The sequence below is a fragment of the Arachis hypogaea genome, chromosome 8, assembly GCF_003086295.3.
Source record: "Arachis hypogaea cultivar Tifrunner chromosome 8, arahy.Tifrunner.gnm2.J5K5, whole genome shotgun sequence".
NCBI classification, from domain to species: Eukaryota; Viridiplantae; Streptophyta; class Magnoliopsida; order Fabales; family Fabaceae; genus Arachis; species Arachis hypogaea.
Genome location: NC_092043.1, coordinates 13,555,298 through 13,620,521, shown reverse-complemented (window position 1 = coordinate 13,620,521; position 65,224 = coordinate 13,555,298). Strand labels below are relative to the sequence as shown.

At 33.5% G+C, this 65,224-nt stretch overlaps 4 protein-coding genes across 4 annotated transcripts; 3 read left to right on the top strand and 1 right to left on the bottom strand.

Moving 5' to 3' along the window:
* Positions 1–1,656: 1,656 nt before the first annotated feature.
* On the bottom strand, positions 1,657–2,106 carry LOC140174666 (secreted RxLR effector protein 78-like). Its single transcript, XM_072200154.1, has one exon. It carries the CDS (start codon positions 2,104–2,106, stop codon positions 1,657–1,659), a length of 450 nt encoding a protein of 149 aa, XP_072056255.1.
* Positions 2,107–26,568: 24,462 nt separating this feature from the next.
* LOC140174665 (uncharacterized) lies at positions 26,569–28,924 on the top strand. Its single transcript, XM_072200153.1, has 3 exons — positions 26,569–28,379; positions 28,458–28,689; positions 28,776–28,924. The coding sequence occupies exons 1-3, from the start codon at positions 27,144–27,146 to the stop codon at positions 28,922–28,924; spliced, it is 1,617 nt and encodes a 538-aa protein (XP_072056254.1). The 5' UTR covers positions 26,569–27,143.
* A 20,988-nt stretch (positions 28,925–49,912) lies between these two features.
* On the top strand, positions 49,913–51,772 carry LOC112706206 (transcription factor bHLH94). The gene is made up of 3 exons (XM_025757383.3): positions 49,913–50,511; positions 50,840–51,271; positions 51,512–51,772. The coding sequence occupies exons 1-3, from the start codon at positions 50,074–50,076 to the stop codon at positions 51,617–51,619; spliced, it is 978 nt and encodes a 325-aa protein (XP_025613168.1). The 5' UTR covers positions 49,913–50,073; the 3' UTR covers positions 51,620–51,772.
* Positions 51,773–60,965: 9,193 nt separating this feature from the next.
* On the top strand, positions 60,966–63,575 carry LOC112706205 (uncharacterized). The gene is made up of 6 exons (XM_025757382.3): positions 60,966–61,417; positions 61,499–61,765; positions 62,239–62,393; positions 62,630–62,735; positions 62,812–62,934; positions 63,034–63,575. The coding sequence occupies exons 1-6, from the start codon at positions 61,226–61,228 to the stop codon at positions 63,169–63,171; spliced, it is 981 nt and encodes a 326-aa protein (XP_025613167.1). The 5' UTR covers positions 60,966–61,225; the 3' UTR covers positions 63,172–63,575.
* Positions 63,576–65,224: the final 1,649 nt, after the last annotated feature.

Genomic DNA, 65,224 nt, shown 5'->3' with positions numbered 1-65,224 from the left:
GCACTCGGCGCGGTGGCGGAACTCTGAGCGCTAGTGGCACCGTGGAAGTCACGTTGTCGGAGACTGTTCATCGCTGAGCCGTTATCCTCATCTGTCTAGCCTCCGCAGCAGCAGTCGGGACCTCGCCGTCGACGTCCTCCATCGCCCAACAGCTCCAATTCGTAACTTCCAAAGGTTGTCGCCGCTTTAACCACAGCCCACCCTTCGTCTGTCTCATCCTATCGCAGCACCATCTCCTTTCATCTACCAAGTTTCAATTTCAACCCCACCTGTAAAGATCCAGTTGATACTCAAACCTGGAATGTCTGCTCGTGAGACCGCGTCGCCTTTGGATGCATGCAGGCTCTCTGCCTCATATCATAAACGATCTGGAATGAAATCTTGCTTTTGTACCTCAATTTCTAGTTCAAACCTCTTCAATTTACCTTTTTGATTTTCTCTATTAGTCTTTGGCATTCTTACTTCATGTTTGAATCTCACTCCTAAGGATGCTTCGTATTTCTGCAAGTGGTTGAGTACTCCAGGTCAAACGTAACGTTTCTAATTCCGCAGCCTTTGCCACTGCATGGGCAAGACGATTTCCTCTCCTGCGAGTCCAAGTCATTCCTTTTTCAGGTAAATTTTCCATTAGAATTTGAATATCTTGGATGATAGCCAATGCTTCTCCTATGGTTGTCTTGGATTTTATTGCTTGAATGAGCTTTAAGTTGTCTGATTCTATTAGAGTTTTGCCCATTTGTAGATTGTTCACTATGATTAATGCTTGCCTTATTGCTTGGGCTTCTGTCACAATGCTTGTTTTGGCTTGAATTTTCCCTGAAAATCCTAATACAATCCTTCCTTTACTATTTCTGATCACCACAGCTATTGCACCTGTCCCATTGTCCTTTCGAAAGGCAACATCAACATTCGCTTTCAGCCAATTCTCAGGAGCAGGTCTCCATGTCACCGAGTTAGTTCTGCTCCTATTGGCTTCTATTTTTTGTGTCTGTTGTTTCTCTGCTAGTTTTCCATAAACTATCTCTAGTGTTCTTGCCCTGCTGATTGTCCAACTAGGATTCACTTTCTGTTGTTGAAAGAGTTTGTTGTTTCTGGTGTTCCATATCTCTCACATGAGAAATCTTAGCTTACCAATCCTCTTCTCCTGGTCGTCTCCACCTCCTGCTCTGATCTTTCTTATACATTCCACCATCCAACTTTCAATCGAGTTTAAATTTGCTGTCTCCGCTGTTGGGGTCCAATTGCATTCCGCTCCAAATCATGTTGCTCTCGCCCAATCACATAGCAGTAAGGCGTGTTCTACCATCTCTAAACCTTTTAAGAATATCTGACACACTGGATCTGGTACCATCTTCCTTTTATGCAAATTAGAGCCTACTGGTAATATATCCTGACATGCTTTCCATAAGAACATTTTGATTTTCTATGGAATCTCCATTCTCCATACCTCCTTCCATATCTCCCTTTTGTCTTCACTTGTTTATGGATTTCCATTTTTCATGTCCTGCCCTGCTTTTTTTGCAACATAATATCCAGTTCTTATTGAGTAATTTCCATCTTCCTTCCATGGCCAGTACAAGTAGTATTCTTTATTCACTACGCTAACAGGAGTGCTAAGAATCTCTTTGCATATTTTTTGGGAAAATCTGTTTTCAATTATTTCTCTATTCCACCCTTCCCTATTCCTAATGAGATCCTTTGTCTGGATGCCTTTGTGTATTCATTAAGAACGGTGATGATCTGAAATATCTCATCCTCCTTTGCTCTCACGAATATAATGCAATCGTCTGCGAACAACAAGTGAGTAAGTACCGGAGCTGTTGGAGCTATCTTTAGACCGGTTATATAGCCTTTCTCCTGAGCCTCCTGCATTAGAATCGTGAACATCTCAGCTGCTAAAATGAAAAGGTAGGGAGATAAGGGGTCCCCTTGTCGAAGGCCTCTCTGTGGCTTGATCCTCTTAGACAGCTCACCATTGCCCTTTACCCTATAGTGTGCACTTCTAACACACTTTATAACCAATTCAACCCATTTTTCGGCAAAATCGAGTTTCATAAGCACCTTCTCGAAAAAATCCCACTCTAACCTATCATATGCCTTGTTCATATCCAACTTGATCGCTATATTCTAGGATCCCTCTCTTCTTTTCTTGTTTAGGCTGTGATACACTTCTTGGACAATCACTACATTATCTTATATGAGTCTTCCTCCCACAAAGGCACTTTGAATTGGTGACATTATATCCTCCAGTAGCCCTTTCAATCTCAGCACTATAACCCTTGTTATAATCTTGTAAATAAAGTTACAACAACTGATCGGTCTTAGCTGATTGAGTTCTTCCGGATTCTTGACCTTTGGAATTAGGACGACTATGGTTTCACTAATCTCTTCTGGAAAACTCCCATTCTGAAAGAATTCTTTAACAACTGCACATACCTTTTTCTTAATTATCTCCCAGTATTTTTGGTAGAATAATCCATTCAGACCATCTGGCCTTGGAGCCTTGAGGCAGCCCATGCTGAAGACTACTTTTCTAATCTCCTCTTCAGTGATTTCTGAGATCAGCCCCTGTTCATACCCTCTGTGACTCTTGCTAGAATTTTATTTAGTGTTGTTGCAAAGTTTCTTTTGCTATCGGAAGTGAATAATGCTTCAAATTGTTCCTCAATATGGTTCATGATTTCTTTCCTGTCTTCCATCTATGAGCCTGCTTCATTCTTCAGTTTATCAATTTTGTTCCTTTTTCTTCTTTGAATGGTTGTGGCATGAAAAAAAGATGTTTTCTTGTCCCTCCATTTCAACCACTTTAACCTGCCTCTTTGTCCCCAATATTTCTCTTCCAGTTTCCATAAAATTGCTATATCCTCCTTTATCAATTGTATCTTCTCCTGCTTTTCTTGTGTTAAGTTCGAATCTTGTAACTTCTTTAATTCTTCCTTTAGTTTGTAGATTTCTTTATCTGCACTTTTAAAAGTCTTCTTGGTCCACTTCTTAAGCTCCTCTTTGCAATTTTCCATTTTTCTTGTTATTCCTTCCCAATCGCGTCCGTGAATATTTTCTTTATCCCACCCCTTCTTTACTACATTCTCACACTCATCATGATCGGTCCAAAACGCCTCAAATTTAAAATTCTTCTCCATTCTTTGAACTTGATTTATGTTTAAAACTATTGGGCAATGGTCAGAACTTATGGCTGGTAGAGCTGTGAGTAACACATGCTGGTACAAGGCTCTCCATTTCCAATTGGCTAATGCCCTATCTATCTTATCCCTAGTGATAAATCTATTTCTCGGGTTACTGAACCACGTGAATCTTTCACCTTTTAGGTCTAAATCCATAAGATAATTCATACCTACAAACTGCTTAAATTCTCTCACCTGACTTTGTGGCTTTGGATGTAGACCAATTTTCTCCTCTTGACTCAAAATATCGTTGAAGTCTCCTATGAATAGTTGTGACTCTCCCTCATTACAATTGTTCGTTGTGATAGCTCTCCATTGCTTCTTTCTTCTTCCAAAGCACGGGTTTCTATAGATAAAATTACACATCCATATTTTCTCTTTCCTATCGTCAATTTGGGCTTTTATATGATTATCACACTAAGAATAAATATTAATATTATATATTTCATTCCACAAAAGGCATAGCCCTCCGGACAGTCCCTGGGATGCCATGTAAAATACATTCTCAAACTGCAACCTTCTTTTCAACTTCTTAATAGTTCATTCTCTAGCTCTAGTCTCAATTGGGAATATTATTGTAGGCTTTATTTGTTTGCACATGCTGTGTAGTTCAAAAACTGTCGCGAGGGCCGCAACCCTGCGGCAGTTCCAACTTATCACACTCATGGTTAAGTTAGGGCATGTGTAGGCTCGCCTCCTCATCCATTGAGTTTCCCAAATTGGCTCCTCTGATCTGTGATTCTTCCTCATTAGTTGTCACTTCCACGAAGCCTCTGACCACTTTGTTCTTCTTGCTAGCCCTCCACGCCTGCGCAGTTTCCTTTTCTCCTTTTAAAAAATTTTCAGTATGTCCCTACTGGTCATTTTGTCTTCTTCTTTTGAGTTTCAGATTTTTCTCCATTCTTCTAGCAAGTTCTGTTTCATATTCCTTGACCACTACAATTGCTTTGTTATTTTTCTGCTCTAGTTATTCTTCTTCTTTATCACCGTTCATTTCCTCATCATCAGCCCCTTCATCTTGGCCTTGAACTTCCTATATTGTCACTTATCTCCTTCGCATTTGCTCTTGTGAATTTGCTAATATGTCCCAAGATTTTGTAGAGGCACTGGCTTGAGAACTTCTTACATTCCCTTGATTTGACTCCCCTTTCTCCCCTTTCCTCCACTCAATTACTGTGTTCTTCCTTTCTCCTCCTAAATTCCTGCCTTTCTTGTTTCATTCTCTATTGATCTCAGCCATGGAGTTGTAAGTTCTGGTCCATTTCTGAAAATTTCTGGGTTTACTAATGACATAACCGGCTCCTCAATACATGCTCTTTTATCATGCCAAAATTTTCCACATTTATAACGATAATCATACAGTTTTTCATATTTGAACTCAGCCCATTGATAAACCCCATTTTTAGGGTTTATCTTGTAATGAATTTAGAGTGTTTTGATAACCTTTTGTCACATTTAGCCTATGAATTAGCATGGTTTTGTTATCTCTCCAATATTTGTGCTTAAGTGTAAAAACATGCTTTTTAAGCCTTATTTTGATGAATTCTAATTTCTCCTTGATTCCATAGGATGCTTTGATGTGTTTGCTAGTGATTCCAGGATTGAAATAGGCAGGGCATGGATCAAAGGAGCAAGGAAGGAAGCATGCAAATGGAGAGAAGCACAAAAGACAAAAGAATTGATCTCGGCCGAGCACGCGCACGCGCACAAGGCGCTCTCGCGCACATTACAGAATCGACCAGGGACGCGCACGCGTACCGTGCGCGCACGTGCCGGTGACAGCACATGACTTCATTAATGCAACACGTGCCTGGCGATTTGAGAGGGTTTCTGAACCCATTTTTGCCACCAATTGCTGATAGGAAGGAATAAAAGGATCAAGGATTGGAGGGGGAGGCAATTATTGAATCTAGGGAATCATATAGCATAATTAGGATTATTTTAGAGTTAGTTTTAGAGAGAGAAGCTCTCACTTCTCTCTACAATTAGGATTAGGTTTAGGTTAATCTCTCTTCTTAGATCTAGGTTTAATTCATGCTTTGATTCACTTTTCATTTACCAATTCTTAATCTTCTCCTCTTCCTCTTTCTAGTTATGTGTTTTAATAATTGTAATCCTTCATTTTGTTTTGGATAGATTGTTGTTCCTTTGTTTCTTTCAATAATGCAATTTGAGGTAATTCATGATAATTGTGATTTCTTTGATTGTTGTTGTTAATTTATTTCAATAATTGTTGTTAGATTCTATTCTTGTTATCAATTTACTATGCTTTCCTCTTATGCCTTCCAAGTGTTTGATGAAATGCTTGGTTGGATTTTAGTATAGGTTTTGTTTCTCTTGGCCTAGGTAGAGTAATTAGTGACTCTTGAGTTATCTAATTCCTTTGTTGATTGATAATTAGAAGTTGCTAATTGATTTGAATGCCTCTAAAGCTAGTCTTTCCTTTAGGAGTTGATTAGGACTTGAGGAATCAAATTGATTCATCCACTTGACTTCCCTCCATAGTTAGAGGTTAACTAAGTGGTAGCCATGAACAATTCTCATCACAATTGAGGAGGATAACTAGGATAGGACTTCTAATTCTCATAACTTGCCAAGAGCCTTTTATAGTTGTTAGTTTATTTTCATTGCCATTTACTTTTCATGCTTCTTATCCAAAACCCCAAAATAACTCAAAACCAATAACAAGACACTTTATTGTAATTCCTAGGGAGAACGACCCGAGGTTTGAATACTTCGGTTTATAAATTTTAGGGGTTTGTACTAGTGACAAACAACTTTTTGTATGAAAGGATTGTTGTTTGGTTTAGAAACTATACTTTACAACGAGATTTCATTAGTGAAATTCTAAACCGTCAAAAATCCAATCATCAAAATGGCGCCGTTGCCGGGGAGTTGCAATGGTGTTATGTTATTGGTTATTGTACATATGTGAATATTGTGAATAGGTTTATCTTTTGTTTGTTTCTTAATTTTTGTTAGTTTTATTTTGTTCTCTCACTATGAATTCTCACTTTGGCTTTGAGTTTTGTTCTAATTGTGTTGTAGGAAATGTGAACTTTAATGGCAACATGTACCATGGATGGAACCAACAAAGATGGGAGGAGCCTCAAGGAATTGATCACTCCTATTGGCAACAACCTCCGGATACTTATAGGTATAATTTCCATCCTAATACATGTCAATTCAATGGCTACGGTGAATCACCTTGTGACTTTCAAGAACCACCACCATATGCCTATGAACCATATCCTCAACATAAACCTCAACCATACTCACAAGCCTCTCCACATCAAGCACCTTCCTATGATCCATATCCATCATATGACCAATCATCCATACCATACCTTTATGACCATTTTGGGCAAGAGCCCTTAGAACCACCACAACCCTATCAAGATTACTCCCAAGAACCACCTCAATACACACAATCTGCACAACCCTACCAAGAAGAACCACCTTCCTACCATGAATCCTCTCTCCAAAACAATGAACCTTCTTACCCACCCCAAGCCCCAATAGACGATCCTCTCACTTTGTTACTTCAAGGACAAGAAGCCATGAAGCGGGATACACTTGAGTTTGTGACCAATTTGACCACGGTGGTGCACACTTTAGCCCACCAATGTTTGAATACTCAAGGTACTTCCGTGACCACATGTGAAAGGTCAAAAGAAGAGCAAAGTATGAAGGAGAAATTGGACAATCCGGTAGAAAAGGAGGAGTCAAATTTTGTGTTAGAACAACTAGAGGAAGCTATAATCATTGAAGAAAAGGAAGAAGTGGTTGAAGATTTAGGAGATATTGAAAGTCCATGGGAATGTAGCATCATGGAGAACTCTTCCAAGAAGCTTGATATTGATGTTGAGGAGGGTGCGCAACCTCCAAGGCATATCATCGTTGGAGACTTGGAAGAGGCTTATCAAGAGATGGATTCAATCATGGATGAATTTCTCTCTACAATGGAATCCTCTCCCATTGGACATAAAGTTAAAGTTACAAAAGAGTGTGCACAACCTCCCATACCCTTGGTGAGCAATGAAAAAGAGATCTACCAAGAGGAAAACGTTGGCATGGTGTATATCGAAATTGAAGAATATGAAGAGGTTGATCAAGAGATGGATTCATTCATCAATGAATTCCTATCCAAAATTGACTCACATCCTATTGGGCAAGATGAAGTTCTTGAAGACAACACCAAGCCGAGTGAAAAAGGGGAAAAGGTTGAAATTGAAGAAGCTTGCGAAGAGGTGGAAACAACCAAAGAAGAGCCTAAAGAAGTAGACCTTACATTGTCTAAGTGTGGGGAAGTCTCCCTTCCCAAGTCACCATCCATCACAACAGTCAAGTGGGTAAAACTCTTATCCCTAAGCTTTACTTTCTCACTTGAATATGGTTTAATCGAAAATGATGGTCAACTTAAAGCTCTTTGTGGAGTTAAAAGTATAAGAGAGTTGTGTAGTGGTTGCAAGTTAGGAATTAGGCTCATTAAGGTAAAAGCTTCAAGGTATAAGAGCGATGATTGGAAGAATGCCACTCTACAAGGATCTCGAAGGAAGGTTAGGTATGCTAAAGAGAATTCTATGTGTCAATCACCCTTATGTCAACCACCCGGAAAGAAAAAGTATGAAGATCAAATTGAAGACGGGTGCGAAGATAAGATATGGGATCCCGGTTTGCTATGTGAAGACCAACTATGGGGACTCATATCTTGGGTGGAACTCTGCCCAAGCTTAATGAAAATGGTTGGAAATTCTGTCAACTAATTGAGGAGCATGGATCCTTGGAGATTCAAGGATGAGTACAAACATAAGCCACCATGACAATAAGCACCTCAAGATGTCCAACTTAAGGACTTAAACTAAAAGTGCTAGGTGGGAGACACCCCACCATGGTAAACTCTTTCCACTCTCTTTTAAATTTGCTCAATAAGTGATTTGAGTTACCATTATAGGTAGATGTTTCATATAAATCTGTTTGTACAACTTAATTGTTAGCTTAGTCACATGTATGTTGTGTTTAGTAGTAGATGAATAATATCAAATTGCATTTTTATGAATTGTATGATGGTTGATTGAATAAAGAGTTGTGAGCAGTAGGGGGAGCATCTGAGCATACTTTTCCTAAAAAAAAAAAGAGAGAAGGGGGGTGGACGCGCGCGCACAATGTACGCGCACGCGTCCCTGTGCGGATGCATCATCACCCACGTACCCGAGAGTTGGGCCTCTCTTGGGCAAACATTATGCCCTGAGCCCAACATAACCCACGCTGATGCGCACTACGTGCGTGCGCACACATTATGGGAACATGGAAGTTCACGCGGACGCGCACAAGCCGCGCCCGCGTCGATCCGCTGCTGCATGTTTCTGAGCCAAGCCCCAGAGAGTTGAGCCGGATCTGGCCAGCTTTAAGCCCCTGGCCCAACTCGATCTGTGTGGACGCGCGCTGTATGCGCGCGCGCCCTTACATGCTGCCGCCACTCTAGACCTTCGCCCCGAGAGTTGGGCGTGTGTCAAGCCCACTCTAAGCCTCAGGCCCAACCCCATGTACGCGTGCGCGCCTTGTACGCGCACGTGCCCTTGCATAAATTGCCAACCCACGCTAGAGCGCACTGCATGCTCACGCGTGGATCTTCATTTTCCTCAATGTACGCGGATGCGCAAGGTGCGCGCCCGCGTCGATTCAAAAATAGGATAACCCTAATGCGCGAAGTGCACTGCGCAGTCGCGCACCTTCTCTCGTCTCCCTCCCAACCTCCATTCTTCTTCTTCTTCTCCATAACCGCCGCGGCAGCAGCGCCGGTCACCACCACACGGCCGCCCCTTCTCTCACCATCACCCCACTCGTCCTCGTCCTCCCTCTCTCCTCCACTCACTCTCTCCTCCTCCCTTCGGTCAAACGCCCAACCGCCGCAGCCACCTTCTCCGCCACCATTCCATCACCACCGCCGGCGACAAAGCACTCGGCGGCACCTCCCTCTCTTTCCTTCTTTCACATTTTCCCGTCAACCTCCTTCACTCAGTCTCTCATTCTCCCGTTGCAACCACCACCGCCGCTCTTCTGCCATAACCGCCACCATTCACGGCGACGCAACTTCTGATTTTGCTGCTCCTCCCCCAATTTCCTTTCCATTCTTAGTTCCCCTCCGCTCCCAGGTTCCTGCTCCATTTCTATTTTTTTTCTGTTTTTTCTTTTTAATGGTTCATTTCTGTAGTTACTGTAATTGTCTGTTAGTTAGTTTAAATTCAAATGTTGCATGTTAGGTTAGATAGAAATATTTGCTGTTAGGTAGCTAGGACTGGATAGAGGATTCTAGGCCTGATAAGTGCTCCGTATGTGCATATTTGCTATTTGTTTCCTTGGGTACTGTATGTTGATTTTGGGTTGCTATTTTATGAAAATTGTGTTGCCTGCATGATATTTCACTGCTGCTGTGTTTAATTGATGTTATAATCCTACTGTTTGTGCTATCTTGCTATCCGGGAACGTCCAATTTTAAGCCGGAATGCTGCCCAATTTTCAAGAGAATTAGTTTCATTTTGGTCTTTATTTCAATTTTGGGCCAATTTCTGCCTTCTTTTTAAACTTCCCGGATTTGCATCAATCATTGTGAATATGAACCGCAACTTCTCTTGTCTTTGAGCAAAAATATCATCATGCCAACTAATCCGCTTTTCTAACTTACTAATTTCTTTAACCATTTGACATTTACTCACCTTTAACCCTCTTTAACCATTCTTTCTAAAGTATGATGATTTTATGCTTAATGAGTTAGAGTTGTTGACTTTAATGAAGCTTGCATTCTTGGTTTACTTGTTCACTTATGTTTACTTGTTACCAATTCTTTGCATATTCATTTCAACATCATGATTGTTCTTAGCCAAATATATCCTGAACATGCCTTCTTTGTTACATGCTAAGTGTTTTATTGCTTATATTCTATCATATTTTTGAGGATGTCAGATAAAGGAAAAGCTATAGCCACTGCCTCCAAGAAAAGGAAACACTCTACACCCTCTATTCCCTCCATTTACAAGCATTGTGCTAAGAATCCTCTGAATGACGAAGAAAAAGAAAATCAGCAGTTACCTTCTACGGATCCGACCAAGTTCCCCAATCTCTACTGTGAGCTTCGATTTTCCAAATATCGAACAACGAAGCTAAATACTGAGAAGAAATTGCTCCTACCCAATGATGTGAGACGGTCCATTACTAGCCGGATCCTTGAGTTGGGTCTCGATTTTGTTGACAGAGATTTGGGGGATATTAACATCTCTTGGGTGAAGGAATTTTATTGCAACTTCTTCCGTCCCACCTTGGATTCGGTTCAGGTGAGGGGTAGAGAGATCATGATTACTGATACTGCCATTGGGAAGGCGTTGCAGTGCCGACATATTCCTGATGGCACTTGCGCCCATCAGCAGGCCGAGTTGGCCATACACAGCATGACTTTTGATTATGAGGCACTTAGGAGCGTCATTGGTTTACCGGATGCTACATGGGTTATGGATGCGAACAATACCAAGCCTAAGGGGATGCTATTTGCACACTTGACTAGAGAGGCCAAGACTTGGCAGATGATCTTTGCCCACTATGTCTTGCCTACCACTCACTTCTCTGAGATCCCTATGGAGATGCTTCTGCTGATTGGGTGTGTTATGGAGGGGAAGGACGTCTCTTTTCCTCGACTTATCTGACAGTGCATGTGGCGGGCGCATATTCGTGGCCTACTCCCATTTCCTACTTTGGTCACGAGTATGGCGTCCCTAGCTGAGGTACCCTGGCTGGACGATGATGTGACACCACCACCCCCTGATGCAGATGACAGGGAGGTTATTATTCCTTGGGGTGGTTGGGTGCACGAGAAGCCCCCAGCTAGACGCCGTTCTAGAGCTAGAGCAGTCGTGGGGACACCTTCACCATCAGCCCCTACAGCAGCCCCATCCTCTTCTACAGCAACAGCTCCATCTTCATCTACAGCTCCACCTTCAGTCCCTGAGCCTACTTACCTATTGCTCCAGCGTCTATTCCGGTTTTTGGAGCGAGAGAGACTCCATGTCAGACGCCGATTAGATCGGATGGACCAGGCGCTTATTTCTCTGGGTGCTGAGTTACCTCCACTTCCCGACTCTCTGGCCTCCGATGAGCCGGATCATCAGGAGGAGGATGTGGAGGCAGAGCAGGATGCCCCAGCCACTACAGAGCCACCATAGCCCCATGCGGAGCCGATCCCACTGCCTCAGACAGATTCAACACCTACCGTTGTCCCTTCCACTGATCCTCCAGTTTAGCATCGAGGACGATGCTTGATCTTAAGTGTGGGGAGGGAACCGGTGAACATTTTGGCTACTTTCTTAGTTTTGCATATCTCTTGTATATATTTTGATGCATTTTGAGTTTACTTTGGATACTTTTACTTCTTATTTTGGATTTTAGATATTCTGATGCTTATGGATATTTTTTAGATGTTTTAGATGATAGATTCCATACTTTTAGCTGGATTTTTCTTTATACCTCTTTGCATATATTTCTTTTTAGTTTGTGGTTGTGATTAGAAATCATCCTTTGAATTGCAAACACTTAGTCACCCTTTTGCATGAGAAATTGGTTTTAAGCAGAAAAGGAAAGGGTGAACTAAGAAAATTTTTGAATTTTTCAACCACAACAATGCTTAGTCAAATATTGAAAATTTTCAATAAATTTAAATATAGGGCATTAACCCAATTGATTGAAAGAAAAATTTTTGGTGAAACTTGCTTGAATTCATACTTTGTGAAGCATGTATTAAATTAAGAACACAAGCTTGTGAGACTTGAGCCTATTGATGTGGTTACATTTTATAATCACTTATTTCCCATTCTTGTGTGAAATTGTTCTCTATCTATGATTGTGATCCTTGATTTGCTTGATTCTAGATGTCCATTTATTTCTTGTATTTGTGCATTTGTATGATTGAGGCCATTATTTCATTAGCCCACTTATCCAAATATCCTACCTTTTACACCCCATTGTTATCCAATTTTGAGCCTATGATTAACCAACTTATTCTCATTTTAGCACATTACAAGCCCAAGGCGGAAAACCAATGAAAGTCCTTGTTTGGATCTTTGACTAGTCTAGGCTAGTGAGAGTGTTTATTATTCAAAGTTGGTGAGGCTTGGGAATATTGGATGGGATAAAAAGGGTAGTACACTCTCATATTTTAGAATTGGGAACATATTCATGTATTGATTGAATGTATAAGACCTTATGCATTGATGTTCTTGTGTATAGTTGAAAAAGAAAAAAAGAAAAAAAAAGGTGAAAATGAGAAAAATAAAAGAATAGAAAAGAAAAAAAAAGAGAAAAGAAAGAAAAAAAAGAAGAAAAATAATAAAAGGGGACAAAATGCCCCAAGGTGAAGTTCAACAAAAAGGAACCAATGCATAAGTGTTATGAACTAAAGAATAGAATGCATGAGTATGTAAGAAAAAGTGAAGAATGGGTAGTTAGAGTAGTTTGAATTTGTATAGGTCATTATGTAGGTTAGGTGGGAAAGTCTATACTAATTCAAGATTCAAACTCTAGCCCACTTAACCATAAATGATCCTACCCTGACCCTAACCTCATTACAACCTAAATGGAAGACCTCATGATGAATGTATACATGCATTGAATAAGTGTTGATTGTTAGAAGAAAAATCAAATTTTGGAAAGCTTGAATAGAAGAGAATTGAGTGAATTAACCCTTAAACACTTGAGTGAATAGAGCGGATACACATCCGGTGAGGGTTCAAAAGTTCAATTACATGTATTCACCCATATTATCTATATTCTTTCAATCTCAGCACTATAACCCTTGTTATAATCTTGTAAATAAAGTTACAACAACTGATCGGTCTTAACTGATTGAGTTCTTCCGGATTCTTGACCTTTGGAATTAGGACGACTATGATTTCACTAATCTCTTCTGGCAAACTCCCATTCTGAAAGAATTCTTTAACAACTGCACATACCTTTTTCTTAATTATCTCCCAGTATTTTTGGTAGAATAATCCATTCAGACCATCTGGCCTTGGAGCCTTGAGGCAGCCCATGCTGAAGACTGCTTTTCTAATCTCCTCTTCAGTGATTTCTGAGATCAGCCCCTGTTCATACCCTCTGTGACTCTTGCTAGAATTTTATTTAGTGTTGTTGCAAAGTTTCTTTTGCTATCGGAAGTGAATAATGCTTCAAATTGTTCCTCAATATGGTTCATGATTTCTTTCCTGTCTTCCATCCATGAGCCCGCTTCATTCTTCAGTTTATCAATTTTGTTCCTTTTTCTTCTTTGAATGGTTGTGGCATGAAAAAAAGATGTTTTCTTGTCCCTCCATTTCAACCACTTTAACCTGCCTCTTTGTCCCCAATATTTCTCTTCCAGTTTCCATAAAATTGCTATATTCTCCTTTATCAATTGTATCTTCTCCTGCTTTTCTTGTGTTAAGTTCGAATCTTGTAACTTCTTCAATTCTTCCTTCAGTTTGTAGATTTCTTTATCTGCACTTTTAAAAGTCTTCTTGGTCCACTTATTAAGCTCCTCTTTGCAATTTTCCATTTTTCTTGTTATTCCTTCCCAATCGCATCCGTGAATATTTTCTTTATCCCACCCCTTCTTTACTACATTCTCACACTCATCATGATCGGTCCAAAACGCCTCAAATTTAAAATTCTTCTCCATTCTTTGAACTTGATTTATGTTTAAAACTATTGGGCAATGGTCAGAACTTATGGCTGGTAGAGCTGTGAGTAACACATGCTGGTACAAGGCTCTCCATTTCCAATTGGCTAATGCCCTATCTATCTTATCCCTAGTGATAAATCTATTTCTCGGGTTACTGAACCACGTGAATCTTTCACCTTTTAGGTCTAAATCCATAAGATAATTCATACCTACAAACTGCTTAAATTCTCTCACCTGACTTTGTGGCTTTGGATGTAGACCAATTTTCTCCTCTTGACTCAAAATATCGTTGAAGTCTCCTATGAATAGTTGTGACTCTCCCTCATTACAATTGTTCGTTGTGATAGCTCTCCATTGCTTCTTTCTTCTTCCAAAGCACGGGTTTCTATAGATAAAATTACACATCCATATTTTCTCTTTCCTATCGTCAATTTGGGCTTTTATATGATTATCACACTAAGAATAAATATTAATATTATATATTTCATTCCACAAAAGGCATAGCCCTCCGGACAGTCCCTGGGATGCCATGTAAAATACATTCTCAAACTGCAACCTTCTTTTCAACTTCTTAATAGTTCATTCTCTAGCTCTAGTCTCAATTGGGAATATTATTGTAGGCTTTATTTGTTTGCACATGCTGTGTAGTTCAAAAACTGTCGCGAGGGCCGCAACCCTGCGGCAGTTCCAACTTATCACACTCATGGTTAAGTTAGGGCATGTGTAGGCTCGCCTCCTCATCCATTGAGTTTCCCAAATTGGCTCCTCTGATCTGTGATTCTTCCTCATTAGTTGTCACTTCCACGAAGCCTCTGACCACTTTGTTCTTCTTGCTAGCCCTCCACACCTGTGCAGTTTCCTTTTCTCCTTTTAAAAAATTTTCAGTATGTCCCTACTGGTCGTTTTCTCTTCTTCTTTTGAGTTTCAGATTTTCTCCATTCTTCTAGCAAGTTCTGTTTCATATTCCTTGACCACTACAATTGCTTTGTTATTTTTCTGCTCTAGTTATTCTTCTTCTTTATCACCGTTCATTTCTTCATCATCAGCCCCTTCATCTTGGCCTTGAACTTCCTATATTGTCACTTATCTCCTTCCCATTTGCTCTTGTGAATTTGCTAATCTGTCCCAAGATTTTGTAGAGGCACTGGCTTGAGAACTTCTTACATTCCCTTGATTTGACTCCCCTTTCTCCCCTTTCCTCCACTCAATTACTGTGTTCTTCCTTTCTCCTCCTAAATTCCTGCCTTTCTTGTTTCATTCTCTATTGATCTCAGCCATGGAGTTGTAAGTTCTGGTCCATTTCTGAAAATTTCTGGGTTTACTAATGACATAACCGGCTCCTCAATACATGCTCTTTTATCATGCCAAAATTTTCTACATTTATAACGATAATCATACAGTTTTTCATATTTGAACTCAGCCCATTGATAAACCCCATTTTTAGGGTTTATCTTGTAATGAATTTAGAGTGTTTTGATAACCTTTTGTCACATTTAGCCTATGAATTAGCATGATTTTGTTATCTCTCCCATATTTGTGCTTAAGTGTAAAAACATGCTTTTTAAGCCTTATTTTGATGAATTCTAGTTTCTCCTTGATTCCATAGGATGCCTTGATGTGTTTGCTAGTGATTCCAGGATTGAAATAGGCTAGGCATGGATCAAAGGAGCAAGGAAGGAAGCATGCAAATGGAGAGAAGCACAAAAGACAAAAGAATTGATCTCGGCCGAGCACGCGCACGCGCACAAGGCGCTCTCGCGCACATTACAGAATCGACCAGGGACGCGCACGCGTACCGTGCGCGCACGCGCCGGTGACAGCACATGACTTCATTAATGCAACACGTGCCTGGCGATTTGAGAGGGTTTCTGAACCCATTTTTGGCGCCAATTGCTGATAGGAAGGAATAAAAGGATCAAGGATTGGAGGGGGAGGCAATTATTGAATCTAGGGAATCATATAGCATAATTAGGATTAGTTTAGAGTTAGTTTTAGAGAGAGAAGCTCTCACTTCTCTCTAGAATTAGGATTAGGTTTAGGTTAATCTCTCTTCTTAGATCTAGGTTTAATTCATGCTTTGATTCACTTTTCATTTACCAATTCTTAATCTTCTCCTCTTCCTCTTTCTAGTTATGTGTTTTAATAATTGTAATCCTTCATTTTGTTTTGGATAGATTGTTGTTCCTTTGTTTCTTTCAATAATGCAATTTGAGGTAATTCATGATAATTGTGATTTCCTTGATTGTTGTTATTAATTTATTTCAATAATTGTTGTTAGATTCTATTCTTGTTATCAATTTACTATGCTTTCCTCTTATGCCTTCCAAGTGTTTGATGAAATGCTTGGTTGGATTTTAGTATAGGTTTTGTTTCTCTTGGCCTAGGTAGAGTAATTAGTGACTCTTGAGTTATCTAATTCCTTTGTTGATTGATAATTAGAAGTTGCTAATTGATTTGAATGCCTCTAAAGCTAGTCTTTCCTTTAGGAGTTGATTAGGACTTGAGGAATCAAATTGATTCATCCACTTGACTTCCCTCCATGGTTAGAGGTTAACTAAGTGGTAGCCATGAACAATTCTCATCACAATTGAGGAGGATAACTAGGATAGGACTTCTAATTCTCATAACTTGCCAAGAGCCTTTTATAGTTGTTAGTTTATTTTCATTGCCATTTACTTTTCATGCTTCTTATCCAAAACCCCAAAATAACTCAAAACCAATAACAAGACACTTTATTGTAATTCCTAGGGAGAACGACCCGAGGTTTGAATACTTCGGTTTATAAATTTTAGGGGTTTGTACTAGTAACAAACAACTTTTTGTATGAAAGGATTGTTGTTTGGTTTAGAAACTATACTTTACAACGAGATTTCATTAGTGAAATTCTAAACCGTCAAAAATCCAATCATCACCCATGAATGACTTGCATCATCTCTTTTAAACCAAAATCCCGTTTTCAAAGGTGTTTGAGCATTTATTTCCACTCTGACCCTAAAAAAAAGGATATGAGCATGTTACCTTCAACAAAATAATTTTTAGCACTTATTACTCTCTCTACTATAGCTCCTATTTTTTCAGTATTCTTTATATTAATTTTATCATAAAGTAGCACATGTATTTAAACCCAAATAGGAAGCTGATTATTATTTACCTCATCAATGGACAGGTTTGAGTTCCACCATTGCAGACTCAACATATGTCCTTCTATTCTCCATAGTCCACCGTCATACGCTCTTCTTGTTTCCTCCTGGCTTTTGAAGTTTAAAATGAAGGAATTTGGTCCTGCATTGGTGATTACCAGTCCTTGTGAATCTCCCCACATATTGAAAATTGTTTAACGCACTGTGACCGTATTTAACACCTTTTCTATTAATACTCGACCGACTAATTTCTGGTTTGGATTATTTCTTTGTTGAGTTGAAAACTCCTACAAATCTAGAACATCTTTTTCCATGCTTACATTTTTTATACCTTTCATGACTTGTCTTGTTGAGTTGTATCTCTTGTATTGTTGTGTCTTCTTTAGTTGATTTGTGATTATCTTCGTATTTATAACTAAACTAAATTTAAAAAGTTGATTGATTAATGGCTCCGCTTGTCGAAGCAGTATAGCTCTACTCTTGAAGAGCATGAGACTCCACTTTTGAAACAATATTTTCTAAAGTAATGACTATTTGATCTATGTTTTCTTAGACATTTATGTCCTGATGTTTATCAAAAACATCTTTTCTATAAATTTAATAAAAGTCTTCACTTTTTAACTCTATTCTAGCCTTCATAAAAAAAAGTTTTCCTATTTGAGTCAGATGATCAGAGTACTAATTACTTTTCATTGGACGGGGGATTCAATTCTATGTTGAGAAGTGTTTTTATTGTTATTATTATTATTATTATATGTTGAAAAGGTGGGGACAAGAATGAGCTCAAAAGTCAAAACTATAGGACTACCTTTTTTTTTGTCAATATAGAGCTACCATTCAAAAGAAGACTTATCTCAAGGGGTCCAGATTCTGAGGTTACATGGGCTCATACAACAGTTTTTATGGGTCAAAACATTAAATCACAGAATCGACATATTAGGAAAACATATATGTATATCGAGGCTATTTATTGGACCCAATTCAGCAATTTTATTTACCCTTTATTTAAGTTTTTGTTGTTTCATGGTCCTTGACCTCTACCATCTAACCAAACAACCGTTTTTGGTTTAGCTTTAAACTGCTTCTGCAGCAGAGGTCCAGCACAGATGGTTTAACTATCTGTCTCATACAGTGTTGCACTCAGGTTCAAATTCCAGTTGAGGCTGGTTGTTAATTTAAGGAATCCATAATATCCAATTACCCATAGTAGTGTGTGTGAATGTGTTGTGTGTGTGTAACATAGATGTAATGCCTAGAATTGGGACTGTCCAATCCACATGACAAAAAAAAAAAAACTGCTTTTGAACAAAAACACTTTAAACTGCTAACCTAAAAAATACGACCAAAAACACGAAGACCGAAAAGAGAAAAAACAAATATTAAACTGCTACGAGCTAGAGTAGTTAATCATTGCTGCTTAACATAACAAAAAAAATAAGAAAAAAATCATTGCTGCTTAAGTTTGCTAATGGCATTCAACTTCTATAGATGATGTTCTCGAAACAATGAGCTTTCTTTCTTGTTCCAAGAGAGGTCAAACAATTCCACAATAAAGGATTACAAACCAATATATAGTTAGGGTTTATTTATTTCTATATTATTAGGGTTTTATTTTTACAGACTTGTACTTTAGAGACTGTAATTTTAAGTTAAATTCAAGGATTAATGGATTAAATTGTGACAAGAGTTAACTACTTTTTTCATTAATCTTAATTAGGTGACAAATTTAACCACATGCGATGCAAATATATTGTGCTGAAAATAGCATAGTAAAACATATTACTCCTTTATAATATAATCTTTGAGTAATATTACGTTGTCAGTAAATATAATTATAAATAAATTACTATTTATATCTATAAAAAATGAAAATACTGATATATATATTTACATTAGATTAAAATTAAATTTGTAGTCACACAAGATGTCTTGTGTGACAAAAATATCCTACATGCGTGGCACTCCAACTTTCTAAAGACATGGTACTTTTGTCACATATGCGTGGCACTCTAACTTTCTAAAGACATGGTACTTTTGTCACATAGAGAACATCTTGTGTAAGTACAAATTTAGTTTTAATTTAGTATAAGTATATATGTCAGCGTTTTCATCTTTCATGGGTATAAATAATCATTTATTCATATAATTATTTTTGTCTAATACTTAGTCAGCAAAAATTTTTTTATCTATATTTATTAAAATTTTACTCACATGAATTAAAATAATTTATTTTTAAATAATAGCTAAAAATATTAAAAGTTATTACCTCTAAGAATAGGTTTTTGGGTATACGCCATTACGCAATGTCGCAATACGGAGTGCAAATCATGTTAATTAAAAATTATAATTAAATATGACGCAACTAACATGGGAGATTATAATCTATGTATAGATTATGCAGGCCCCTGGTTTTGGTTAAGAAGCGGTTTCTTTGCGCTGCACCGTCTTCATCAGAAACTCAAGAAAACCGTATATATATGTGAGAGTAAATTGTTGCTTGGAACCAACATGTTTGTTGTCCATTACAATAAGGTGAATCGTAGTGTCAGCTTGTGTGTACTACATGACGCTGTTTTCATGGGAATTTTTGTCTCTACGTACCCACTCCTCATCCTCAATATTCCACTATTCTATTCTTTTGGCTCTATATCAATCCAATATTCTTCTCATTTTTAAACTCTCAAATTCTGCCCAGGTGTTATTGAGTTACTTTTGTAACGCACGCATGTCGGTTCTCACCGGCTATAATATAGAATGGTAAAAATTCAGGTACAGTGTGAAATTGATAGTTGAGAACCGTTAGATAATTTGATAAAATTTTTATCTAACAACTTTTAGTTATCAACTTCACGACTGCACTTGAGTTCACACCATATAGAATATATGTGTATCATAATTCTGATGCATTCTGACATTATATACATTACACTTTTATTTTCTAAGAAGGGATACTAACGGTAAAAACTGATGTAAAATTGAGTCAAATCAGTCAAATTATTTAACGATTTTTAGGTATATCAACTTCACATAAAGTCAACTGCACCTGAATTTCCACCTACACTAATAAATGTATTAATAAGTCTAGCATTTTCAGGTTTCATCAGAATTTTGTATTATATTTCATGCGATGTGTTTCGGTGTGTCTATTCTATTATGTCACATTGTAAAATTAGTTACGAATAATCATGTTTTAAGATTTTCACAAATACTATTAGCATCCAAAAAATCAATCACTATATACATAAATATATATTATTTAATTTATTTTTAAAGTTTTTTTGCTCAGATAAATTTTTGAAGTATAACTCATCCAAAAGAATGTTACACTCAATTTTTCTAGTAGGATAAATATACGTCGAATCAAAACTAAAAGTGTGAATATTTATAGAAGACATTCCACAACTTAAATTAATATTTATAAATTTTTATGACTATATATTTTAAAACTTAGAACTTACTCTTCAACTTGAGCATACGTGTTTTTTGTAAGCATAACAAAATGACATTGTGGTCTTGCAATAATGAGAGAGAATTAATATTATTGTAACTAAGTACGTACTAACATTCTTTATGACTGTTTCCGAATCTAACCTTATTATTCAGTCGAATTATAATGTATAAAACACAATATATATATATATATATATTTAATTGATTTGATATTTAATTTTTTATGTACGTATATATTTTATAGTGTGTATAACACGGCAAAGAAGTAATGAAATTTAACATCATTATTATAGCTACTAATCCTAAAAGATTTGGAGCAATATAATAATTGAGTGAGTTATAAGGCAGTTGTCATTATAAAACTATTTGAAATATTTGTTGGTATTCAAACAGGGCTTGTAATTTCTTAGCTATATATCTAGCTAGTGCATGCAGAAAAGGTTCTTGATTTACGGCTCCAAAATATTTGAAATATCTTAATCCAAGTTGCTCTCAACCTCGGTCAGATAAGAAAATCCCAAAAGTTTCAACAAGTTGATGAAATTAAACCTTTTAGCCGCGTTGAAACGACCCACATATACTGTAATAGTATTTCAAATTATTAATCTGTGAAAGATAACAAATTTTTTTAATTCATTTCGGTCCATCAAAAATTAAAAATTAACTATATTTGTTGTTCAATCACTTTATTAACAATTTCTGTAAACGATTAATATTGTGAAATATTAATTGATAACATATATGATACCTGATAATTGGTATGTCCAATAATTGAACATTAATTAAATATATTTACAAAATTTTATTAATTCAATTTTTTTAATTAGATAAAATTCTATTCTTAATTTGACCTAACCATTAATTTGATAGATTTTTAAAACATATTTAATTAAGTTCAATTAAATATATTAAGTGTCAAATAGACTATTAATTATTGACAAAAATTATTAATAAAATAATTAAAGAACAAATATAATTATTCATAATATTTAAATGACTAATTTGATTAATAAAATTTTTTAAAAACAAATTTAAAAAAACATCTTATATTTCAAAAACTAATTTAATTATTAACCTTTTAAATTATGCTCAATAATTTTGTATTTCAATCTTTAATATGATATCAGCGGAAAGTGGTTAAAAAATTTTGATGTCCCTTTCGCATCATATACAGGTATAACCGTATAAGTTGAATCAAAGTGAGGGTTATAACTTCAGAGAATCAATAGTTCATTTAATTTCATATAGTTAATTTTCTAATTAAGTATTACAGCTTTGCCAGATTGAATTTCATTTAAGGGTTTACTGTTGGTTAATGAGTTGCTGCATACACAAGGCGAGATTCGAACTACCGATACTTATTTAAGCGGACTAATGAGCTAACCACTAAACCAACTCAACTTAATTGTTGTGTAGTTTTTATCTAAATAATAATATAATCTTGAAGTTACAAATTAAAAAAAATCGAATATGAATAGAAAAAACAATCATGTTAAGTCTGTATACTAAATTAATTACTAAAATTAATTATGAAAATAAAATATATATTAAAAATAAATTAAACTATATATATTTAAATATATACCGTAACTAATTTTAGTATGCAAATCCATATATTATATTATAGTTTCTTTTTTAATTTTAAATATTATAATTTTAGCTTAAAATCCTAAATTTTAAATTCTATATTTTAAATTCTCTTAAAATAAAAATAAAAAAATAATTATACGACAAAAAAGTTAACTAATATTCACTCCTTAAAATTTAATTCTTATATTTTTTATATATTATATACAACGAACTCATAAGAGAATCAATAAAAAATTAGCCAACTCCAACCAATAATTAATTATTTGGCTAAAAGTTAAAAAGTCCAATGACATACTCATCGTAATTTTTTTTAAAATAATTACCTTTTATATTTTTTTCTAAAATCTTAGATAAATTTTTTTCTAAATTCTAAATCATAAAATATAAATTCTAAATTTTAAATTTTAAAATTTAAATTCTAAATTAGTTTTACTTTATTTTACTTATAAATTTTTTTATTTAAATTTTAGATATTTTTATTGTTTTTAGTTTTGGATGTTTTTTCTTATATTTTTTAATCTCTTTTTATTTATTGGCTAATTAATTTTTAAATGAGTTGAATTAACGTTAATTTCGTATACTTTTTGTGGATATAATTGTTTCATGTTCAAACTCCATTAAGGATATTCGAATATATATTATTATAATGATGTTATTTTCAAGATTTTAATACATGTCGCCTGGGGCCTGGCCTTATCGTTTGAAGCAAATGATTAGTACAGAGAACATTTTATTTAAGGCATATAAGATTCATAAGTTCATTGCATTTGTTCGGTGAATGTCTTGATAAATCAGCATCGTGGCGACATGCAAAGTGATAAGTGACGTTTGAATTATGGCCTTTACACCTTTACATCTTAGACTTTCTTAAAAACACATTATGTATAAGGACAACGTTGTCTCGCTTATATGCCCACACAAAGCACAACAATCCAATTTCTTAAATTGGAATTAATCAAAATTGATTTGTTCTATCATCATCATATCACCTTTGTTTTTTGTGTTCCCTTTCGATTAATAATAAATATATTAATCTAGTGGAGTGCTGTGGGCTACTTTGATCATCATTTGCACAACCAAACAATGGCGTTACCCAATTTTTTTTGTTAATGTTACAAGTGTAAGGAATTAGTAGTCTTACATAAAAAAAACAAAAAAGAATGAGGAGTTTATAAAATAAAAGATTCATTAAATTATTACCTTAAAATTTTGAGTTGGATGTGTGGTATTTTCTGATGGTCGAGAGCTCTTTACTATAGCCAACATTTCTCTCTTAATTTGTTTTTGGATTATGAGAAATTGAAGGACAAAAAGTGGAAGAACCTTCACTGTTTTTTTTGTTAGTGTTAAAGGAAAGTGCTCCATAATAAAAGATTATTGATTAAAATTTGATGTCTAACTTTTTATGTTAAATTACTATTGTGTTTGACTTTGACAAGACATTTTTCTATTTTTTGTAAGATGAATTATTTTTATAATATAATAGTTTTAATATAATAGTTTTGTTAAAAAATATTTATTTTAATTTTGTTCTAGTTATATAGTAGTTTTTGGAAACATAAGTTTTCTATCAAGCTAGCTATAATGAACACTGTTTTGACGTTAGTATTCTCTTAATAATTAAACATGCATTCTTTTTTTTTCTACTAATAAAAAAATAATTAATTAATAATATTATATTTTTATACAGATGTCAAAAATATCTGGTGTATAAATAGTATTTTTTAAATTAAAAAAGTAATAAAAAGTGTTAAACCAACAGTGATTAATAGACATTGTATGTGATCCGGGTGATAGTGACTCGGTCAAGCTAAATCCAATACTAAAAGGTTAACTTTCAAGAGTAAATATGCTATATATAGTTTTTAACTAAAAAAAATTGGTATATTAATATTTTATGTATTTAAAATTTTCTAAATTTGAAATTATTAATTATAAGACGATTACTAAAAATATTTTGAGAATGCATATAACACACGGCTAATTAAGTAGATACTTCTTTTTCTTAATTAATATTCTTAAATTCGAGTCCATTTTTTGCATGAAAAGCCATATATATGGCCGTTATAATATTTCAAATCCTGAATTAAAATTGCTTTTAACAAAAAGATATCTGGATTTCGTCAAAAAAAAAAGTTTATAATACTATTATGAAAAATAATGTATCATTGGTTTTTAATTAATACTAACCATAAAATCAACCACAAATAGTAATTGTTTCAATTGTTGGTGTTATGACTCAAATTATTCGATTTCCAATAGTAATGTGAATGTAGCAGGTTTTTGATATTCTACCCTGGATATTAACAAAAGAAGGAAAAAGTTTAGGAGATTAAAAATTATTATATAAAAATATTATTTGTACACCAAAATTAATCAGTAATATATTTATGTTATAAAAATGATTTAATTTATTTTTAATGTGTATATTAATTTTAGTGGTTGATTTTAATATATACGTAATAGAGTTGATTATTATAAAGTACATGCTATGGTGGCTATATATATTTGTCTAACTTACTAAAAAGAAATAAAAATAAATATTTAAATTAAAAAATATAAAAGTAAATAAATTTTTAATATTTAAAACTTACCATAAAAGACAAGTTTGATAATTTCGACACCAAAATGATAGGTACCACAGAATTTATCTTATTATAATATTACCTAATACTTTAGAAGAATTCTTTTATGACCAATCATTGGTGCCTTCAAGCGAATGAAAGCATTCTGTAGAATTCGAAGGCACGTGTTACTGTAGGTAGCAAAGTTTGATCCAGCTAATTATTAAATTAATTAGAGGCACACGTAGGCTCTAATCTCATCTAATCTAGTCTAATAAACTCTAATGAAACACCCAAACTAACGCTCTAGACTTTTATAATTATGAATGACATGAATGATTGTAAATATAATATATAATTATGATGATTAGCAGGCCTAGTATGTGATTGAAATTATTTAGGCGTAGACTAAAATAGTATAGTAAGACTATTTTGTTGCGAAGAATGAGATGAGAAAATATTGTGGCACGTCAAGTAGGCTTAATAACAAGCGAATCTCTGCAAAGACAATTGATGATACCATTGCGTCTGTACGATGCTGACTGCCACATGAACCATCGCGAATCTGGTTTTTCTTAACTTTATTTGCAGTGCTGCAATGAAATTATGTGTTGATGTATCATACACACACATATATACATAGCTATTAGCTAGCTAGAGTGCTTAATCAATTTTTTTTTTTCAAACGAACAAATTATTATTTGTATCTATGAAAGATATAGATACTAACAAATATATTTATATAAGAATAAAACGATAATTATAACTACGGAAGATGATTTTCATATACCAAAAATATTCGGATGTTAGTTATATAATTGATTTGTTAGGATATTTTCGGCACACATAAGTCATCTTTTATAGTTACAATTGTCGTTTTATTCTTATATGGATACTTGTCAGTATCTAACTGTCTATATCTTTCATAGATACAAATGATAATTTATTCGTTTCTAAAATTAGGAATGAAATTTAAACTCACAACTTCTAAATAAATACAAAAAAATTATATCATTTAAGTTATAACTCATTGGAAACTTAATTAACATCTTGGTGTAGGATAATATGTAGAAAGAACTGTATTAAGTTGTTAAAACTTGGTATAATTTCATAGAGGAGATATGGTAAGTTAAAAGAAGGATAAATAACTCTAAGCACATTATTAGAGATCAGAGAGGAAATTTCTCTTAACTTTCCATATATATATATATATATATATATATATATATATATATATATATATAATAATTATACTCATCAGCCGTACCATATGTTTTTCCGATGCTTGACCATACGTTTGTCGCCATTATATTACTGACTTCGCCAGCATGAATAATGCAGAAAATGTTCGGCACATCAATAATTTTTTTTTAGTTCAAATGCATTATCGGTACAAAAAACAAGAATATTAAAGAGTCAATAAAATGTTTTTGTTATCAGTTAGTTAATAATGTTTTAAAGTATGAATTAAAATATATTGTTGAATTGCTAAATAAAAAAAATAGACTAATAACTAAAAATATTGGCCAAAAATAATAAATTTTACTGTTTTAAAAGAATTTTTTTATGACCTATACCACAAGTGAAATATTTAGATGACTTCGTGCACAGAAAAAAAATCGAATTACGTGAAAAAGTGATAATATATATATATATATATATATATATATATATATATATATATATATATATATATATATGTTCTTGCCTGAACGGAGATATAACTCGGCTCTTGACGAAGGTCGGTGATCTTTTCCAGAAAAGTGTGGTATACGTCGGTTGACTAGAGCGGGGAGGTTGAGTACCTGCAAAGGCACTCCGATGCTTAAGTTAGCAGAGTGATATAGGTGTATGAATATTCTTTCATAAAAAGATGATCTTACCTTTGGTTGTTTCCTCGTCCCTTTATACCCGTGTGGACGAGGTTGTAACGCCTGAGGAGAGGATTGATTGCATATCCGACGTTATCAATTAGAGATTAATGCTGTCCTTCAAAAAGGTCGGTTATAATTGAAAATTATGCGTTTCCGAGCTATAACTCGTAACCGATGTTTACTGGTCATATCACAGCCCCCAAGCTTGTCCTGACTTAAAAGAGACAGGTTAAGCTTTTAAATGGTCATTAGCGAGTTATAGCTCGGCATATGGAGCCCCCAGCTTAACGTGGTTCATTTAAGTAAAACCGTTTTGTTTTGAAAGGGTTTGGGAGATGGAAGGGTAATGGGAATTAATTCTTGTGGTTTTTCGTAGCACACTTTATTTATTGTGTTAATAATAGTTGTGCTATTTCCAATGCGTTGCATCTACCGTTGAGAGTGGGTGGACTCGAACGGCTGATATCATCTTACGGAACTGAAAAGTTTTGTTAAATGAAAAGGAAGGGGACTTGGTGTTTTTCTTTCGTTGCAGTACAAGAAATCATCAGAGGCTTTTAAGGAGAATGAGTACTAGAGGTTAGTGAAATTTCCTTCATTTCTTATTCTCAGAAGTACTTTTATTTATTTCGTTTACAAAAATGAGTGAGAGAAAGAAAAAGGCATTACCCAAGGTTGAAGACAGTGAGTCTTATGACTGGGTAGATAGTGATGTTCAGATACGAGCTTCGCTTTTCGCAGATGTAGATAGTGTTGGCAGAGTGGTTTTGTCCAGGATAGTGAAACCAAGGTTTCGTCTGGAATTGTTGCCATGCAGTCGGTCTGATCGAGTCTATCATAGGAGGAAAGATTTTGAGAGTTTTTATATGTATAGCCCTGTGTTGGAGGAGTTGCGTGTTAAGCTTCCGTTCTCCAGCTTTGAGTGTGATGTTATGACACAGATGAATTGTGCCCCCTCTCAAATTCATCCTAACGGTTGGGCATTTATCAAATGTTTTGAAATTTTGATGGAGTTTCTTGAAGTTGAAACAGATTTAGAGTTATTCTTTTCACTATTTCAAGCCAAGGGTGTTTGGAAGGGGTTGTGGATAAATCTGAATAGCACCCCAGGTTTTTCTGTTTTCAAACTTTATAAATCATCTTTCAAAGATTTTAAAGAAATGTTTCTAAAGGTAAAATCTGTAGATAAGGAGTTCCCGTTTTATCTTGATGAGCACCTGGGAGAGAAATTTCCCATGTATTGGTGTTGCCAACCAAATCATATACTAGGCCCCGAGCTTATTAGTGGTCGGAATGAATGCATATTGTCTTTTCTGATTGAAATGGTTGACAAGGGTGGTTTAGTGTCTGTCTCAGAGTTGCTCCCCTGGGAGGATGACAGATCGGCCGTTTTGGATTATCTAGGTGAGGAATTTTGTGGATGTAGGCTTTTTTATGTGAGATATATTTGTTCTAATATTCTTATAATTTTTTTTTTTGTAGCGGGGAAGTATCCTGGAGTATCGGCCTCAAGCCTAAGGTCTCGGTTTAAGGCAAAAAATTTTGAAGGTTCCTCTTCAAACCTGGAAAAGGTTGATGGTGGAGCCGAGGTTAACCAACCTCCGAAGAAAAAGGAAATTGTGTTTAAGAAAAGGAAAACAGATTTGGTGGAGTTGGATGGTGGAGGAAGTAAGCAAGAGATGTTATCATTGGAAGATTTGTCGAGTTTTACCTTGAAACAAGAAAAATTGCACGCTTTTGATAATGAAGGGGAGAGTTCTTCTGTTTGGTGTCCGAAGTTTCCGTTTAATATTGTTGCTGATGAGGTTGTTCAATCATCTACCGACGTTTCTTTGGTGGAGGAGGTCGGGGACATAGGAGTCGACCAATTTCTGCAGGTTAGTTTTCTTTTCCAGTCTTGCTGACTTATACAGAAAATAATATAGTTACTTACTTATTGTCGTTTTGAATGGCAGGTTCTGGGGTTTCGTCTTGCTAGTATTGGTCGCAGTCAAGAGAAGAAACACAAGAAATTGTCAAATGATGCTTCTGCAGCTGTTGCTTTAAAAGAGGAGCTTTTGTTGAAAGACAAGTCCTTATCTAATCTGAAAGAAAAATTTTCTGAAGTTGAAAGTGAATTAAAGGGTGAGAAGGAAGGTCGAGAAAAGACAGTGAAGTTATTGGCGAAGAAGGAAGAGGATCTCATCAGTCTAGGCAACCAAGTTATTGAATTGACCTCTAAAATGAAAGAAATGGAGGTGCCAAAGAGGGTGACATTCTGGATGCATTTGCAGAGGGGTTTGAGCGAGCTGTGACCCAGGCAAAATTTCTTGTACCTGAGGCAGACTTCTCTGCTATGGACCCTGGGAAAATAATTCGTGAAGGCGAGCTTGCTGATGACAAGGAAGCTGCCGAGGAAGGCGATGATAACTTAGCTGATTAGGGCTTTTATTAGCATTTTGGGCTGTATTTTTGTGGAACCTTGCCTCTTACTTTTTGGAATAGGATCTGTTATTTATGTATGTGCTGGAAACTTTGTTTTGTCTTTTCTGAATGCTTGTTAAGATTCTGACTTATCCTTATGAGGATATTTTGACTGTGTTGTTATTTAAGCGTTTAGTATTTGCTTAAATGTTGCGCATTCGTTACTGAATAATGGGACTTGGTTTGGTAACCTTTTCGTGAAAAGGTCGTCGAAGTCTGATAGTTTGGTAACAGTTTTAACTGAAAAAATGCATGAAAATATGCTACAAAATGTTGAGTTTTATTATGAATAGTACCTTCACATGTTATATGTCGGTAAGCTAGCCTCGTTAAAACCTTCTTGAGCAAAACCTCTTTTGGGAAAAATCTCAAGGTAGGAAAAAGAGTACTAGCATGCTGTTGTCCTTAACTGTAGTATCGCTTTAAGGAGTGTAAATTCCATGTGCTGGAGATTTTGTCTCCATCTAAATGTTCTAACTTGTAGGCGCCTTTTCCTAAAACTTCACATACTCGGTATGGACCGTCCCAAGTTGCTGCGAGCTTTCCGTGGGTGGAAGTTCGGCGAGCCTGTTCTGTTTTTCTTAGTACTAAGTCGCCGATGTGGAATCCTCTGGGAATTACTTTCTTTGAATATCGTCGGGCAAGTTGCTGTTGTAATGCTCGGTGCCGAACAACTGCTATATCTCGGATTTCTTCGACTAGGTCAAGCTCGGCCAACCGAGCTTGGTCATGATTTATAGCTTGCGTTCTCAGCGAGCTTTGTGAGACTTCGATGGGGATCATCGCCTCCGAGCCGTATACTAGACGAAACGGAGTTTCCTTAGTTGTTGAGTGTGTTGTAGTGTTATATGCCCATAGCACCTCAGGAATAAGCTTGGCCCACGCCCCTTTCGCGTTATCGAGCTTTTTCCTTAAGGCTTGTAAGAGGACCTTGTTCGCTGCCTCCGCCAACCCGTTTGATTGTGGGTGTTCTACAGATGAGAAGTGTTGCCTGATTCTTAAATTCTGCAAAAATTCTTTGAAATTATGGTCGGTAAATTGTCGACCATTGTCAGTAATAATGTGTTGTGGTATGCCGAATCTACAGATAATATACTTCCACACGAAATTAACCATTTGTGACGATGTTATTTTTGCTAAAGGCTGTGCCTCGATCCACTTAGAAAAGTAATCGATGGCAACTACCAGATATTTTACCTGTCCCGAGGCCGTGGAGAAAGGGCCGAGGATGTCGATGCCCCATCTGTTGAAAGGCCAGCTTACCACGGAATGATGAAGTTCCTCGGCAGGTAGGTTAATGATCGGTGCGTGCTTCTGGCACTTGTCACAGGTCTTGACTTTTTTGCCGCTGTCTTCCCACAATGTGGGCCAGTAAAATCCGGCTCGTAAAACCTTTTGTGCTAAGCTTCGAGCTCCGGTGTGTATTCCACATATGCCTTCGTGGGCTTCGGATAAAATAAGGTCGGCTTCAGCCCTGTCCAAACATTTTAAGAGAGGTCGAGAGTAACCCCGCCTATATAAAATGTTATTTAACAATGTAAAGAAAGATGCTTGTCTCTTAAACTTTTTCTTATCTTGAATTTCATCATGAATAGAACCATGGCGGAGGTACTGGATATAAGAATTTTGCCAACTGTCCTTATTCAGGGTGGTTAGAATCCTTATTGTATCAATGCTTGGTTTATCTAGAGTTGATTGCAACAGTTTGGCAGTGTGTGCTTGTGTTGTTGCTAATTTTGACAAAACATCTGCTCTATGATTTTGTTCTCTAGGTATGTGGTGTATTTTAACGTCCAGAAAGTTTGCTAACAGTTGTTGAACAACATCTAAATATTTTAGTAAAATCTGATCTTTTGCTTGGAAACTTCTGTTTACTTGTTGAACAACTAATAAAGAGTCACAAAGTATTGTTAAGTTTGTAATATTTAAATCGGCTGCTAACCTGAGCCCGGCTATGAGGGCCTCGTATTCCGCTTGGTTATTGCTGGCTTTGAAGGAGAAACGGAGAGAGTGCTCCAGGACTATGCCGTCTGAGCTTTCCAGTAGTATGCCGGCTCTAGACCCTTGAGGGTTTGAGGCACCATCAACAAACAAGGTCCACGTATGGTTTACCTGTTCTGGGTGTGAGTTGTCAATTCTGCAACAAAATCGGCTAACCATTGTGGTTTGACAGCACCTCGTGGCTGGTATAAGATGTCAAACTCGTAAAGTTCGATAGACCACTTAATTAGTCGGCCTGCTAATTCAGGCTTACTGAGTATTTAACAAAGTGGGTGATCGGTTCTGACGATGATTGTGTGGCTTTGAAAATAAGGTCGGAGTCGTCTTGCAGAGAAGACCAGGGCCAAGGCGAGCTTCTCGAGTCTTGGATAACGAAGTTCCGCATTCTGTAATGACTTGCTCACAAAATAGACTGGTCGCTTTTGCTTATCTTCTTCTGCAATGAGAACAGAACTAATCGCCACGTCAGTGATAGATAAATACAAATATAGTGGTTTGCCGAGCTTGGGCTTCTGTAAAATTGGTGGTTTTGAAAGGAGTTGTTTTAAATCGGCGAACGCTTTTTCGCACTCTTCAGTCCAAGTAAAGAATTTTTTGTCTTTTTTCAGGCATTGAAAAAAGCTGTGTGACTTAGATGCCAAGCATGGGAGGAATCTGGATAAAGCTGCTAATCTGCCTGTTAAACGTTGCACTTCTTTTATAGTTGTCGGACTTTGCATGTTAAGTATTGCTTGACACTTTTCTGGGTTTGCTTCAATACCTCGCTTGTCAGGATAAATCCAAGGAATTTGCCGCCTTGGACGCCAAAAGCACACTTCTCGGGGTTCAGCCTTATGTTATATTTTTTGATTTGTGCAAATATCTCCTCAAGGTCTTGTGTGTGAGGGTGGCCGATCTTTGTTTTGACGACCATGTCATCGACATATACCTCGATGTTTCGGCCGATTTGTTCCTCAAAGACCTTGTTCATGAGTCGCTGGTAAGTTGCACCTGCATTCTTTAATCTAAAAGGCATAACATTATAACAATAGTTACCATATTCAGTTATAAATGTGTTTTTTCTTGGTCGGATGGATGCATAAGGATCTGGTTGTAACCAGAGTATGCATCCATGAAACTCAAGGTACCATAGCCACAGGAATTGTCAACCAGGGTGTCAATATTTGGCAAAGGATAAGCATCCTTGGGGCAGGCCTTATTTAAATCAGTAAAGTCGACGCACATGCGCCATTTACCGTTATGTTTTTTTACCATGACGATGTTGGCCAACCATGTTGTGAAGCGGAGTTCTCTGATAAACTCGGCGTCAATGAGCTTCTTGACCTCGGCCACGGACGCTAATCGTTTCTCGGTCCCGAGGTTCCTTTTCTTTTGGGAGATCGGCCGAGCTGTTGGATTGATTTGTAATTTATGTGTGATCACTGCTGGGTCTATCCCTGGCATATCTCCTGAAGTCCAAGCAAATAGGTCAGCGTTCTGGCGTAAGCAGTTGATCAGCTTTTGCTTTTCCTCTTTGGTAATAGATGTTCCGATGAATGTAAACTTGGTTGGATCCTCCTTGAGGATGACCTTTTCCAGATCTTCGTTTGGTGTAGGGCGATCTTCAAAGTCGGCCCTTGGTTCGAGCTCGTTTAGCAATGGTCGTCCAGATTGTATGGAATTGACACGTGCCTGAGTGCTTCTTTTAATCGGCTTGAGGCTGGTATTGTAGCATTGTCGTGCTTCATGTAGGTCACCATGTACAGTTGCAACTATGTTATCCTGCACAGGAAACTTGATACAAAGATGAAAAGTGGAAACAATAGCAGCAAATCTATTTAAAAAAGGTCTTCCTAATATGAGATTATAAGGACTAAAGCAATCGACCACGAGATATTGTATATCCTATGTCTTAGTTAGGGGTTGCTCACCGAGTGTGGTTTGTAACCACACAGATCCCAGCACAGGGACTCGTTCTCCTGAAAATCCAACTAGATCTCCCGAGTAAGCTTGCAGGATATGAGTGCTGAGCTTCATTTTCTGGAATGTGGCGAAGAATAGTACGTCGGCGCTGCTCCCAGGATCAAGCAGCACTTTCCGAACAATAAGGTCTCCCAACTGAATCGAGATCACCACGGGATCGTCATAGTTCATGTGGTTGGATTTAAAATCAGAACAGCCAAAAGTCATCTCAGGAACGTCTGGGGTTGGTTGAGAATGGCTAGAAGAGTGATCAACCGCCAACATAGCCCTGTATGTGCGTTTTCTTGCCGAGTTTGTTTCTCCTCCACCGGAATATCCCCCTGAAATACAGTTAATCACCCCTCTGGGCTGAGCCGGGGCTTTGTCCTTTTCTTTGGATGATGAAGTTGTTGCAGGTTGGTCGGAGCTTGGAATTTGACGTTTCTGCATGTGTCCTACAATGAATTTATCAAGGTGTCCTTGCCGCGCTAAGCGCTCTAGGAGATCCTTGGCAATCATGCACTCATCTGTGGTATGACCATGCTTTTGGTGAAAGGTGCAGTATTTCGATTTATCTACGTTCTTTGGCTCCGGGTAGCTGCCGGCCTTACGGGGTGGCTTGATGAACTTGGAGTTTAATATTTCCTTGATAATGTCGTCCCTTTTTGTGTTGAACTGAGTGTAAGATTCGTAACGCGACACGGGCTTGAAATTTTTCTTGCTCTCCCGAGGTTTGTCATCGTCTTTCATGAACGCTGACTTTTCTGCTCGTCACGCTTGTCGAAGCTCTTCGATGTCTATTTGCCCCTTGGCTTTCTCCCTAAACTCGGTCAGAGTCTTTGGCTTGGCTACTGCAATAGTTTCCTGGAATTTGCCAGGTCGGAGACCGCTTTTAATTGCATGCAAGTGGACCTCTGGATGTAAATCAGGAATTTGCATGGCGATTTTTGTGAAACGGGTAAAATAATCCTTCAGACTCTCTTGCGGACCCTGCTTGATTGTATTCAGATAGTCGGAATCGTGCAGGTAAATTGCTGACACTGCAAAATGGTCTTCAAACTGCTTTGCTAGCTCCTGGAAGCGGGAAATAGAATCTGCAGGCAAAGAGCAAAACCAGTCAAGTGCGGGTCCATCTAAAAAGGAAGGAAAACAACGACATAAAATGGGGTCGGATGCTCCATTGACAATCATAATAGATCGGAATTTTTTAATGTGCTGCTTAGGATCCCCTAGCCCGTCGTAGGGAGTTAGCATTGTCGGCAGCGTGAATTGTCTAGGCAGTTGAAAATTCATAATGTCAGCCGTAAAAGGTCCTGCCGAGTTGTCGGGCTGGTCATTCTCGTCCTCGGGTATTGCCTCCTCGTTCCGATGATCAGCGTCATCGTCTTGAGGTGTCTCCGAGACATGAGTCGGTTCGGACCGTTGGTCATCATTTTCCTGCCGCTCACGACGATCATTGTTATGTTCCAGTCGAGCGTTAGCCAATTGTTGAATCTGTTGTTGCATTCTTTGGTTTTCTTCTGTCATGCACTGGTTTGCTTCAGCCATACGTTGATTCGCCTGCTGGAGCTCAGTTACCATCCGGAGAAGCTCGGACGGGGTGGGAGGAAGGGCATCGGCCATCGTCAAATGTTAGGGTTTCAAGAGCTCGCGAAAGGAAATTTCACACGAGGCCCTCCTTCTAGCGCCAATCTGTTCTTGCCTGAGCGAACGGAGGTATAACTCGGCTCTTGACGAAGGTCAGTGATTCTTCCCAGAAAAGTGTGGTATACGTCGGTTGACTGGAGCGGGGAGGTTGAGTACCTGCAAAGGCACTCTGATGCTTAAGTTAGCAGAGTGATATAGGTGTATGAATATTCTTCTTTCATAAAAAGATGATCTTACCTTTGGTTGTTTTCTCGTCCCTTTATACCCGTGTGGACGAGGTTGTAACGCCTGAGGAGAGGATTGATTGCATATCCGACGTTATCAATTAGAGATTAATGTTGTCCTTCAAAAAGGTCGGTTATAATTGAAGATTATGCGTTTCCGAGCTATAACTCGTAACCGATGTTTACTGGTCATATCAATATATATATATATATATATATATATATATATATATATATATATATAATTTTATTAATTTTTGTGTGCAGATTTTAAAGTAAAAAATTCTTCCATACAGGGGGTGGAACTAGAATTTTTTTCATGGAAGAAACCAACATATATACAATATATAACTTGAGAAGAGAGAAGGAAATAAAATTAAGAGGATTAAACGGTAAAGTAAATAATTTTTTATATAAAAATTATGTAGTTAGGGGGTTATTGTCCCCTTTTTTATACCAGGCTCCGCTCCTACTTTCAAAGGATATAACTTATAGTTTTTACTGAAACTATATAAAAATGATTTGTATTATCAAGAGTATTAAATTATTTACTTAATTAGTATTAATTGATAGAGTTCATATTAAGAGAAATTGTGTAGATTATATATTATTGATCAGGATGATAAATTTTTTGTATTGTGTAAAACATATTTGAAAAATATTTATCACTTATTTTATAGTTGTGAGATTATTTAGTAGGTATGGTGTGTTTGATTAAGTATTTCTAATAGATTTTAGACTGTTTTAAGTATAATTAAATTGTATTTTGAGAGTTAGACAATTATCTTATAAAAATGAAGATGGAAAAAAGTGGTTGATTGAATTTTTTTATCGTTATTTAAAATACTTGATTAGAAAGAAATATAATCAACGGATATTCCACATAACAAAGAGTCACGAATTGTGAATATTATTGCCATCTAAAAAATACCAAAAATGGAGTGATGTTGACCTATATATTATGTTGATGATGCAAAACCGAAAATAACAATGGGTTGCATCTTTTATTTTTATTTATCTTGTTTTTTCTATTTATTTTTGCTTAATTTTATTTTGTTGAGCTCATTGTTTAAAAAAAAAAAAGGCTTTTGAAATAGTAGGTTTGAAAATTAATTACTTTTATTAATGTGATACTATTATCTATTACCCATATCCAATATCGTTAATAAACCCTAAACTTTCAACATGATTAAATGTAATTATCGAGTATCCTTCACTAATTTATCACAGTTTAAGTGTCGATAAATTATTTCGATATTAAGAAATTAATTATTAATAAATAAAATTATCAATGCTTGAGCTATTGATAATTTATTTAAAAATTAATTTTATTTTATTTGCATAAATTGTAGAATAAAATTACCAATGTAAGGGACGTTAGTAAATTTAACGACGACTTAACCATCATTTGTACCATTGTCAACATTTTTTGCGTCGTTTGGTGCATAAACTATCCAATAATTACCAGCAATCTAACAATTGTATCCTTCTAAAAATTATTTCTCCTTAATTTATCAACGACATTGTCTATTACCGACTAAAAGGTATCAATATTTTGGAGATTAAGTAAGCTTGAGAAATAAAGAAGAAGAATAAGAGAGAGAAAAGATAGAAAATAGAATGTTATGATGCATTGTATTAGCGATTGAATCAATAGTAGTTACAATTATTTACAATGTAGGTATATATGGTTGATGTGTGAATGTGAGGTATGTGATTACAAGTTAGTTAGAGTGTAACTAACTAATTATTGAAATGTCATAAAAACTTTAACAAGCTAATTAGGAAAAGCTCATATCAACTACACTAACATACTCTCCCAAACCAAGGGCTTCCTAAGGATCTGCTTCAAAAACTTTTAGCAAGTTTCTGAATATGAAAAATGCTGTTACTAAGATAGGTTTAGTGAGTGTGTCTGCAATTTGATTCTGAACTGGAATATGTTGAACAAAAATCTCTTTTCTAGTGACATATATATCCTTTACAAAAGGTTGTTGAAAGCAAAGTGCTTTGATTTATTGTGCCAAATTGGATTAGCAGATAAAAGGATTGCACTTTGATTATTGCAATAAATCACACGCTTAGTGGAGCATGGTACTCTGACTTTAGTGAGTAGATTCTAGAATCAAACTATCTCAGTCACTGTATTTAAAATGTCTTTAAAAATTGTCTTTGTACTACTTTGATACTATAACAATTTACTTCTTGCTGACCCAAGACATTAAATTTGGACCGAGACAGATTCTATATCCATTAGTTGACTTCCTTTCAGCAATGTCACTAATCTAATCCAAGTCACAAAAGCCATAGATTCTGAAAATTGTGGGCTTTATGAACCTCAAACCATGTTATGTTGTGTCTGAGAAATACTTAAAAATTCTTTTAACTAATTTCCAGTGAGACTCAAAAAGATTGTGAAGAAATTGTGCAACTTTGTTAACTAAGAAGGAGATTTTAGGTCTTGCGATTGTGGCATACTGTAGGCCACCAACAATTAACCTGTACAGTGTAGGATTGCCAAAGGCCAAAAGCTTGAGGAATGAGGTCATTGGAATGAACACTAGTTTTACATTACTCATTTTAACTCTTTTGAGGATATTTTTTTATGTACTCTTTTTAGTTTTACGTCATTGTTCCATTGATTTTGTGCTTAACCACAATTCTAAAAAAGTAGTTCATCTTACCTAACTCTTTAGAGAAAAGGTGTTGTGCAGTTAGGCCTTGAGTGATTTAATTAATATTAGATTCTGAATTTACAATCACTAAAATGTCATCTACATAGACTAGAATGTATGTTGCTGAAGATATATTAAATTTTGTGAAAATAGAGATATCTAATCCTGTACTTGTAAAGTCAAACTTTTGTAGTGAAGAGCTGAGTTTTGTGAATTAAACTTGTGAAACTTGCTTGATTCTATAAAGAAATCTTTGTAGCTTGCAAACTTGTTGTGAATTTGAAGAAGTGAATCCTTTTGGTTGCTGTCTATGCGCATCTTCATGAAGATTCTCATTAAGAAATACATTATTGACATCAAATTGGTGAATTTTCCACCACTTTACAAGTGCTATACCGGACATGATTTGAACTATTGTTGGTTTCATTGCAAGACTTACGATCTAGTCATAATAAACACCTTGTTTTCTATAAAAGTCTTTTGTTATAAGTCTTGCCTTATACTTTTGAATGGTGCCATCAGGGTTCTTTTTTAATATGAATATCCATACGTAGCTAATTAGTTCCGAGTTCTGAGGTAGATTAACTAATTTTCAAGTGTTGTTCTTCATCAGTGATGAGTAATCTTCTTCCATAGTTTCTTTTTAGTGTGGAGTAACGAGCGCTTAAGCAATTGACCTTGGAAGACTGTTGGTTGAATCTGATTCTGAAGTCAAGAAAGCAGTGAACACTCTTGGTTTGGTAATTCTACTTTTGCGGTGGTTATTCTGAATAGTGGTTAGAACATTGTAGGGCTAGATGTTGAGCTGACGTGGTATGATTTGAAGTGTAGCACTAGCAGTGATTGTATATATGGTCCAATTTCAACATGTAATGGAACAGTTTCAAAAAGAATTTACATTTTCAAGAATACCAGCTCCAAACTTAATACGAATGACTTGAATAGGTGTAGTTTATAATGAATAAAAAACAATATTAGTATTAGTAGAAGATTTATCATGGATGTCCATGCATGACGGTTGAAATGTGTAGGTGATTCATGATACGGTTATTAGTTTTTCTGGTTTGGTGTTTAGTAAGATATGTTATGTTTTAAATAGTGATGGATAAGGGAATTCAAGCTCCCTGAAAATGACATTTCTTACAATATATACTTTTTCTGATGGAGATAGACACTTGTAACCTCTATAATCAAGGTTGTAACCTATGAAGATGCATTTGGTGGATCAGTGATCAGATTTATATATGTTTTATAGCTTTAATCAAGGATAGCATGCACAGTAAAAATATTTTAGTGTATTATAGTCTAAGGAGATGTTGAAGAGTTTATCTAATGGGAAGGGTAGGTAATTTATTAATGAGGCAATTTATTAATGAGGTAGGTTGAGGTTAGAATAGCTTCTTTCCAAAAAGAGAGAGGTTGAGTTGCTTGGAATAGTAGGATGAGTGAAGTTTTTGTTAGATGCCTATCTTTTCTTTTCAAACACTCATTTTGTTGATGTGTGTAAAAATAAGTAAGTTTGTGTTAGATTCCTTAGTCTTTAAGGTATTGGTTAAAGGTTTTAGATAGGTCTTCTCTACTATTGTTAGTTTGTAGTGCTTTAATTGTGTAAATTGATTTGTTTTCAATATATTGAAAAAAAAATATGCAAAAGTTTGAGATAGTTTGTTGAAGGAAAATATAAGTGTATCTACTATAGGCTTTTATGAAGCATGCCTAGTATTTAAAGACTCATCTACTTGTTATTGGTGCTAATTTCCAATTAATGGTTAGAAAACACTGATTTTAAGGGTTTTGTGTATTGAGTTTGTGATTGATGGAATGGAAGTTGATGAATTTTGTTGATTGTGCAAGGTTAATGAGGTGTAGGTATGTTGTTAGAATTGGTTTGATAAAAAAATTTGTGCTTGGTGAGTATTGTTTTGGTGATTTTTTTAGAGGGATGTTCAAGTATTTTGTGCCATAGATGGTAACAATGTTGACTTTTGTTTCTTGGTTGGTTTGGAAACTGTTTCTAGTTTTGGTTGTTATTTGTAGCATCATGAGTGATAACAGTGCTAAAAGAATTTAAAACACCAAAAACATTAGAATTGGATTTAACATCATCAGAATAAGATATTGCATTTAAGGCACTCACAACATCAAAATTAAAGATTGCATTAAAATATCAAATTTATTTGCAGTAGCAATAATAAAATGCATGTTTAAATGATTTTCAATAGTCCTATTACACATTCTACGCTAGTGTTATTCTTGACTTATTTTGCATTGCTACCAACAATTTTATATATAACTTTACTTTCTTAATTATCACTATTATTCTCTTTTTTTTCTTTTTATTTCTTTTTTTCCTATTTTTTAGCACGTTGTTACTATTTTCTCTCTTTTTTTCATTTAACACTCTATTCACTACTATATTTGCACAAATTTTTCTTTTCTCAGCATCAAAGACTTGTGCTTTCTCAGTATTTCAAATTGGTATTAATATTTGAATATCATCAAATATATACAATCTATTTTTAAGTTTGTCTTCTAGCAGAATATTTTTAGATTTCTAGTATTTTATAGCACATAACTAAAGTTAGAATTCAAAGAATACTCTATTGTCTAGTGCAAATTTTGAGATAATCACTTGATTTTTTTAAAATAGTTGGTACATGAAGCAAATTTTGGAGTTTGAAATTTTTGTTTAACCTAGATGCATGCATGATAAACCTTCCAATATTGGCAATACTCATATATTTTCTATTATCTCAAAACATGCTCAGATCCCCCATACTTTGAGCTGTTAATTAGGTTCATCAGATCAAAGGTGATGTGGTGAGAGGCTCCTGAATCAAGACACTACCCTATGTTACAGCTGTTTGTAGTGAGTAATGCTTGAGAAGAACTTTGGCTAACTCTACTTGGTGGCTGATTTTTTTGATAGGATTACTAAGAATGTTAATTTTATTAATGAAAGGCACTATTTGGTTGAGCCTGATTCCGTGTGCCCTAAGTTTGCATGGACCATAATTAAAAATGTTTTGCTAAACCTCTTATTTATCTCTTTTTGTGCAAGAAATTATGATTCAAACTCATTAATAGTAATTTAGTGTATTCTTAAGTTAATTATAGTGATCATTTTGAGCTAAGCTTTCAATATCCTTATCTTTGATTTGAGCATGACTGTGAAGTATTCCTCCAATGCTTCTCAAATTTCATGCACATATTCATGTTCTACTACCTTGTTTATAAAGACTTCATTCATAGCAGAGAGTATTTAATTACCAAACATTCATCTCATTGTTCCCATTCTTTGAACTCTTGCGAGACCTTTTCTTCAACTCGATCTTGATCTGAATTGAACTTTCATGGAATTAATAGTGTAGTGATGCGATTATGTAGCTTGTTGGCTTTGATGCACGCGAGTGCTTGACGCTTTCATGCTTTGAAATTGTCTTCATCGAGTTTGATGTTTGCTGAAAAATTAGCAATTAAGACTATTAAAGTGGTTGATCGTAATGCATTATATTAGTGATTGAATCAATGATAGTTACATCGTTTACAGTTCAAACATATAGTTGATGAGTGAATGCGATGTGTATGATTACAAGTTGGTTAGAGTGTAACTAGTTAATTGTTGAGCTGTCATAACAACTTTAACAATAAATTAATTAGAGAAAGTCTCATATCAACTACACTAACATGCCCCTTTAAACTAAGGATCTCCCAAGGATCTACTTCAAAAACTCTTAGCAAGTTTCTGAACTTAAGAAATACTGGTGCCAAAAAAGGTTTAATGAATGTGTCTACAAATTGATATAGAGTTGGAATGTGTTGAACAAAAATCTCTAGCACCAACGGTCACACAGTCGAAAACTTTTCAAATTCGATCAGGCAACATAATGGCCATCGATGACTTATAGTAGTGTAATAGTGTTCATTACAAAAAAAAACGTTGAGTACCGTCGAAGTTATTGGCGGAAAAATAAAAAAATTCCACCAGTACTATGATTACTGATGGATGTTCCGTCGAATTAAATCCGACGGTATAAATCTCGCCGGTAATAATAATAATAATAAGTAATAATAATAATATGTACTTGTTTTAGTATCTCATAATTTTTTTTTGTTTACCCAAACGGTATCCCCCAATCCGACAGGTTAAGGACTAATCCGTCACGAATCTGAGTTCCATTTAAGGGTCTGTCGCTGGCCAATGAGTTGCTGCATGCACAAGGCAGGGTTCGAACTCCCGACACTTGTTTAAGAGAACGAGTGAACTGACCAGTCGACCAACTCAAATTGGTTAGTATCTCATAACTTTTAAGTGTTAACAGATGGAGTTTAATAAATTGGGCATGAAGTATAAATTATATGTACTTGTGGCCGGATACCGCGGTTGGAAATAATAATAATAATAATAATTAATGGTGGTTATAGCGTGTTTTATGGTGGAAGCACATGCAATTAAGCAACTGAGACTTGTTTTGATGAGTTATTAATGGGACACACACACTGGATTATCTTCTTGTTTTTCATTAGGTATGAGGACTTTAGGTGCAGCCGTGTGTTGAGTTCCACACAAAACGACAAAAATCCCTTATATCTCTCTTTACTCTTTATAGATCATAGAATAGGGTTACGTATCCATATTTGACATCTCAAAAATTTAAATAATCAAGCAAGTATGAATTAATACATAACATTCCGCTGTTGAAGAAGAATAACTCTTGGGTAATTAGTTCCTATAATAAGGATACTAATTAATTTTCACTAGCTAATAATACTAAATGAGTTTTATACAATAAGGCATTTATTTCATGATATTTTTATATCCTATAAGATCCGAGTGAGTACTTGACGAATCATTACATGTGACTCATAATAATTTCATATTGAACTGTATTATCGATCATAAATTCATTAAAATCTTTGAACGGGATCGGATTTGCAAAACTTCAAATTATATATCTCCAACAACTATTCTACGCATATATATATGCACAAAAGACAAACTTCTTCTTTATTGAGCTAATTATTCTGTTGGTAGACCAAATGATAAATATACTTATAAGCTTATAATATAAATTACGCATATATGAATGAGTTTGATCCATAGATATAATTATATTTTCTTAATAGTATGCAGCTTGCATTAAATAAATAAAGCATATACGTATGGTATCAACATTCATTGGAGAAAGGAGAGTACTAACAATATAATAGTTTTCTAATTAAGCCCCTAGTAAAATAATAAATTCATGTTCTATTATAGTAATAATTTCACAGTAGTATTATCTGGAGAGCTAGAAGTATATCTATGTAGTAGTACCAGCAGATCTTAATTAACCTAGCTAGTTAATTATATTGCTCTATAGTTAAGACTTAATTAAGCAGTAATCGAATCCTATAATCTACTATATTTTGTGATACATTCAAAGGAATGCCAGTTGGGGTTTGGAATTTTCTTTAATAGATTAATCATTCTGTACACGTCTTTCAAAGATTAGCCGTGGAACTACTATATTAGTTAATTAAACACCGATAGATGCATGGAATAACACAAATTAAAAACTAATTAATTAGCTAGAATGGTAATTTGTGATATTCCTCTTATGGTATACCCGAGAAAATAGGGAAGAGAACATTGAGAATGTCTTATCGAGATGTGGTCAAATGGTTAATAATAATAATTAAGATTTTCTATGTGTCACAAACAAGGAAGATAAATAATAAAACTAGCTATATAAATAATAATTAAGATGCTAATAATTAAGATTTACACCTTTTCTATCTTTTTTTTTTTGGATTGGAGACGTAGTTGTTTCTGAATTCAGATACCGTCAAACTCAATAATATTGACTTCTTTATTATTTGTATTGTCTTTTAAGTTAAAATTTTTATTGTAATATTATTTTGTCAGTTTCTAGTCTTCTTTTACAGTAGTAATTCCTTCTGTAGTTAAGAATTTTATATATAAGTGACTAGGTGAGGTGTGAAATCAACTGCAGCTAGTTAATTTAAGGTGGTCCAATCTATTAAGATATTATAAACGAATATGACGTCGACCACGATATAGTCAACGCTTAAGATTCTTAATTTTGTGCCTTTGCCAAAGATGGTGTACAACGATATAAAACGAAGAGGTCGGATCAGTGTGTCCTCCGATCCAAAAAGGTTGTCTGGATACGTTTTCAAATCCTTTTCTTCTAGCCTAAACTTGTCAAAAGCGGACTTAAATAATATGTCAACCGAACTTCCTTGGTCCACTAAAGTTCTATGTAGGTTAGCATTAGCAAGGATCATTGTAATTACCATAGGGTCGTCGTGGCTCGATGTCACCCCCTGTGCATCTTCTTTGGGGAATGAGATTGTTGGTAAGTCGAGAATTCTACTATCTTCCCCCACTTGGTACACTTCTTTGTGATGTCTTTTACGTGAGGATTTAGTAATTTCTCCTCATGCGAATCCTCCATTTCTCAAAAGTTTGTAGGGGTCGATCTCGTCGTCCTCCGTCATCGTCATTTCTTTTTCTTTTTCTTTGGTCGTCCGTCTTCTCAGTCAGGTACCTTTCTAACCAATCTTCCCTATTCAGCTTTTCTATGACATTTTTTAAGTCATAATAGTCATTAGTAGAATGCCCATATAATTTATGCTACTCACAATATTCTATCCGACTTTTAGCCTTTTTATGCTTTATGGGACGAGGAGGTGGAAGCTTTTCAGTGTGACAGATCTCTCTGTAAACATCGATAAGAAAAACTCGGAGGGAAATATAGTTGTGGTATCTCCAAGGTTTCTCCAAGTTATACTCCTCTTTTTTTTAGTCTCTTTCTCCTTGTCTCGAACTTGGTAGGTAGAGTTTGAATTTGAGGCTGGTTCTCTAACTCAAAAATTCTCCTCTATATTGATATACTTCTCATTCCGCTCTTGTACTTCATCTAAAGAAGTCGGGTGTCGCTTGAATATTCATTGGGAGAACGGCCCTTCTCTAAGACCGTTAACCAAACCCATTATTATTGCTTCAGGAGGTAAATTTTGTATTTCCAAATAAGTTGTGTTGAATTTTTTCATATAATCTCGGAGTGTCTCCTCGATTTTTTGTTTGACTCCTAAAAGGCTTAGAGCATGTTTAACTTTATCTTTCTGAATTGAAAATCGAGTAAGGAACTTCCTTGCAAGGTCATCAAAGCAAGTTACTAACTTGGGTGGTAAGTTATCAAACCACTTCATTACTGCTTTGGTCAGTGTTGTCGAGAAGGCTTTGGAACGAGTCGCATCGAACGCATCAACTAAGTACATCCGACTTTTAAAATTGCTAAGGTGATGTCTCGGATTGGTTGTTCCATCATAGAAGTCCATGTCGGGCGTTTTAAAGTTTCTGAAAACCTTGGCTCGCATGATCTCTTCAATGAACGGATAATCCCCTCCGAGAAGACTTTTTTCCTGATCCACCCAATTGCTCCAACTTCGAAGGTCGACCTCTAATTTCAAGAGATTTTCTTCCAACTCTCTTAATTACTGTACTTCTTTTCCTAATTCTCCTTCTGCTTCTCGTTGTCATTGTCGTTTAGGCTCCTGCTCGAGCTGTTCCAATCGGCCACGATACTCATGTACCAGTCCTAATATCTCCATCGAATGGGGGAGGGACGTTCTTCATCCTCAGGTCGGTGGACTTCCGAATGAATTCGCTGTGGATGGGGGTTTCCTGACGTTCCTTTCCCGTGGGGATACTTGTTCTATCCCGTGGTGGAGGAAATGCAAATGTTCGATCATCGTTGTGAAGTTCTGGTTCCGATTCGGATACTGTGTTACCGTCCTCAAATTGATTTTCGCCATGTGTAGGTGTAGACTCCCAGGTCCTAGCAACGGCTCCAATATTTCGAGGGTTACCTGAAATTGAGTTGCTTATTGGGCCGAGACGTAAGGTTTAGACTCCCTTTATGGCAGCGTCCGACTTCTTTAAGCGCTAAGGTGCCGCCGTCCGTATTCCTCGTAAAGAAGTTGGGGGGATGGTACCTGCAAGAGACTCCGATATCTAATTCAGTAAGAATTTTAACAAATTTTTTAGTATATTGGGTCTGAATATACCTGAGGGTATCAGTATATTTATAATAGAATGTTGAATCATTTTTTAAAGTTGTTCCACCTTTATTAATGGATAATTGTTCCTTTTTTTACGAAAGTTGATGATATCTCTTTTCTAAAAAAGTGAAAATATCTCAAAAGATAATTAATTACTCAAATAATTAGAATTGAGCTACTGTTTTTGTGTCCAATTTCTATGAGATCGGATAAAAATAAAAAAGACTATTTTCTTTGGATAAATTTATAATTTTGGGTCAAGATATAAACACTACTATACATACATATCATGTTGCGGCAAATACAGGCATCTAAATATTCTACTAAGTGTTTTGTATATATTTATTTAATTATTTCGTTATCATTAAATTTTGGTACATTGCCAATTATTATCTTAACATATAGTATATTCCAATTTCAGCTTTAATTTCTATATTTGGATGGATTGCTTATGATATAAATACTTATTTTACATATTCAAATAATACTACTCTTATATATTATTAATGTAAAAATTATAACTATTTGATTTTATTTTTTTAAAATTTCAAATTAATGTGAACAGAATTACTTAAATTTTTATTTAAAAAAACGATGTTATTAGATTATTAGAATTTTTTATTTAAACAAATAAAATAAATATAAAAATTACAATCTCTTTATTACTTATTTTATTAACAATAAAAATAAAATAGTTATAAACGTATCTGATGTGCACTATTTACGAGATAATTTTATAAAATTTAAAATAAAAATAAAATCATTATGATTCAAATTAAATTAAAATACATTATATTAATTTTTATTTTTTAAATTGATTCAAATCGTGCTTTAAAATATAAACTTATCTCATTGGCAATTAGTTATGAATGTACGTTTAAAAATATTTGAAAACTTGTTTCGTGAGCAAACAAGCTAAGATTCATGTTTAAAATTTGGGTAAATTATCAAAATGTATTAAAATAATTTTTTCGTTGACAAAAATCACCTAAATTTTATTATCGAAAAATATGATCAAATAATTTAAAAACGTGATAAAAATATTTAAAAAAAAATTTAAGTGGTAAATAACTTTTATATTTGATAAACTACTTATTTATTTGATCTAAAATTTAAAAAAAATATTTAAATAACTGTTAAAAAATACACACACAAAATAGAATAAAAATTTGTTATCTATATTTTTTTTATTTTTTAAAGTATTATTAATTATTAACAAAAAAATTACAAAAATTATTTTCGTAACCATCTCGTTTTTAATTAATGTCAGTAGTATATATGTAAAAAAGTGAAAAACATATTTTTTTTCCTGAGCATTTATGCGGTAAATATTATATCTATCTTATATATTTAAATAAAAAATCCTAGATTATTAATTAATACTTGCATGAAGTGTTGAATATAATATAGTTTGAATAATTAAAATAAGAAAATGATGATGATGGTTCGTAGTAGGAGGAGATTATATTACAGAGTGGCTCTTTATTTGTGTGGTCACATGGATTCCTCTCTGATCTCTGTAGTTTTTGTCTTCATGCCTGCACCCTATGCTGTTTGATTGCTGTTTTCATTATATATATTTTATTTTTCCAACGTAACCTTTCGTTCCTTCTTCCTTCTGATGCTCATGCATCTTCTTCAGAATCTGAAAGTTATCACCAGCTTTTCGTCACCTTTCTCTTTTTCATGTCTCAGTCTCCGACCACATTATTACCAAATGAAACTACACATCCATTTTAATTCGTAAAATATTCATTTCTTGCATTGCATTTTTCATTGTTATATAGATCGAAAATGTTTATTTTAATTAATAATCTAAATGTTGTAACTTGTAATAATATAAGTACATCAAAATAAAATTCCAACTATAATAACAACGGCATAGTTAAACTAAATTGTAAGGCTTGAAAAAGATAACATGTATAAAAATGATTTTTATTTCACTCAAGATCAAGACACTACACTACTTTTAAAAAGAAAAAATATAGTCTTATGTACAAATATCACGCGTTAATGCTGGGTCAATCGTATTCAAAGAGTATAATATACGTAGTTTAACTTAATAATTATATTAGTGATTGTTTTCATAACTTGAATCTGTAATCTTTAGATCTCATAGAGACAACTTCGTTAATTCAAAACTTTCTTTCACTACACTACTTACAAAAAGTAGGGAAATTTAATCTGAATCAAGAAGAGCATTGAGACTATTATTTGGAGTTGCAGTGGCATTGTTTCTTGTTTCTTGTTTCATTCGTTTTATTTTTTATGTTAGTAATATTGTGTTGTGTTTTTTTAATTTTATCCTATTAATGTGTCTTTTCTTGTGCATATTCTGATTTTTGTGATTTTTATGTTTTTACTTTTTACTTAGATTTTTGTAAAGGTTTGAACTATCAAAAAAAGTTATTCTAAAATAATCTTAAAGGTAGCGTTTGTTTTCAGGTACTGAGACAGAGACGGAGAGATTGAGACTCAGTATTGTGTTTGTTAGTTCAGAGACTGGTACTAAAATTTCTGTCTCTGTCTCTAAAATTTCAGTATTTCAGTACCTCTAAAAAGTAGGGATACAGGGGACTGAAATTTTTAGAGATGGAAACTGAAACTTTAATAACATTTTATACCTTAAATACTTTCATTTCAATTAATTAATTCCAATTTTACCCTTTATGCAAATTAAATTAGAGTTTCATTCTTGTTTCAATTCTTGTCTCCCATTTTGCACCAAACAAAATACTGAGATTTGTTTCAATTCCTGTCTCTTAGTCTCAATCTTTTTGTCTTTGTCTCTCCACCAAACGCTACCAAAGAGAATACCTACATATTGAACTAGTTGTACCTCCACCTAAGCGTGGTTACAAATTATTTGCATCAACTACTAAAAATAAAATCTCGCATTATGTATGTAATAACACATTTTTTCATTGACAAATTTTTAAATAAAATTCAAATTCACGATAAATTAGTTCTTATCCTATCAAATTGAAAAAAACTCAACAACAAAAGCAACTATTAAGAATAAAATGTATGTTTGAGTGTTCTACATAGAGTTTTATTTTGTTTTTGTTCACACGGACTTTGGTAAAAATAATTGCTAGATTAAGATAAAAATGAAGCATAGCATGGAAGGAAATGGGGATTTTTATAACATAGGAAACAAAAAGGAAGGTAGGAAGTTGTTTTGAATATATACAACTACTTTAAAAATAAGGACAAGATGACAGAAATAGTACATGTAATGTAATGCAGATTTAGCTGACAATGTTGCTGAGATCTTTTTCTTGGGGTCAATTATTTACGATGGCACAAAGGGGATATTTTTAAACTAAAGAAAAAAAAAAAAAAGCACCAACCCATCATCGTTAGTTGCAATCACAAAAATTAAGGAATTTTAATAAGAAAGCGCCACGAGAATCTCTCTGTGTTTGTGTCTTCCTGACTCCAGTGGTTGAGTTTGCAGCATGGTCAAGGAGGTGGTCTACATTGAAAACCTCACGTGCAGTGCTCTGTAGCTTTTTGTTTTTTATGATAATAATAAGATGTGAATCATAATAATTAGTAATTTCATTTCTATACCACATTTTGTATAAAAATTTAATTTAATTTAATTCATTTTTACATCAACGCTCTCAAGTTGCTTTGCTGATTCCATTTTCCAATATTTATTTTTTTTAAGAAGGGGTCTCATATTTAACTTGATTGTTATTTTATATTTTTTGCACAATTTTTATTCTTATGCTCTAATAACCAAAATGCTAATGTGAAGCTGGCTGGTTATGAGTTTCTAATTAGAGTAATAATCTCACTGAACCAACACTAGAGTCACTAATTTCAGCCAACAACAGCACCATAGAAGGTTGTTAAATAAATTTATTATAAAAGTCAATAAAATTGAGTTTTATTGAATTTAAATTTTAAATATCTTATTTTTAAATTTTTATATTAAATATTAACTTATAACCTTAATTTCTAAGACTTTTTTTATTAATTAATAGCGAAATAGATAAAAAAAATTAACTATTTTTCTTTAATTACTACTATAATAAAAATTTGGCTAATATATATTCTAAGGACATAAGTTTAAGTTATGGATTAACAAATTTTTTATACAAAAATATATAAAATTTAGTTTCAAATACATATATTAAAATAAAAAATTTAAAATTTTCTATTTTTTTTTACCAAAGATATAAAAATTCGAATACATAACTCTTTAAATAAGTATGAAAAAATTATATCATTTGAGTTATAACTCATTGCCATTTAAAATCTTCTATTAGTAGAAACTTTAATATGTGTTCTTATTATGATACATGATAGCTAAACTCTAATAATAATAATAATAATAATAATAATAAATTTGGTAAAGTAATAATGGTGGTTGTAAATGGTTTGGGGTTGATAAAAGGGTGTGTTTGTTTGGTCCTTAATTAGCTTGGTGTGCATTATATATTGATTCTCCTTCAATTCATATCCATCATCAACCCTCTGTTTCCTCTGATTCCTCTGATCTGATCTTCCTTCAATTCATTTCTTTTTATGTTATAGAAATGGCACTAGAGGCTGTGGTTTTTCCACAAGACCCATTATTCTCATCATATGCTTCTTCTACCACCACCACCAAGGATTATTTCTACTCATCCTTTCTCGGCAGCCACCACCACGATCTCATCGGAATTATAAACAACAACATCATTCAACAAAACCAAGCAACTAACAATTCCGACTCTTCTTCTCCTCCTTCCAACAACGACCACTACGCCACTTCTTCCAGCTCCCCTGACTGCTGCGCTGCCACCGTCGATCAACCTTCTCTCCCCACCACCACTGGCCGCCGCAAACGCCGCCGCACCAAAACCACGAAGAACAAGGAGGACATCGAGAACCAGAGGATGACTCACATTGCTGTTGAACGCAACCGCCGCAAACAGATGAACGACTACCTCGCCGTCCTTCGTTCTTTGATGCCTCCTTCTTATGTTCAAAGAGTCAGTTACTTTCTCTTTGTTAAACCATTCTTCTATCTTTAACCCATCACAACAATAAAAAAGTCTCACGACAACAATAAAAAAAAGTCTCAGGGCCTATGCTTCTATCTATTTTTTCCAGTTTTGGAATAACAAAGAAAAAGAATCTCTTTACTAATTTGCTTTCTTTCTACTTCTACACCTTAATCATTCTTTACCTGACTTGACATGACACGAGTTCTCAACTAATCAAACATGGAAATTACTACTACACGCCATACATACTTTGATACTTTTCTTTTCTTTATTATCCAATAATTAATACCATCCTAATTATTTACAAAAACAGGGTGACCAAGCGTCTATTATTGGAGGCGCCATTAACTTTGTGAAGGAGCTAGAGCAGCTTTTGCAGTCCATGGAGGGTCAAAAGAAACCCAACCACCACGACACTACTGCTGCTGGTGGCGCCGCCGGAATGAATAGTAGTGGCCAATCATCGCCGTTTGGCGAATTCTTCGCGTTTCCGCAGTACACAACGCGTGGTCATCATCAGGGAAAGACGATGGCAGCGGAGCAGCAACAGAAACAGTGGGCGGCGGCGGTGGCGGACATAGAAGTGACAATGGTGGACAGCCATGCGAACCTCAAGATTCTATCAAAGAAACGACATGGGCAGCTGATGAAGATGGTTGTTGGTCTCCAATCTCTAAGCCTCACCATTCTCCACCTTAATGTTACCACTCTCCATGACTTCGTCCTTTACTCTGTTAGCGTAAAGGTATTTTTTTTTTAATTATTAAAAATATTATTCATTCACTAAAATTTAGTAACTGTGCTAGTCAAAAAATGATTAAAAACAGTTGAGCACAAGATTTTATATTTTTTCAATACATATATTTAACAGTGTATTGAAAAATACTAATAAAAATTGATTAGTGTTGATTAAATGTAAAAGAAATAGATGATTTTTGTTGTTTGTAATTTTAGAAATGATGTGTGTGAATTGGTTGGAACACAGGCAGAGGATGGGTGCCAGCTGAATACGGTGGATGAAATAGCTGCTGCTGTGAATCAACTATTATGCGCAGTTCAACAAGAGGCATCATCTTTCAACCAAATTAATTAGAATTCTAAGTTCATATTTCCCCTCTTTTTCTTTATTTCTATTTTTGAAAAAAGAATCTCTATTTCTCTAATTTGTGAGTAATTTGGGATATATATGACTATGTCCATTGGCCATTGCGGTGTTGGATGCATGTTTATATGTCTTTGCTCTTTATTTTTGTTCACCCTAGCTAGCAATTGTGCAAAACTACCTTATATTAATGTGCTCCTTTTTTCTATTGTTTATCTTTTTTTTAGGGGGCTTTTAAAAAATTATTTTTTAAAAACTTACTTTGATAAGATATATTTTAAAAATAAAAATTCTATCAAACCAGCTTTGTAAAGATCGTGTTAATAATGATATTGAAAGATCTGTCTTCTAAATTTTAATTTGTTCATTATATTAACCGAAATTTATCTCATTTTTGTTAATTTTTTTTAAAAAATTGGATGTAGTTAATATATTGAAATGAAAATAAAAGATTTTAGCCAAACATTTTCTTTTATACTAACATGACTCATAAAATAACTGAATTTAATTAGCTGAGGAAACTGTTGCTCATGTGGCTCATTTTAAACAACATAAGTTTCATGCATTAATTTCTTGAAAGAAACAAATTGTACCGAGAATTTCTTGTATGTTCTAAATACTCTTGTGAATTGGTCTAACATTAGTTTTCATTTTACTAATTAAAAAAAATTAAATTAAAAAAAGAGACCTATATGAAATTTAATTAAAAAATAAAAATATTAAAAAATTATTAGAATTTATTATATTTTATTCTTATTTTTAATTATTAACTCAATTTTTTTAATTTAATAATTTAATAATATATTTTAACATATATTTTTAAATATTAATAATTAATTAATAATTAAAAATAATTAATTTTAATAACTTTCTAATATTTCTTTTAAAAAATTATAACAAGAGCACTTAAACACCACAAAATTTCGCAATTGGATGCATATTAATATCTTCCAGAACAGAACAACACGCATTTTGAGAAGTCATACATATTGGTTGGGTGCCTTGCAATTCCAGGACAGAAATTTGTTTACTTTACTGTATTAGTCACGAGCAGCTATCATTAGGGTGACAATAAATTCGGAGGATGCTCCCGTGTGAAGATGTATAAAATGTCTTTTTATAAAGATATTTATATGTCGTATTATTATTAAATGCATTAATAAATCAGTTATTTTTGAATTTTTTAATAAATTAAAATAAAATTAATTTTTTTATAACAACAATAATAAACCTAATTATTATCAGATTCGGCCAAATCGATTAATTTACATAATTCACTGTATTATGAGTTTTTTTTTTGTTTTTTTTAAATAAAAATTAGAGATATATTTATCTTTTTATCAAAAAATTTAAATATGATTAGATTTAGATTGTGTAAATTAGTCGGATCAAATCGGGTCTAATAATTATAGTGCAGACAATTGGGTTTATTATTATTGCTATAATAAGCTGATTTTGTTCTGGTTTATTAAAAAATAAATTATTAACCGATTTAATGAAAATGTCCAATAATATCATGATACATGTAAACGTCTTTAACAAAAGATATTTTTAGTGTCTTTATCGAAGTAGTCTCCAATAAAATAAGGTAGTGTTTGAATTCAATCTTAATTCTATTCGTGAATTGAAATTTTTATAAAAATTTAATTTTATTCTATCTACAGGTTGATAATATCTCAATCCTCTCCACACTCATTCTTATCCCGCAAGTGTCCGATTCTACTTGCAAGTTACAAAAAAAATAAGTAGACAATGAAAATACTAAATAATGTGAATAATAGATATATAGAATGTTTATTTCATTAAGTTGCAAATGGTTATTCTAATATTAAAATTTAGATGGGTAATTTAGAGGTGTAGTATGTTTTGATTTGATTAGTAGTTGTTCATGTTGTTCAAAAAAATTATTGGTTACCTAACATAACCCTTACAAAAAAGATACAATATTATTATATAACTTGATGATAATTTAAAATAAAATTAATTTTTATATAAAAAAATATTAAATTATTAATCAATAATTTTCTCTTATTAGTGATTAAGAATTTTTTACATTTAGTAAGAAATCTTTAGTTTATAAAACATATTTTTATATAAATATATAACATATACATATATAAGATGGGGTTAGTCAGGTAGGATTGAGGCTCAACCTGTACCCTACCTACACCCTATTCTACCTGCTACGAATCGAAACCCATGTCCTATTCGATTTACACAAGAACCATATCCAGATCCTTCATATCCACATCCTATCCTACCTGCTATACAAATCAAATTAGATATCTGCGAATAGGATATATGTTGCCACCTCTAATTATCATGGTATTTTTCATTTATAATTTTATATATATCTTGTGCAAATTGCAATTATTGTAGTCAAGCATTCAAGCTGGTTTTCTATATGTATGTACCGTTCCATTCCTTCTCAACATTATTTCTTTTAGTAAAACCATGCTAGAGAGACAACAAAACTGTTTCTAAAGAATAACACTATATATGATGATTTGTGATTAATTAGTATAACTTAGTAACTAATCTTCCAACATGCAATTAATTATGTTAAATTACTCTTTCACTCTAATCTATAATAATAATAATAAAAAAAACTTACAGTGGTTCATAAATTTAGTTTAATAAATTAAAATATATAAATTTTATTATAATTTCAATTTATATATTTAATTTTATCTTTTATAATTCTTTTTTAAAAAATATATAGTACAATCTTCTTTATCTTTACATATTCTATAAATTTTATTAAAATTATTTGACCCTTTTATGAATTAATAATTATTATTCAAATAACCTCTTTATATCGCGTGGCTATAGCTTATTAGCTTTTACTTCAAATGGCCGAAAAGTAAATTATATACATATATACATATATGGAACAAAATAGGAGTCAAACCTACTATATATATGCTTAGTTGCTTACCATTATAATTATTAGCAGTATAAATAATCAAGTACCCTGCAGAACCATAAAAAAACATAGAATAATTTCCTATTGATTCATAAAATATATTATATTATATATACTTTTATATATTTTGGTACTACTATACTAACTATATATATATATATATGGTCTTTCACGTGTGAATATTCTTTTTAACACTTTTTCTACCTCTGTCTACTTCTTCTTCGCGATTTCACCATGCAACTATAATAATGATGGGTATATATGGTAGATAGCAATCGTGATTTTCTGCTGCGTCCATTGGAATAATTGGTACAAAAACAATGATATTTTTCTCGATCAACCAACCTTCACAAGAAGCAGAACATACATGGCACAAAACCCTTGCAAATGCAAAAGGAAAATAATAACTACGCCCAAAGAGTCAACGGTCATCATTAAGGATCTAGTTGCATTGCATCTCGTATCATTGTGGGTTCTCCATGACATTGGCATTGCTAAGAAATTAAAAAGTTCTAAAATTGCTTGTTTAGATCGTCACCAATTTCATTTAATTTCCTCCAATCACACACGCAGAGATAGGGGTGTATATGGTCTGGTTCGGTCTGAAGATCCGGTCTGATTCGAAGATCCGGTTTGACCTGAAGATTCGGCCTAATTTCGAATATTTTAGAGGTTAATTTAGTGTGATTTTATTAGGTCTAGAATCGGATAAAGGTCTCAAAAATAGATCCAGTTATTGTTTTGGGTCGGACTGGGTCATAGCTCAGGTCACCCGAACTCGATCCGGTGGCCCGGTCATCATACATAATTAATATTTTGTGTTATTAGTGATGGATGATGGTTATTCTTATGTGAAATTTAAATATTATAAACCTTAATATTTTGTGTTATTAGTCATTATAAGATTATAAGTTAATGTTTTATGTTTAAAATGCATAAGACTTTAGACTAATACATGATATTGTGTTATTTGTATTGATTTAAATATTTAGTGTTATTAGACAATATTAGTATTGATTATCGTTATGCTTTAATTTTAGAGAATGGTTAGTTCTTGTTATATTTTTAAGTGAATTTTACTATATGAATTGTGAAATAATGGTCGGAGATTAGGTGATTTTTACATGCTAAAAACTCGATTTTTATTCGATTTTCACCCGACTCGAAGGTGCGTAAATTTCATCGGGTCTAGAAGTCGGGTTAAGGTCTAAAAATTAAGTCCAGTCTATATTTCAGGCCGGCCGAATCTGAGTTAAGTTAAATTTAGTGTGGTTCGACTCATGTACATCCCTACGCAAAGACAACTTTAATATATACCGTTCATAATTTCAACAAAATATGCTAAATATATATATAGTAATATAGTATGCCTAATGAAAATACTATTTTTTACTAAAATTAATCAATAAATTAAAATTAATCACTATATATTTTGTATATAAATATATTATTATTTAATTTATTTTTAATATATATTTTATATTAATAATTAATTTTAGTAACTAATTTTATTGTAATAATTGTATTCCTAAAAATACCCTAAGCTAATCAATATCCTCTCCTATATATATCACAAACAAATAATATTTTAGTTTAAGACTTGACGAATGTCAAAATAAGTGGTTTATTTACAAATAATTTTTCCTTTTACTAATAATCTTGTATTATATATTAATAAGGATATAGTGCAAGTGAGAAGAGAAGATAAGTGAGATCTCGGGGTGTATATATATTTATGGAAAAGTATAAGGAACTAAAATTTTATGAGCCAAAAACTAAATAAAACTATATTAATTTATATCAATAATTAATTAATTTTAAATTTTTTAAATTCAAAATTTAAAAATTTTAAATTGATTAAGTAAACCTAATTAAAATCTATAAAAACCTTCTTCTTTTTTCTCACATTAATCTATCCACTTCTAACAATCACAAATTCGAAAAATATATAAAAGAACATCCATTTAATATGAAAAAAAAGCATTCTAATACTTAGTAGAAGAAACATCCATATATATTAACTCGTAAAAATTTTGAATTCATCCAAAAATATTTGACTGAATTTTGACTAATATGTTTTTGGTTCCCTAACTTTACTCATATATATATATATATATATAGTAAACATAATTTTGTATATTGAACATATAATGCACGCATTCATATCGAATGGAAAATATGATGATAACCGTACCATGTAAATTTGTCTTCGTACTTTTATGGAAAAAATAGTTTAATTAACTATAATTATTTATTTAATAATTTTTAATTATTATTTTTGCAGAAATACACATGTGATGAGTAGTCACTAAACTGATAATAGTTTTGTAATTTATCTAAACAAAATAATTAAGTCTCCTATAATATAAATAAGAAGATGCTCCTATAAAAACGCATAAAACATCTTTTTTAAGGACTCTTATGTGTCACATTGTTATTGGTCGTATTAATAAATCGATTATTTTTAAATTTTTTAACAAATTAAAATAAAATCAATTTTTTATAACAATAATAATAAACTCAATTGTTATCAGATTCGGTCGAACCGATCAATTTATATAATTCAATGGATCATAGATTTTTTTTGTTTTTTTTAAACAAAAATCAGGGATATATTTATCTTTTTATCAAAAAATTCAAATATGATTCGGTTTAGATTATAAAAATTAATCGGATCAAATCGGGTCTAATAATTATAATGCGGATAATTGGGTTTATTATTGTTGCTATAATAAATTAATTTTGTTCTGATTTATTAAAAATTAAATTATTACCCGATTTAATAAAGATGTCCAATAATATTATAACACGCAAACATCTTTTAAAAAAGATAATTTTAGTATTTTTATCGAAATAGCCGCTATATAAATAAATGATTTTATCACAAAACTAATTAAAGAAGTATGTATTATCTCTCTTAAAGTGATGATAAAGAAAACTTTACCGATTTATTATTAATTATTAATTATATATTGATTAAAGGACAATAAAAATCAATTTAAAGTAGTTTAGATATTTTTATTTTATATTTATTAATTATTATCTTAAATAAATAATTTTAGATGTAATAAAAATATAATTATAAATATTACATACATAAATTATAAATATTAAATTAAATAAGATAATTTTATATTATTATCTTTTAATATTATTTAAAATAATTAGTTAATTACCTAAATTTTCTCAATATATTTGGCATCGATATTGTTTACAATTAAAAATCCAAAATTATTCATTTAATAGTTGGAAAATTGATGACCGGATGGTTCTTGAAGAAGCAAAAATACCATTAAATAGCTTGGTTTTTTTTTTTTTGCATGTTTTGCTAATGATAGAATAATATATAATGTGAGAACAGATAATAAAATAATCTGAATATTTTTCTTTCATTTTCACTATGAATAACGCAATGTGCCACCGCTACATATATATGACTAGATACAAATCACCAGTGAACTACTGTGTCTTTGTCATGCTAATTAATATGTGACAAGTTCAAGAGAATGTCGTGATTGCTGTTGTGGTAATTTTCTTTACTCGTAGACAAATTAAATTTCACTGTCATGAAGATTGAATAGGGTATTGGACAAGTTTATATGTATGATTATTTATTTGTATATGGTACCTACTATATGGGAGGGGTGTGCATGACCCGACTCGGTTCGAAGATCTGGCTCGGTTTCGAATATTTTAGGAGTTAATTTGGTGTGATTTCATCAAATCTAAGGCCGGGTAAGGATTTCAAAAATAGATTCAGTCATTATTTCGGGTCGGATCCGGACCATGGTTCGGGTCGCCCGGAGTCGGCCCGATGGTCCGGTCGTCATACACAATTAATATTTTGTATTATTAGTGATGGATGATGGCTATTCTTATATGGAGTTTAAGTATTGTAAACCTTAATATTTTATATTATTAGTTATTCTAAAACTATAAATTAATGTTTTATGTTTAAAATGCATAAGATTTTAGACTAATGCATAATATTATGTTATTGTATTGATTTAAATATTTGGTGTTATTAGATAATATTAGTATTGATTATGGTTATGCTTTAATTTTAGAGAATAGTTGATTCTTGTTATATTTTTCTAAATAAATTTTACCATGTCAAATAATAGTTGGAGTATTAGAAATTTGGATATTTTCACATGCTAGCTTATTAGAAGGTATCAAGGTAATGAAATATTAATGACCTGATTTTTACCCAATCTTTAACCGATATAATCGTGACTCGAAAGTGTATAGATTTCATCGGGTTTAGAACCGAATTCGAGTCTAACAAATAGGCCCGATATATATTTCAGACCGAATATAAATCACATCAAATCCGATTTCATTCGACCCATACACATTCATGGGCCTTTAATTTCTATATATTGGTTGTCCTTTAATTTCGGCGTAAACTGTAATAATGCTAAAACCAAAACAAATTACACGGATGATGATGTCTATTAACCAATTTAATAAACTTTCACATCGAAGTCGTGAAGGATCCATTAGATTTTATTGTCACTTCAGGGAAAAAAAAGAAAAGAACTAGTAAGAGTAAAGAGGCCCCCACTATTTGCCTTAAGAACCTTTCTAAGAGGCGACCTCACTTCTCCTTCATTAACCTTATTATATTCATAGCTAAAACTTAACTCAACTCATTAAACCATATATCTCTTAATATACTGTATTTGAATTCAAATTTTAGTATATTAATAATGTTGGTTTCTTATTTTAAGTATAAAAATTGTTTGCATATACCTCTACTAGTGTCTAAGTGAGAACCTGAGAAATCTATCTTACCAACAAAAAAATCAAAACCTTCAATAAAAAATATTTGACTTCACGTTTAAATCCAAACCCAATTCAATTTTAAGTAGTGTCTCAAAATAAATGCAAACAAATTATTAGGATAAATAATATTTTTTATCTTTAAAATTTGTTAAAAATTTTAAAAATATTTTAAATTTTATTTTATTTTAATTTTATTTTAAAAATTAATTTTTAATTTATATTAAATATATTTATGATGAATAATTTTCAAAAAATTTATAACCAATTCAATAACAATTTTATAAGAATAACTATTAATATAAATAAATAAAAAAAATTTAGAATAAAATTAAAATAAAATAAAACTTAAAAATATTTTAAAATTTTTAACAAATTTTAAAAATAAAAAATATAATTTATCTTTTATTTTATTATATTGTTATCTAATTGCAACTAGTTTGGCAACAGTAGTGATAATAAGTTTCTATATGCTCTTGATCATTTTGAACCTTCGAGGGTCCCATATATATATATATATATATATATATAGTTGCTGAATGCTGACGTCTTTATGTTTAATTTTCCATTTGCAACACAAAATTGCTAGCTTGTTGAGATGAGAGTGTGGAATAATGATTTAACCTTCCATTGGAAATTTGGAGGGTATATTTGCAAGACAGGAGTGACTGTCGAACTAAAAAGTATACCTAGGTAGGTTATTGTCGGAACGAGTAATAAAACTAAAATATAGTATTTGTCACGCATATATTTCTGCCATGTGTAATATGCGTTATTTAATTTAGAGACTTTGTTAGATAAATAATTATTTTTGTGAATATCGTGAATGATGGGTTTTAAAATTAGTCCAATAAAGTAAAAATATACTACATTTTTAGATTATCTATCTAAATCTTAATATTAAAAATTTAAGATAATTATTTGTATATTTAATAAATTGAACATCTGATATATCTATTATTTATATTATTTAATATTTTTATTGTCTAGTTATTATTTTTTAATTTAATAGTTTCTTACGACTATATTATATTATGTTGGCTGTGACAGGAAGATTCCCTTTACTTTAAGGTGGTTACTTGTACAACTTTTATTATGACGACTAACATTGAAAATTTTTCTCTAACGAAATGATGAATATTCTAAATCATTAAAAGGTTGAAGAATCTTAGAACAGCTTCCAAGGAGTAGCTAGTATCATATCTTAAAAAGAGATATCATTAAATTAATTGTTAGTAATATCTATGGAAAATTTTGGAAACTTGGTCAGGATTCAGGAGGGAGAACGTTCTTCAAAGTTTTTATTGTTATATCTATAATTGGGCCTTTAAAAAATTGTTAAGCCCAATAATTAAGAGTGGAATGGATGGCCCATTTTGTCCAAGAATCCATGAGAGCCCACCAAAAAAAATTTACCTTTGAATTTAGCCAGACAAATTTAAATTTTCTAAATTTTAGATTTTTGTTTGAAAGGTTAAAGTGTAATTTTTTATTTTTGAATATTTTTTATTATTTTTTTAATCTTAATTTATAAAATAAATAATAAAAAATTATACCTTATTTTTTAAAATAAAATTCAAAATCTAAAATTTAGAGAAATTAAATACTAGCCGCGATACAAAAAAAGTGGTCCCAACGGCTAGAATTTTCAATTTGAATCGAGTGAGAAAACCAATGTCAGAGACAGAAAGAGTTTGATTCTCCGATCACACCCAAGGGTTGTTGCTTTTTCAACATCAGTTTCTTCAACGTCTCTTTGAAAGTTCGTCTCTCACATTGAGAGAAACCCTAGAATTTGGGGCTTTGGTGTTCTTCGCTCTTCTCCTTTCTACTCTCTCGTTTGAATCATCGGCACACTGATTTTTCAAATTCCAGAAACAAGAAGAATGGATCTTCCGCGAGAGGTAGATGATTACATCAAAGAAACCATAGATGATTGTTTGGGTCTACCGATTTCGTCGAAAACCCTAGTAACAAAGCTCCGAGCATCGCGAGAGTCTGAACGGCGACTCCAAGAACAGAACCTTTATCTTCTCTCCAAATTGAAGCAGAAAGACGAACTCGTCGAACGAACTAAGGTTTCATTTTCATTATCTTCTCTCCAAATAGAATAAGTTTTACTGTTTTCTATTTTTTACTTATTTCTTGGTTTGGAGCAGTGTGAATCGAGTATGAATGCTCAAGCCCTGAAGAAGTTCGTTGAGGAGAATCAGAGGTTGGCCATGGAGTGTGAGAATTTGCTGGCCAAATGCCAGAATTTGGAGAATGAGTGTGTACTGTTTGAGCACGACAGAGAGGCGTTGATGGAATTTGGGAACGATGCCGATGGAAGGGCGAGGGAGGCTCAGTCACGTGTCCTAGATTTAGAGCGGGAGCTGCTGTTGTTGCAGGAAGAATTTAGGAAATACAAGACTTACCATGAATTGGTACTTAATACTTTTCTCTTCTATATATATATACAGAATTTTTTTGTTGAATCTGTCAGCCATTGGTATGTTTTTTTCCTTCTAACAATCCTAATCAAGAAAATATTTTAATGCTAATTAACGGGACTGTACGGGATTTCAGTGCTGAACAACATTTTTTTCTTTCAATCATAGCAGCTGTGACTTTATGAGATGTGAGTATAATTGTGTGTATGGTTCCTTAAATTTCTGATGTGGTTGGTGGCTAGATGAACATTCATTCATAGTTGGGTTGCTGCAATGATACAATCTTGTGATCATTTTAATGTGCTTTATCAATGTGTCATACAACCTATGTGTACTAGTCAATCTTACTGTAAATCAGTTAATTTTCTTGTTCTTAAATGGTGAAACTCTAGTACCTTCTGCAAATTGTTAGTTCTAGTTCCCTTGGTTGGCAATGTTAACCCTGTATATTTGCTTTTCCCATGAAGGCTGATACTTCTTCTACATTCACACTTGAGGAAGAGAATCTACTTGACTCTCTTTTGGCAACTATTACTAGTGGAGATGATTACTGTACATACACATTTTTGGAAGCAAATTCTAAGGATGAATACTGTAAGAAGTTGCTGACTATGTGGGACTGGTGAGCCCCAAACCTCCTCTACACATTCTTCTCTGATATGTGTTTCCTTTTTTTTCTCATAATTCTTTAGTCATTAATCTCTGTAGCCAGTTTTAACTGTTATATCGTGGCTCGTTCTAGTAATACATGCAGCATAAATAGTATTGGAATATTGGACTCACATACTGTTGAAGTTACCTTTTCATTTTTGCAAGTTCAGTTTTTTTAGCTTGATTTTTTTACTATGGATTTGGTAGCTTAAAGCCCTCAAGCCAGAAAGTTTTGTCACTAGTTGCCAAAGTCAAATCACTTGAGAAAGATAAGGAACATCTGACAACCAATCTTCTCAAAGCTGAGGAGGAGGTAATGATTGGTTGACCTTTTGTAATTGTTGGATGTTTATCATTCATTAGTATCTAACCTAGCTTTGTATGCACAGGTCAAATTACTTTTTAATGAAAATAACACCTTGGAGAAAGAGAACAAAGTGCTATTGAAGCATTACAAGGAAAGAAACCATCCAAGTTCTGGCGAGAAACATACCAGCAGTGCATCTGCAAAGGTAATAAATTAATAAATTCAGTCTTATTCATTTTCACTATAATTGTGATATGCACTATATGATTGACCTAATTATCTCTCGTTTAACTCTTGTTTTCAGTCAAACAAGAGGAAGTCTAGTCCCAGAACAAGTAACCCGATCGACAGGAAGATTGATTTTGATGATATAGATTCAACACGACAACCATTGTCGCCCTTGCGAATGAACTCGCCAGATTGTAGAATGAATAAGAAATAACAAAATAGACCATTGTAGTGATTTGCCAGTGTATGTGTCCCAAATATTAGAACGGTCTTGGGTTTGGTATGTAATACTAATAGTCACTATGCAGGCGGGGAGGAAGATTTATTTCATTCTTGCCATTGATGTTTTAAAAAGGAATTTACTAACATAATTGGTCAGAGAAAAGAAAGCATGAAAATATTTTACTGCTTCTCTTGGAAGGCTAAGTGGACTATGGGGGGTGTGTGCGTTTGTATTTGGTAATCGACTAGGCGTCAATAAGGTTTCAACATAACTACTCCTTATTGAGTACGTGGCTTTAGGTTTTATGGTTTGTTATATACATTCTTAAATTGTTTCATAGTTGAAAACTGGGCAAGTTACTTAAATAAAATTATGGGCAAGTTACATTTGTTAAAGGTTTAGGAGCTTTAACTTCTGTGATTTTTTTCCTCCTTTGCAAGATGTGTACATAAAGAAAGTGGCTGAGAAACTGAGTTTGCATTCAGAAATAAATCTGTTGAAGATGCCGGTTTTTAGGGCGGCGTTCAAAACATTTGCAATTACCAAATATTTCGTAAATTGCCAAAGGTTTCTGTTCACCCTTTTTTCACTACATTTTTGTATCAATCTGTCCATAACATATTCCGTCCCTGCAACAAATCAAGTCATAGATGAATAAATATGATAGGAAGAAACAGAATTATTCTTGAATTATTTGTTCTCACTTACCAGAAGCTACAAAAGACTCAGATGCATAGAACCCTATAGCATTGATTCCAATAGCTTGTTCACATACTTTAAACCAACACCAATCTGGAATTTTGTAACAAACTATTAGAAACCTTTGATTTGACCAATTTTATTATGTTTGTGGCCAAGTTTCTGCAATGAATAGTATGTTACTTACAACTAAAGAGCGCGTATATTTTCTTTGGAAAAAATCAAATAGATTAGCCTTCCTTAGGAAGGGTTTGAACAGTTTCAATTAATCCTGTTATCCAAAACATATGTCAGTTTAAACACCAAACTTGTTCGATTCAATATATTCAATTTGTATGCATATCTATTGACTTGATGTATTTTAAGTTTTGGTAGAGCTGAAGATTACTTGGCTAGAGGCTCAAGGCCTACTACAGCTCCCTCTTGACCATGTTCCCTACAATCGTGGTGATTGAAGGTTTTGAATTTGAAGGATATGAGGTAATTCTTGCTTTATGTTAAAAATTATCCTGTCAATATAGCATGTTGTTGTAAGACTCTTATGTAAGACAGTTTAAAGTTGGGCCGAAAGGAAAGGAAGGAAGAGAAGTGGACATGTGACATTGTAATGTGATATTTTGGTTTATAATATCTTTTACAATCTTGTATGAAGTAGAAAATTACATGATTGTGTATGCTTTTTGTTTGATCCTTGATCAGTTTATCTTAAACATAAATATATGTTGTTTTCAAATGGTGAAGACTCTAGACAAGTACTTTAACTATTTGTTGGTATTAGTGTTTTCTTGTTACCTTGTTGCTTTAATCCTTTCAACGATAAACGTTGGTATAAATTCTTGACTCCCTTGTGCTTTCTTAGGATGCTCTTGTTTTGGGTAACCTTACAATGTTCACTACTAGCAATGAAAGGTAAGTCACTTATCTTCCATCATTTGTCCACAATTATATTCTTTATAGGGTCTCGTGGGTGGTCGTGCAGGGAATGAAATTGCAGAGATACTGTTAAGGGTTTTCTCACTAATTTCAGAATATCAAAAGGTACAGTAGCATAATAATTAACGATTAGAATAATAAGAGGTGAGAGATAGAAAATAGGGTAGAGAAAGGTTGAGGTATCAATGTGATACTCTCAAGAAATATTATTCAAAAAAGAAGGATGAAGAATGAGTCTTGAAAGAAGATTCACTTGGCATTCGAGAGGCCAAACTCTCTACTAAAAAGTTACTCCACTAATTCCCTACCTAAAAGCTTTTCATCTTTCTTATTTATAATATCCATATCCTAACTACTTCCCTAAACATGTGAAATAACAATAATTTGAAGTTTCAATCAGTTACGTCTTTTT

Excerpts from the sequence above, each read along its gene's own strand:
- LOC140174666 (XM_072200154.1), bottom strand. The coding sequence starts at position 2,106 with ATGAACAAGGCATATGATAGGTTAGAGTGGGATTTTTTCGAGAAGGTG.
- LOC140174665 (XM_072200153.1), top strand. The coding sequence starts at position 27,144 with ATGAGTGAGAGAAAGAAAAAGGCATTACCCAAGGTTGAAGACAGTGAG. Across the intron at positions 28,380-28,457 it reads GAGTCGACCAATTTCTGCAG|GTTCTGGGGTTTCGTCTTGC; the intron begins GTTAGTTTTCTT and ends TTTGAATGGCAG. Across the intron at positions 28,690-28,775 it reads GAAGGAAGAGGATCTCATCA|AGGGGTTTGAGCGAGCTGTG; the intron begins GTCTAGGCAACC and ends ATGCATTTGCAG.
- LOC112706206 (XM_025757383.3), top strand. The coding sequence starts at position 50,074 with ATGGCACTAGAGGCTGTGGTTTTTCCACAAGACCCATTATTCTCATCA. Across the intron at positions 50,512-50,839 it reads CTCCTTCTTATGTTCAAAGA|GGTGACCAAGCGTCTATTAT; the intron begins GTCAGTTACTTT and ends TTACAAAAACAG. Across the intron at positions 51,272-51,511 it reads TTTACTCTGTTAGCGTAAAG|GCAGAGGATGGGTGCCAGCT; the intron begins GTATTTTTTTTT and ends GTTGGAACACAG.
- LOC112706205 (XM_025757382.3), top strand. The coding sequence starts at position 61,226 with ATGGATCTTCCGCGAGAGGTAGATGATTACATCAAAGAAACCATAGAT. Across the intron at positions 62,394-62,629 it reads TTGCTGACTATGTGGGACTG|CTTAAAGCCCTCAAGCCAGA; the intron begins GTGAGCCCCAAA and ends TGGATTTGGTAG. Across the intron at positions 62,736-62,811 it reads TTCTCAAAGCTGAGGAGGAG|GTCAAATTACTTTTTAATGA; the intron begins GTAATGATTGGT and ends TTGTATGCACAG.